Raw genomic sequence first — 72,089 nt, 5'->3', positions numbered from 1 at the left:
TCCTTGCTTCAAAGCACCAAGGCACACGTACACGCGTCTGAAGGTTCTTGTCTCAACATCAGGATTTGGTTCACTTTCGACATCAAGCTTGATAGTGGTGTCTGGGTTTTGAGTCTGCACTTCTAACAAATAATCTTGTAAGATCTTGTACTGAGTGGCATAATCACCCCTGATAATTTTTAAGGCTGCTTCTCTTGCCCTAAAGGCTTTCATCTTAGAAATATCTACTTTGTAGATACGTTGAAGTTGTTCCCTTAAAGCCTTGACTGGAATTTTTGGGTTTGCTTCCACCAGTTGTAGAATTTGCTTTGAAAGAAACTTGTAATCACAAGCCCTAACCTTTCTTGTTTGAAGACATTTATGTTCACTAACATATGTTTTAATTGTCCAATCCTTGTCGCGTTTCCACTTACTGGCTAAAAGAACCCAAGGACACTTACCTTCTTCATTGACTACTTCTTGACCGGTCCCACCACCTAGGCTTGTTATGGTTCCCCTGCATACAACCCTTACTCTGTTTTTATCATTCTTCTCAAAATCCAACTCCCTTCTTGTATCTATTGCATGTTGGTTAACCATATCTTTAAACTCCTTTGACGAATTAAATTTCTGATATAAATAGAAAGGCTCACTGACTTGAGCATTTTCGTTCTCATGCGCCCTTCTAATAGCTTTAATCTTTTTGTTTCTTTCTCCTTCGATCCCATCATCCGATGAAGAGTCGGACAAGAAAAGTTCCATATCTATAACTTCAAGGTCTGCTTCATTCCCATCTTCTGTAACTACATGATTCTTTCTTTTAGAAGCACCTCCAATCCACTCAACATCTGGGTCAACATTCAAGTGGAATTCTCTCATGTCAACTTCAACATCATCAATGATATTGTCTTCGTCTAGAAGAAAGTCACCATCTTGAATCTCACTATCATCACCACTGTTGATCTCATCACCACTGCTATTATCATCACTACTACGTTCAATTTCAGTTTCCATGATGTTTGCATTATCACTTACCATGTCCACCTTGTCAATTGAAGGCTCATTTCTAGTAGGTGAAACAGGAGGGTTGTTTCTATTAGGCTCAAATGTCAACACATCATTAGGCTCAACTTGTGTATCATGCCATTCCAAAAACAATCTTTTTGGGGTACAATCAATCTCAACTATACGTACCTTAGATGGGTTTGGTGACATCGAGTATGTGTGTAATTTCGTTTGCCCGTGCTCTGTATACACCTCTATTAGCTTATGCTGGCCAACATATTTTGCTAAATGCCTTACATCATCATCTGAAGCTAAAGCAAACAAGCCAAAATCCAAATCGCACAGTGGCCTTCGAAAATGATAGTACATCTCCACATGTAGATTTTCATCGATATACCCAAGTTTCACCATCATGTCATCAATATCGTGAACACAGAAAGTCTCGATGTCTATTAAGTCAACGTAATGTCTCTTTCCGTTTACATACTTCCTTCCAGGAAAATCAGTAAACTTTCCACCATGGTTTAATAGCATGCAAAACATGGTCGGATGATCACCTATTAAGGAAATGCCCCAAAAATTTTGATTAACATTTGATTAGGGTTGTAGGATTTCACGAAGCAAATGCAAATAAAAACGAGATTAGGGACTAGGCGGACTTACCATATTGAAGACGAACTTCTGCTTCACTGATCATCCGTCCTCGTGCTTCACTTAAATTCCAAACCGACATTGTTGATTATTTGGAAAAGCATACAAAGTTTTAGCTAGCGACTAGGGTTTTCGTTTGAGAGAAGAAAGGGAATTCGTCTGACAAGTGTGTGTTTGTGTGTGTTTTGGTTTGACGATGATCGGAATCGTAAAACCATCGGTCTGTATTCTAAATGGCGCTAATATATTGTAGGGTTGAAAGGACAAAAATGCCCCCAGCGTGCCACTCACGTGAGTAGTTCCTAACCCCAAATAAGACGGAAAGTTAACTGAAGGACTAGGCGGGTAACGAAATAAAGTTATAGGGATTGTCCGAGTTAAAAATTCTTTCCAGGGACGAAGCGTGCAAGTAAGAGCAAACCATAGGGACCAACCGTGTAATTTTCTCTAATTACAATGATAAGTCATTTTCCTCACTTTTAATAACAATTTTATTTTTCATATTTGTTTGTATTATTTTTCCAAACATTATTTTTAGCGTATCTATATTAATTGATTATTTATCCCATTTATAGTTTTTTTGATTTGACAACTCAATTTTCTATTAATTTATTTTTAGCAAAAACATATTATCATAAATATTAATCAATTTTAAATTATACTTTTTAATTGATAAATATGTTTTTTTGTGAAATATTTTATATAGCCTCTTAAACAAATTTTTTTCTTTTGTTTTTAAACATATGCAATATTTTTAAAGTAAATAATGTCTAACAATAAAAGTAAATAAATTAAATATGTAATAATAAGTATGGAGAGTCTTTTAAAAAATAAAAATAAAATATTATGCAGCAAATAAAAAATAAAAAAAAAATCTATATAATTTAAATGTTTCAAAATTATTACAACTTTTTTATACTTTTTATTTAGAACTTTATAAACTTTTTAATTTTTTTAATATAACGTTCTAAACTAATATTAAACGAAAGTATTTTAAAATATTATAAAAAAGATATTAAATTGTCATACAAAATCTATGAAACGTTTTAAAATGTTGTAAAAGAAAGTTTAAAAATAATTGTATAAAAATTTAAAAAAATATATGAAAATGTTAAAAAAAAAATTAAAAACTTGTAAGAAAAAGTTAAAGCATTTAGAAAATATTTGGTTTAAAAGCGTTTGTATGAAAATTATATAAAAGTTCAAGAAAAGTTTAAAAAAATAATAAGCAAAGTTTAAAACATTATATTAGAAAAACCTATAAAAAATATCATAAAAATGTTGTAAGAAATTATAAAAAACTTTAAAATTTTTGTAAAAACAAATTATTCACATTTAGACAACTTTTTTTACGCATTTGATTATTTAATTTGTTAACAGTGTTCACATGTTACCATTATCATATGAGATAACAGATAACAATGATAATATATAGGGTTCTAAAAGACGCGTCATAGCGTGAGGCGTGACTTTGCCGTTAAGAAAAACCTCATAACATTGATGTTAGGTGTGATACGTGGCAAGGCATCATATGACGTGCTATGACGCGTTATGGTGTGTTATGGGGTATGTTTTTTTTCGTTTGAGACGCGTTTTTTTTTTTGTTTTTTGTTATGTCTTTTCTAACCGGGGATATATATATATATATATATATATATATATATATATATATATATATATATATATATATATATATATATATATATTGTGTTTTTTTGTTATTAGTTATTGATATAACACTTCCAAAAAGTAGTTATATTTAATATAAATTTATATTTATATAATAATATAATTATAAATTAATATAAAATTGATGCATTACATCACGTATTGAAAAACATCATGACTCACCATGTCTCATTAAACATGAGGTTTGACCTTGCCGTCAAGCCACGCCCCACGCTATTTAGAATCTTAGTGATATATATGAACACATTTAACAAGTTAAATGATCAAATGTATATAAAGAAAAGTTGCATAAATCTGAACAAAACGAAAAGATAATTAAACTCCCAAGTCATTTTCTCTTTTATAGCCAATTTAATTATTATATATATATATATATATATATATATATATATATATATATATATATATATATATATATAGTTAAGTTATTTTGTTTTCACTATCTATTGTGTGCATGTATGACTGATTCTGGACCAATCATTTTAGTTATTTTAACAAAGTAATTAATGCATATTACATGTTGAAGATATAATAGGTATTAATTACATCTTCAGCATTTAATATGCATTAATTACTTTCTTAAAATAACTAAAATGATTGGTTTAGAATCAGTCATACATGCACACAATAGATAGTGAAAACATTTGAACCTAACTATATATATATATATATATATATATATATATATATATATATATATATATATATATATATATATATATATATAGAGAGAGAGAGAGAGAGAGAACGGTAACTGTCTTTTTATTTTTTGTATTTTAATGTTTGTTGAGTAACCATCTACCACAAAATATATCACTATGACATGGTATGATAGGTTTATATATTTAGTCCAACATTTGTTTTTTTTACAAATTTATATATATATATATATATATATATATATATATATATATATATATATATATATATATATATATATATATATATATATATATATATATATATATATATATATATATTCGTTCTCTGGTTTTTTAAATCTTTATGATTTTGTCTTAATTTTCCTAAAACATTTTTTTGTTTTACCTTTTTAGCATCTCCCTTTATAAAAATTTGGGTGGAAAAACATGCCAGCTTACTATTGAGCTTTAGAAAGAGCATAATAGGACCCCAAAACAGTGAACTCACACATGGATGAGTCCAGGGAATTTTTGTTAATGCAAAAGTTGAGTTGGAAAGATTCAAAAGTAGCGTATACGATTTTTTTAATTTATAAGACTAAAATGAAAATGAAACATGACAAATGTCTCAAAGACACACAAAATTTTACTCTTAAGAGATAAAATATTACTTTTCAATTCTCGCTTGAAGATCTCTTCGGGTAACTTCAAATAAAGGTGGTCGGATCTTTTCACATTGAATGACACAATCAAGATTTAGGGGATCCTCTCATCATTTTGGGAAAATGACTCTTGAGGGTAATTAACTTTTGCGTTTGTACTCATTTGGTCTCTTTTTTTTTTTTTGTATTCAATATACCATCGAACTTGTTGTTAGTGTTTACCATAGCCCTTTTGACCGACTTTTGACCTGTGATAGCCGGTCAAAGGGTTATGGTGAACACAAATAACAAGTTCGATGGTATATTGAATACAAAAAAAAAGAAAAGGGACCAAATGAGAACAAACGCAATAGTTGGTTACCCTATTGATTCATTTTCTCTTTACTCATTTACAACAAATCCCACATAATCTCCTACTAATATTAATGACTTTATGAGATTCATTCTTGCTTCTCTTCAAAACATAACCTACGAAAGGACATTATTCATACATGTATAACTTTGTAATGCACTTGAATATTTATTAGGGGAATCTTGACTAAGCAGGCGCATTTCATGACTACATTTACATTTCCAATCAAATGATTTATCGTATCATGGATTCTAGACAAGTCTACAAACGAGTGGAATCACAAGTGCTGTGATTTTGGAGTTTACTTAGCTTTAAGATCGAACTCATGGGATAAGATACAACATCAATATATACAATATCATGATACTTTTGTAGACACATCACCATAATATTGTACATATTGATGTTTTATCTTATCCCATGAGTTCGATCTTAAAACTAAGTAAACTCAAAAATAATAGCACTTGTGATTCCACTCGTTTGTAGACTTGTCTAGAATCCATGATACGATAAATCATTTGATTGGAAATGTAAATGTAGTCATGAAATGCGCCTGCTTAGTTAAGATTCCCCTAATAAATATTCAAGTGCATTACAAAGTTGTACATGTATGAATAATGTCCTTTCGTAGGTTATGTTTTGAAGAGAAGCAAGAATGAATCTCATAAAGTCATTAATATTAGTAGGAGATGATGTGGGATTTGTTGTAAATGAGTAAAGAGAAAATGAATCAGGAGGGTAACCAACTGTTGCGTTTGTTCTCATTTGGTCCCTTTCCTTTTTTTGTACTCAATATACCATCGAACTTGTTGTTTGTGTTCACCATAACCCTTTGACCGGCTATCACAGGTCAAAAGCCGATCAAAAAGGCTATGGTAAACACCAACAACAAGTTCGATGGTATATTGAATACAAAAAAAAGAAAAGGGACCAAATGAGTACAAACGCAAAAGTTAATTACCCTCAAGAGTCATTTTCCCCATCATTTTAATTCTATACTTTTACGTTGTTTTTATTGCATTTAAGACATTTTATTTACTGTTTTGTGTTGGACAGTGAAAAAAAAAATTCATTTTTAAGACGAGGGTAAAATGTTATTTTTGTAAAATATCGCCTTTTAAGGCTTGGGAATTTTCACCAAGTTGTGAAATTTTTTCATCACGCTTTGGGGATTCTGTCAAATCATGTATTGTCTCAAGTTCCTGTATCTTTATGTATCTTTATTATCTGTAAAATTATTATCTTAGATTTTTATTTGATTTTCTTTCACTGTATATGCTTATTGGTGAACATCGGGGATAAAGTTCATTTTATGTTTGGGAAAGGAATTAATTACTTATATATTATTTTTCTTTCAGTGAATTTTTGATTTTGATTAAAAGCACTCGATTTTTAGCCATTTAAAAAAATAGTTTTCATTTCATAGTTTTTATACGTGATAATGACTTCATAAGGTAATATATTTTTCGATTTGTAGACATTTGGTTTTTGAGTTTTTTTCGTTTACATTTACACATTTAATTTGTTAAAATGTACATATTTAGTCTTTATGACCGGTTATTCCATGTTAGCCGGTAAAAATAACTTAATAAGGTAATATATTTCTCACTTTGTATAAATTTAGTCATTAATATTTGTGTACACATTTAGTCATTAATATATATATATATATATATATATATATATATATATATATATATATATATATATATATATATATATATATATATATATGTTGCAAAATAAGTCATTTTTGTTTTTATAATCATTCAGTATTTATGAATGATTTTTTTAGGTTTTTCTCACGACATCTTATGTAGGACAATTATTAATGAGATGTTTGAGACTTTTGATGCTTATGTCCATCGTGATCTCGACTACTTGGTTGCTTAGGTCATGTGTTCTGAACGTCATAATTTCTTCATACGATCTCGGATTTTAACGATCTTTATATCCATGCGTTCATGTTTTAGTTAACTACAACTTTCGTTTACATTACTCATGTTAAAAAGTAATATATTTTTACTTACTATTTTACATCTGATTACTTATGGTTACACATTCCTTGAATTGTTGGTTATGGATCCTTGTGTATAGGATGCTGTTGAGCCGTAGTTATTTGCTAGATTTATGTATAATCCTTGTATGATAGGATACACCAATAGTAGTATGATGGTTAGAGTACCGGTAGGTTGGTTATCGTCTAGTGGAGTGCCATAGGGGCTGTATGTAGTCATGTAGGATAGCCTGGGAACTTTTGATCTATACTTTCTTGCATGTTCCTTGTTTGGTTGTGGCTCTAGAGTATGATCATCTATTCGGGTGGCTATCTCACCTCTGGTTACGTATGGTTACACATTTCATAGAGGTTAGATGGTAGCAGAGCAGTGTGTTATAAGAGGACTAGTAGACGATTGTGAGATGTATGATTGATAATTGCCTGTATTCTGTGCCTACTTGATTCTTGATTATTTATATGTCGACATATGGTGGTGAGATAGGTTGTGGTGGTCTTGCTATGTGATGTAGGCCAAGATACCTGGTGCGGGCCGATTGTAAGCTGTAGGCACGAAGGCTTGAGAAAAGCAGATAGGTTGAGGCGGCAGGCCAACAAGCCCTGAGTATTCTAGTCCCATGATTGATTGTACCTATTGTATGTTGGCATTCCAGTCCAACGACTGATTGGTTCAAGGTATTCCAGTCTGATGAGTATGGGTTCGTTATGTATGATAATACCTTTGTTTGTATGGGGTATTTTGGGAGAAACTCACTAAGCTTTGTGCTTACCCAGTTGTTTATGTTTTCAGGTTCTATCGTTGATCGTAGGAAGGCAAAGGCAGGATTGTACACACTCATCAGTAGTATTGAGGATTCCACGTTTCTTATATTACTTTGATTTTCGATAAATATATTTTTGAATGAACGGTTTGTCTTAATAATGGATTTATAATTAGGGAGTTTTGCCTTATTTAAAAATGAAAAATTTTCGTTGTGAAAATGAGACGTTACACATAAGCATCAACAGACCCACACATTTCATCAATGATTGTCCCACGTAAAATGTCATGAGAAAACCTAAAGAAATCATTCATAAGTACTGAATGAGTACAAAAACAAAAAATGAATCGGTTTAGTAAAAAAAAAGGTGATTTCTTCTGATTGGTTTGTAGTAGTGGAGGGGGTGTGGGTTTCTTCTGGATTAGAGGTTGTGCTAGTTTCAGTTTATGCTCCGCAAAGGAATGAAGTTGGGAGACTTTAATGAAGTTCGTGATGATTCAGAACGTATGGGGTCTCAGTTTCATCCTGCTTCTGCTAGGCTTTTTAATCAGTTTATTGAGGACGCGAATTTATTTGATATTGCTTTGGGTGGTCCTCGCTTTACTTTGAGTGATAAGTGGGGTTCTAAATTTAGCACGTTGGATCGTTTTCTGGTCTCTGAAGGTCTTTTGTCATTTTTTCCTCATCTCTCGGGATTGGTTTTGGAGAAGAAAATCCCAGATCATCGACCTATTATCTTGCCGGAACACTCTGTTGATTATGGACCTAAGACATTTTGGTTTTTCTATTCTTGGTTCAACCATGAAGGTCTCAATGAAGTGCTTCAAAATTCTTGGTCTATGGCTTTTGATTGTGACGGTATCCTTAACCCTTGGGTTATTTTTAAGAAGAAACTCCAGATTCTTAAATCTAATCTTAGGGTTTGGTATTCTTCTATTCGGATTGGTATGGATGGTAAAAGAAAATCGTTACAAGACAAGATCGAATCGATAGATGCTATTCTTATGGCGGGTGATGGTAGGGCTAACCTTCGTGAACATCGAGTTTTGATTTTGAAGGAGTTGGCAGATTTAGATTATCTCGCAAGAGTGGACCTAGCTTAGAAGGCAAAATTTCAGTGGTGTATTGAGGGGGATGAAAATTCATCTTTTTTTTTTTCTTTCATGGTTCTATAAATAGAAAATGGTGTCATTTAGCAATTAATGGTGTTATGGTTGATGGAGCTTGGATTGATGAACCAGGGAGGGTTAAAAAGGAATTTGATAACTTTTATAAATCTCTCTTTTCTAAGCAGAGAGGGACTCGCCCTTCCACAGACCCTGCTCTTTTTCATACCCTTTTGGAGAATCAGGTTCACTTTCTCTAGGCTCCTTTTTCTCATGAAGAGATTAGAAGGGAAATTTGGGATTGTGGGTAGGATAAGTCTCCTGGTCCAGATGGTTTTTCTTTTGGTTTCATTAAGCGTTATTGGGATCTTATTTCTTTGGATGTGGTGGCGTTTGTGCAACATTTTTATTCTCATTCTTCCATCCCGATGGGTTGCAATGCTTCCTTTTTCTCTATCATCCCTAAGGTGCGGGACCCGAAGGTCATTAGATATTTTAGACTTATTAGTCTTAATGGTTGCCAATACAAAATTATTGGTAAGCTGTTAGCTAATAGGTTGGCAGTGGTTCTGTTGTTAGTTTGGAGTAGTCTGCTTTCGTTAAAGGTAGACAAATTTTGGATGGTCCTTTTCTATTGAATGAGGTGGTAGCTTGGAGTAAGGCTTTCAAATATTCGCTTATGATTTTTAAAGTAGATTTTGAGAAGGCTTATGATTCTTTGTCTTGGGTTTTGGAGATCATGCGTATTATGGGATTTGGTTCTATATGGTGTGGCTAGATTCAGGAGCATTTGAGTACGGCTAGAGCTTTGGTTCTATTAATTGGTTCTCCTACTGATGAGTTTCAGATTTATAGACGTTTGAGACAAGGAGATCCTTTGTCGCTATTTCTTTTTATTTTGGCAATGGAGGGGTTTCATGTTTCTTTGCTTAAAGCTCAACAAGTGAATATTTTTCGGGGAATCTCCATTAGTGGCATCCACATCTCCCATTTGTTTTATGCTGACGATGTTGTTTTGCTTTCTACTTGGGATCCAGATAATGCCAAGTCTATTTTACGTATGTTGAGGTGTTTTTATCTAGCTTCAGGTCTTAAAATTAACTTTCAAAAAAGCAAGTTGATTGGAGTGGGGGTTTCTTTTTCTCAAGTAGAGTCTGTTGCTAGTACTTTGGGCTGTGTTCCAGATTCTCTTCCTTTTGTTCATTTAGGGGTGCCGGTTGGGCAAAATATGGCTAGAATTTCTGCATGGTCTTCTATTGATGATCGCTTCCATTATAGATTATCTGGCTGGAAAGCGAAGAGTCTGTCTATTGGAGGTCGTCTTACATTGATTAAGTCAATCTTGGAAGTTTGGGAAGTTATTTGATGTCCATCTTTATGGCCCCGTCTAGTGTTCTTAATTCTTTGGAGTCTCTTCGCTCTAGATTTTTTGCGGTGCAGATTTAGAGGATACATGTATGCATTGGGTCCGTTGGGATAGAGTTTTGGCTGATAAAAAACAGGGTGGTCTTGAGATTGGAAGTTTGTTTTCTTTTAACCGGGCCCTTCTTTTTTGCTGGTGGTGGAGATTCTCTCATAATCCAGATTTGATTTGGGTCAGGATGGTGAATGCTTTACATGGTCCTAATGGGTTTTTTTTCTTTGTCATTGCGAAGAGGGTGGACATGTCCTTGGAGTGGGATTATTAGGATGTTAATGCGGCTTAGAGACCAGGATGTTGATTTGATTTATTTTTGTTCGATTAGAGTTTGAGATGGGAGTAACACTTCTTTTTGGCATGCTGTTTGGAAATGTGATCAGCCTCTTGCGGTGTCTTTTCCAAGAATTTATGCTCTGGATGTTCATCGGAGTGTCTTGATTCGGGATAGGGTATGGTTGGTTGGAGTGTGGATTCTCTCAGACAAGTTCCTAGGGGTGGAATTGAGCAGACCCAGTGGGATGAATTGACTTATTTGTTGTGTGATCTCTACCTTCATTCTTTTCCTGATCGGTTGGGATGATCGGTTGATGTTTCTGATTCTTTTTTCAGTTTCGTCTGCTAGATTTCTTATTGATAGTGCTTTGTTGTTTACAGTTGGCTGTGAGACTAGATGGAATAACTGGGTGCATATTAATTTAAACATTTTTATTTGGAGGCTGAGGTTACGGAGTATTCCAGCTAGACAGAGTTTGTCTAATCATGGAATTATGCTTAACTCGATCATGTGCCCTATTTTTGCAATACGGTTGAGTCTACTGATCACTTATTCGCTGATTGTATTCAATTGAGGGATATTTGGCCTTGTGTTGCTATTTGGAGGGATGTTCAGATTCCATTCTAGTTATCCATTGATTGCATTCTTTCATGGTCTCAGTCGACTGGTTTGAGAGGTGGTCAAAGAAAAGCTTTTGACGCGGTAATTTTGACTACTTTATGGTGCTTATGGAATTTTGGGAATGCTTCTATTTTTAGAACGGTGGTGCCTAGGGGTGAGCATTTCGACATATGGACCGAACCGGACTGGACCATTTTTTTGGACCCTGGGCCGGTTCTCGGTTCTAGGAATCCATCAAAACCGGTTTGGTTTTTTTTTCTGGTCCGGTCCGGTTTTTACCGGGTTTAGAACCGGTTGGACCCGATTAAAAAAAATTATAATCTGTAAATTTTTTTAAACAATCATAACTCATTTGTTTTAAGTCGGATTAACACACGTTTTTAACATTTAATTTAAAGTTTGTAGATGAATTTAGACTATAATTTGGTTGATTTTTGTATTATATTCAATGAGTTACAATCTTTCAAAGTTGAGCTATCAAAGCTAAAAAATTTCAACTTTTCAGGAACATTTTTCAAAATTTTGTAATTTATGAAAATTTTTAAATAACCATAACTCATTCGTTTTAAGCCGGATTGACACGCAGTTTTTTGCAAACGTTTAATGTACAGTTTGTAGATGAATTTAGACTATAATTTTGTTGATTTTGATATTAAATTCAATGAGTTATAGCCTTTCAAAGTTGGGCTATCAAAGCTGAAAATTTTCAGCTTTTCAGCAAGATTTTTAAAATGTTGTAATCTGTGAAATTCTTTAAACAACCATAACTCATTCATTTTAAGTCGGATTGACCTACGGTTTTTTTTCCAACATTTAGTTTATAGTTTGTAGATGAATTTAGACTATAATTTTGTTGATTTTGGTATTATATTCAGTGAGTTACAATCCTTCAAAGTTGAGCTATCAAAGCAGAAATATTTCAACTTTTTAACTATTCTTTTAGACTATAATTCTGAATTTTATATATCTTTGACAGATAAATCATATGAAATGGATCTTAGTGAACTTGATTTATATGTTAGTTGCTTTTATTTAGAAAATTAATTTTGCAAGTTATAATATGATAACATCAATGTAGATTAGTTATGCATGAAACGGAAACATAATCATTTTTACAAGTTGTATTGTATCAAACCCAATAACATATTCATTTTAACGAGATCTATCAAACCCATAAACTAATTTTAACGACTTGTACTCTATGCAATTAAAGTTGTACCTGTCTAAACGGGTCCAAGAACCGGAAAACCCGGACCTGAACCGGGACCCGGACACGGACACGGACACGACTCATCCTGTCCGGTCCACGGTCCACAATCTTCTCCATAACAGGTCCGGTCTAAGAGCCGGTCTGGTCCGGTTCGGTCCAAATGCTCACACCTAGTGGTGCCTAGGAAATCTTTTATTTTTGATGATGTGGTTGAGAGATGTAATGTAATTTGTTGTAATGTTTCTTTTTCTAGCTTCTTGCTAGTTTTTTAATGAAATCTCCGCCGTTTAAAAAAAATGACTTACTTTTAAACAAAAAAATATTAAGGACTAATTGTGTACAAAAATATTAAGGACTAAATGTGTACAAAATGAGAAATATATTACCCTATTAAGTCATTTTTCCGAGCAAATCTGGAATAACCGCTCATAAGTACTGAATGTGTACAATTTAACAAGTTGAAAGGGTAAATGTGAACGAAAAAAACCGAATGATCAAATATATACAAATAAAAAATATATATTACCATTTTAAGTCATTATCCCTTTTTATTTAATAGGCTTGAACTATTTGACATTTGATACAAATCAATTTCTAGTTTTAGAATTTCACTTTAGCTTTAATTTTAATTTAAGTAACAAATATTTTTGCAAGCCAATTATTTTATTTTGTTAAAGATCAAGAGTTTACTCTGTAAGGTCTAGTTTTTGCCAAATTTTGGATTGTTTATATTATTTTTGGATATTTAAATGATTTACGGATTTTTTAGTCCTTTTCGATTACTAGTAACTAGGGAAGATTCCCGCGTTGTGGGGGTTTACAACCACATGGATTGGAATTGGATCAAAACTGCAATGGTAATAGAAATTTTTAAAAACTGATAGATATAATCCATAATCTATATGTAAGATGTAGTAAAATCATTGTTTTGTGTTACTTTTCTTGTTACAAACAACAAAAACATAATACATAAAGGAGTTAATGAAGACATCCAACTATTTATCTGTCTAGTTGTTTTGAAAAAATTTAACATTACGTGAGCCTTTTTTAAAAAGATAATCCAATAAAATCAAAATATAAGTTTTTTTAAGAAAAATAGGTGCAAGTAGTTACATGTTAAGATGTCATACAATTATCCTTTTTTGGATGATTTACCTGTTACAAACAACAAAAAAACATATAACTCTATGATCTATACCAAATAAATATTTTAGTTTCATTGAGAAAGTTAGAAGATAACACATTTTTATCTTTTGTCTTGACCAAGTTCATGAATGTCCTCATCTAGATCACATAGCTATGCACATCAAAGGATACAACATCAACTTTCTGCCATAAAACAAAAACCATTAAACTGTTATTGCTTTCCTGTTTCTTTATTCATAAATTTCTGATTAATCTATTATTTTACAATGATAAGTCCATGCATTGGTGTCTTAATACACTGTTGGATTTAAGGAAGTAAATGAAGAATAAAAAAGCCAACTGGTTGGAAAGTCTTCACCAAGGTTGCATCAAATTATGACATCATTCCTTTTTACGTTATTACCCTTTACCTAAATCCATTTTTTTTACTATTTTTAAGGCCATATCACCTCTTTTTACAGGTGATATCACTTAAAGGATTTTAGAAACAATCAATAGTGTTAGTCGCAGAGCCATATAAGACACACATTAAGATGATTTGTAGTGAGGAACTCAGATTTGTGTTTGTGAAATCAATCCTAATATGTTGGATGTTGATAAATACTTAAATAGGCATATAGAAAGAGCATAATTTAGCAATTGCAAAGATGACCATAGTTCACAATGGTTGATAAAGAAACATTTTTCCCTGTTACCTAATTTGGAAAACATTAAAAAAAAAGATAATTATATAAATTTAGCCACTGAACTGTTTCCTTTTACAATTTTCATCATAATAGTTAGGTGCATATATAAATTGTTAAAAATTAATAGTTTAATAACCAAAGTTTTATTTTTTTTCTGTATTTTATATAATATCAAAATAGGCCAATTTAAGAAGCCATCATAACAGTTATCCATTCTATATCAGAATTATCGAGTTTAACCATATGGTTACTTTTCAGATTCATCTTTTTTACATAAATTTTACATGTAAGAAAACTTATTTCAGAACCTCTCTTGATGTTAGTCTTTGTCATTGAGATTTAGCATTTTATTTGTTTTGTTAAAGAAGCTGTAACGTCCCAAAAATACGAGCCAACAATTTCATTTTTAAAACATATACTTAGCAAAACATTAGAAATAAAACGTTCACAGATCATATCATTTCATAAAAGATATCACATGTCTGGAAAAACATTTTCATAAAACATAATAATGTCAGAGTACAAATCCCCAGGAGATCTCATAGTGCGGAATACAAAGCGTGTATATAATGTGCCACTACCGCACCGACTCTTTCCCCTTCGAAGACGTGGTACCAGAAACCAAAACTAAAAACTGTAAGCACGAAGCTTAGTGAGTTCCCCCATCATACCACATACCATACAATCACATATCATACATACTGTCGGGCAATTCTGGGGTGCCCGACCTACCCGGTACAGCCATTCTGGGGTGCCGACCTACCCGTGTCAAGCCGTTCTGGGGTGCTGACTATCCATGTCAAGCCATTCTGGGGTGCTGACTACCCATCGGTCCTAACAACCGATCCTCGGGGACTATTTCACCCCTACTGCTACTATCACATATATCATAACATAACATAACATAACATAACATAACATAACATAACATAACATAACATATTATCAGACATATCTGGGGTGTCCGATCTACCCTTCAGTCCTAACGACCGAAACTTGGGGACTATTCCCCTCCTACTACCACTATCACATATAACATATCATGCCAGCATATAAACATATCATCACATACTGTCAGACATATCTGGGGTGTCTGACCTACCCTTTGGTCTTGACAACCGAACTCTACTAGTATCACATATATATATCATGCCATCATATAACATATCAGATAGTAGCAAACCTAGATGATATCAAAAAGACAATCATCTAACATACAACTCCTACTGGTGGACCGGCATTGTGGCCGTAGACCCACCGCTACAGGAAGGTAACTCAACTCAAAGTAGCTGCTGATTAGTGTGGGAACTGACTGTCTTCTGCTGCTGCTCCGGAAATCCTCCGACTATAATTCCCACAAAACTCTCGGTCAAATACTGCTAACCGACCTCAAGGTAAAGTGACCATTTACCCCTAACCAAACCAAAAGTCAAAGTCAAAGTCAACTGTCAATTGACCCGACTCGCCGAGTTGGCTTGCCAACTCGCCGAGTCCCTATCCCTTTGTCTGACCATAATCCCGTCTCTACTCGTCGAGTTAGGCATTGACTCGACGAGTTTTCCTTCTAAACCAAAGTCCAATAGTCCTTCATCCTACTCGCCGAGTTGTATGAACAACTCGTCGAGTTCATCTTCATCCGAAGAACACTCTATGCTGAGACTCGCCGGGTTGTATGAACAACTCGCCGAGTCTGTTCTTGAGGCAAGAAGATTGCCTTGAACTCGCCGAGTCATGGCATTGACTCGCCGAGTTACTTCATGAGTGAGTCTGGCTTCCGACCCACTGAGTCACACCCTATGACTCACTACCCCAACCCACAAACACGAAAGGGGGGAAAACTCGAGGACTCGCGACTCGATTCGTCGAGTCCGATGAACGACTCGTCGAGTTTGTCACATGCAAATACTATATACTCGATTTTGCTTGAATCCAGATCATGCCATTCATAGATCTGGGTTTCTAGGGCTTGATTAACACGTAAAGTTTCCAACTTTACGTGTAAATAAACATCAATGAAGGTTTTAGGGCTCAAAATGCACCAAAAGAGTAGATCTAGGGCTCTCATGCAATATGGCTCCATAAAGGCAGTAGATCCAAGCTCCTGGAGCTCAATCATGCCTAGATCTAGAGGCTAAACAACTTACTACGAACCCTAATACACAATCAAGCTTGGGGAAATGCTCAAGAAGGACTTTCATGGAGCTATAAGGGACTATAAGCATGAAAACAGGGGGAAACTGAGTTATACCTCAAGGAAATCACTGAGATAACATACGGATGCCTGGCCTCCTTCTTCTCTTCTTGATCTACTCTTCTTCCCTCACAAAATATTCAAGAAAACACACCAAAATGCTTAAATCTCACAAGGAACAAGGCTTGGACGAAGTAGAGAGCTCTGAGGGTGAAGCGAGCGAGCTTGGGGGCAGATAAGAGGGTTTAAATAGGGTGCAAACCCTTGAAATTTAGGGTTTCATCAGACAGCTGGGACTCGCCGAGTCGTCAACTTAAACGTGCTCCCAAACCCGTCTCCACTCGGCGAGTCGGGCCTACAACTCGCCGAGTCAAAGGCTAAAAATGTAAAACACTTAGATAAATTTTGCGTACCAGGAACCAGGTGATACAGAAGTAATAAAACTGTACCTTTTTGTCATCAATAGACTCCAAGAACTTGTATTAAATTACCAATTGAAGCCCTTTTAACAAAAAAAGCCCTGCCAAGAAAGATGGACATGGATGAGAAAATGACATAATCGACCGAAAGAAAAGAAATTATCATGTAATGTCATTGTTATAAGTTTATTGTTTAATAAGAAAGTGAACTGTAAAGCATGTATGTCATAAGAACCGGTATAGAGCTACAACAAAATTATAATGTTCCACTTACCTTTACCTTGTTTCAAACCATATTCCGGTTTAACAAAGTTGCCATTATCAATCAGCGTGGCCTTCAATCAGCTGCGATAAAAAAAAGTAATTTGTAAGTGTTAAATGTGCTAATAAGAACTTAGAGAGTAACAACAAAAGCCTAAATCCCTGCAGCAAATCCACAATTATGGAAGAACCGAGAGATATAACCATTACCTCCTCTTGAGATGCTATTTTCATGTGCCTTATATCCTCCATAAGTTTGTTATTGTAGTCTACAACTTTTTTAGAGCCACTGAGCTGACAACAAACAAAAAAAAATGATTAAAAAGGAAATTGTAATATCATAAAATTGACAATGTTAAGTAACAATAGAAATACTTACATTTTGTACTTCAGAAAAAGATCTTGCGAGTGTCCTTTTCTGCCATGCCCTTTCGCTGATGCCTCAGAACATTGTCAATGAATTGACCATCTTCTGCTTCCATGTCGTCTTTGCCTTGACCTATAGAAATTAAAAATATTGTCACTTACCAATCACTTTTTTGTTTTATTTTGTTATTTAGGCGGATCTGAATATGATCCATGTTCTTCTTGAGACAATATTGGATGCAGAATTTAGAAGAACAAACCTCATACGAATGAAAAAATGTATGATAAGTCCTCTTTCTTCAACATTCTTTAAAGAAGCACCTGTAAACAAAGGCAAACTGTTGGTGATCATCACAATCAACAATTTCCAACTATGCCCCTAACCAGTTAAACATTTAAGCTTATTAATTAACACCTCCCCCACACAACACTAGGAAGAAGACATCCACAGATTAAGAAACCCAGATTGTGTAAGAAACCTAGAAAACCCACAAGAAAAAGTGTACCTCTCTTTATATCTTGGTAGGAAAGCCAACTAAATCCAAATCATCATCTTTACCAAATGCAACATTCTATCTCGTGTACCTTGTTAAGTGCTGAAAATTACAATAATTTAGTATAAGAATGTATGAAAGCAAATTAGGGCTCCAAATTATAAGGAAACCAAAAAACGAAATTTAAACTTACCTGCAACCACCACCACTTTCTCTAAAACTCATCTTTCTCTCTTTTCAACATGACACAAGAAGTGGCGGAAGTGGGAGACACGACGAAGGACTACCACGACCCACCACCGGTGTCATTCATAGAACCCAAGGAGCTGAGCAAGTGGTCATTGTACAGAGCTGTGATTGTCGAGTTCGTTGCCACCCTTCTCTTCCTTTACGTTACTATCTTAACAGTTATCGGTTACACGGGTCACATCGACAAAGGCGCTGATCCCTGCGGTGGCGGCGGTATTCTGGGTATTGCTTCGGCTTTCGTTTCCATGATCTTCGTTCTGAGAAATTAAAAGGGAGGAGATAGAGTGATAATCAGAGTAGAAGAAGAATTCGGTAGGTGTGGAAGGATCGGGACCGCCGATGGTGGCGGAAGAGAGAAGCAACGTCGCTAGGGGAGATGAAGCAGAATAAACGAAACAGAAAAAAGTGGAACAATTGGGAAGAGAAAGCAAAGAAAGAGCGGTGGAGGATTAAAGGGTGAGTAAGAAAGGAGATGCAGAAGAAACAAACACGTATTGTATCCTGGCGGTGATGGAACAAAAGAAGCAGGAAAAACGAACAGACTAACCTGGAAAGAAAACCAACGATCGTCTAGCTAAGAGCAAAAGAAAGGAGAGACGTAGAACGTAAGCGGTGGAAAAAGTGAAAATGGCCAAACAAATGAGCAGAAATAGAAACAGAAACACGTGGAAAGAGGTATGAGAAATTAAGACATTCGTAATCCACTATGAGAAGAAGGTTGAGAAAGAAAGACATGTGTAATCCACCATTAACTGCAACATAAAATATGAAATAAATGAAAGAAGACAACAAAGGAAAAGAAAATAAAAAATTCAAAAAGAAAATTCATCCAATAGGAGGATAGAACTGTTCAAGTGTACCTTGTGAATTAGTAATTATATATAATTTGTTCAAAAATACATATGGTAAAGTTTTCTTTCTCTTTATTAATTTTCAAAGAAAATTGTAAAAAATAGTAATACAACAATCATTCCTATATATATATATATATATATATATATATATATATATATATATATATATATATATATATATATATATATATATATATATATATATATATATATGAAAAAGTGAATATATGACTATTGTGTACCTAAGCTTAGATATAAAACATTTTAAACGACGTAGCTTTAAACAAAACAAATCCAATTTCATTTTCACTTTAGTTTTGTCTTAATAGAATATAATTAAATTAATTTCAATTATGGAATGAAAAAATCAATTATATATATTTTTATTGCAAATAATTATTGAAGTTTATAAAGAAAATAAAAAAATCAATATTTTTTAACGAATATAACTCAAACGTTTTTTCTTTGTATTGAAAAACAATATCCAATAACTTTCTGAAAAGTTTAATTGAGTTATGATATGTTTTTTTTATCTTTTATTCTATTAGTTTTCATTTAGAATTTAGTTGGGTTGATTAAATGGTCACGACTTTTAATGCTTTAAGTTCTTAGACACGATGAAGAAAAAGAACATGAATTTGATCGATTTAGTGAGTCGCATGATTAAGGAAGAATAGTAAAAGAGATATAATGATTAGTTTTGATATAAATGGATTAAAAGTATATTGTTTAGAGGGTTCTATATATAAGTTTAGATACATGACAACCACATATTCTTTAAGCCCATATATATATATATATATATATATATATATATATATATATATATATATATATACACACACACTAGGAAACATTGCAAGGGCAGTGATAATCACGGCCCTAGCGAATTGATCAAAAAACTAAGTTAAAGTGATTCTAAAGGAAACAAGATTTAGATTGAGAATATAATTTTTTTGATTGAGTAAAGTACGTATCAATTACCTTGAAAAGATTATGAAGTTGTTAGACGTAAAACTGGAAACATGTTTGCTATTGTTTGTAGCAGCATGAGAGACATGTATTTTTTAAATGGAGATTAACAATTGTATTGAATTTTTCATATTTTCTAAATATACATTTATTAATTATATTTTATGAACATATATTTACACTTTATATAACCTTGTAAAGGTTTGTAAAGGAGTTGTTTTTGTATGGAGACACAATTGAATGAAATGAAATAAGAGAAAGAAGGGGAAGCACCGTTAAATAAAGATGTAAGTCACAATCATACCCTCATGACAAACATAATTTCCAAGACTTTATGAAAAGATTCAAATTAGTAAAGAGTATAAGTTGGAATGAATGAGGTTTATACACCTCCAAATGGTTATGAGCAATATTACTTAGCTTTCCTTTGAAAAGTTGTACTTTCAACGATGATGTAGAATCTGAAAAGGGTTATTCTTCTTCCAAAATGACCATTAATCATAAAATTAATGAAAAAGAAAAGAAGATTAGTGATGAACACGATATATCCTTTAGACCAGCAACCAAAGAACTCCCACTAAATGTTAAAAATGAATAATGATTATTTTACAAGTGATAAGTATATGGTTGAAAAATAACCAATTCTATTTATATAATACATCAAATCTTGATCGTATACACTCTCTTAAGTACATTATAAGATGTGAATACATGAAAAGCTCAAAAGTATTCTACGAATATGCAGGTATATAGGGAGTGTAGGATTAAAAGTACATTGTTGATGTGAAAATAAATGAAACCAGGATCACATTGCAAGGTCTTTTTGTCATTATCCCATAATTTTATGTTTTATCAGCAAACTATGTAAAATAAATATTTCCTCCAAAATATAGTGCGAATTTGAGGATTGGGAATCCATTTATCTTTGTATATTGGTACATCCGTTCAAGCTGCATAGAAACAAAACAGTATAAGTAAAAGGAAATTCCAAACAATTTTAAACTCAAAAAATGATTGTACTACATCTTACCTAACAATTCATTCATCCCCTTCACTGTTACCTTAGGTTTTTTCACACAACGAAGAAGAAATAAGACTTGGTTGTAGCATTTCATCGACCACTTTGGTGTGCATCATCAAGCTTGTCACATATTAACAAGATATCATTATCTTTTCTACCTAATTCCTACTATCATTTATTTTCTTTAATCTCAATACCAAATCCAAAGCTCCAAGTCTTTGAAAAAATCAAGATAGACGTAGATTGCAATGAAGCTAGTCAACAAAAGCTACAAGAACAAACTATTAAAACTACAAAATGATAGAGCATTTTTACCTTCAAGTAGATGCATATAAGAGCATGAGAGTGGAAGGCTAGGTAAAGGAACAGCACAACCCCTTTATTCTATTTGTAATGATGTATGATTTTTATATTTATTGATTTCACTTTTCAATTTAATATAAAAATGATTATGTAGTCTTTATAATTATGATTTTCTTCCATGTCTTTTACATACATTGTGTTATCCATCAAGCGTTGCAAAGGATAAAGCACGTTAGTCGTTAGACGACAATTGTTTTTTTTTTTAAAGAAAACTAAGTCGCGTTTAGAAAAAAGTAAATTGGGGGGGGGGGGGAATCTATAAGTTTTTGGGACTTAAAGGGGAATGCCTCGTGTCTCTAACTTTCTATATTGGATTCTCCTTTTTGATGCTTTTGCATCAAGTGAAAAAACAAGTTATATAAGTGATCATGTTTGACAAGTGTTTTAAAATATTATTAATCTTATCCAAATATAACACATGTCAGTATTTCTCATGGGTAGTAATATAAGTAGGAGCAAAAGGTAGGAGGATATTTAATTTCTCTTATTAATAAGATTTCGGTATGTGTATTTCGGTAATTTTAACATAATTCTCCTGTCCATTCTAGGGACTTGCTTGGAAATAAATTATCTTGTTATATCACCGGGTCACTTTTGGATAGATCAAGGACTTGATGGCTCACACCAAGGTTCGGTACTTTCAAGTTTGTACTTGAACAATTTATAATATCTTTTGATTTTGACAAACTAAAAGATTTTTTTTATTAAAAAGTAATAATAAGAATCACAATACAAAAACGGATTGCTTCTTAGATGCAACTGTCTCTCTTATAGATTTTTAATTCAATATTTTGCAACTATAATCAGATCAAATATGTGATTTATTTCCTATATATAAAGTTAATTAATTATGATAATAATATAGTTGTATTTTGATCGCTAAAGTTATATGTAAGTTAATCACCTTAATTTTGTTTTAGGGTGGATACCAAAACCTTTTTGACTCTCCTAAAATAAGAAGAACAATGTGTCATAATAAGTAAAATTATAAAAGAACAAAGGTTTAAGCAATATGTAAACTAATTGCCTTAATTTTGTTATAGTTCCATCTCCTACATATTTACATATTTTCCCTTATTTATTTTTCCTTCCATCTCTCAAAATTTCTTGTCATTTCAAATATTTTTAAACATCATTTTACTTAGACGTCCGGTTAAAGCACCACATGATGGCTTATATCAAAGTTTAAGCTTTACTCTTTCATGAGGGTATTATTGTCTTTTGCACACCATGCTCTAATTATGCAGGTGAAAAGGGTAAAAATAAATTAAAGCAACATGTTATAATAACATATCACCAAATTCATTAAAGGTCAACTAAGTATGAAATTTTTTTCAATTTTCTATAAAGAGGAGTAAGAGAACAAATGTTTATTTGTTTAGGGAACTATATGTGCAGAAAATAAAGTGAAATGACGATTCTGAAAAAAATTACAGGTAGTTGGTTGCCAGTTTTAATTTTAACTATTGCTTTAAATATTAAATATATCAACATTTTTTTCTTTAACTTGATACCTGTATTGCTATAATTGTTTAATTTGTGAATATCATGTTTTAATTAGACTTTCACAAAATTGTGAATTTTTTGGGTGAAATATTGGCAGATGATGTAATTGAAAGTTGATTTTTGATTTGTGGAAGGGTATATTTTAAATAAGTAGAAGCAAGAAGGTGCAATGTATGAGCCTATGCATGAGTTAGCATGTTTGGGAGATTTCAAAGGCAATGTCTATCAGGATGCATCTGCAACCATGATTATAGAGCTGAATGCAAAACCTGACAACAAGCTAAACATTTAAAATATTCCCTTCTTGGCCTCTTTATGTTCCTTTCTCTTCCTTTTCTTGCACGTCTTTATTGGTTTGGTGAAAGTCTTATCCATAATCATGTGTTTGTACTAAGAGGATGCTTTGCAAACATAACACAACAGTTTAACCTTTGAATGGCGTATGATGCCGATTGTTGCAATTAAACAACGAGAAGTCTGTATGCCGATGCTTATATAGGTCTTTAGAGAGAGAAGGAGGAAGATAGAAGACATCAACATTAATATGAATCTCAATTTTCGAGTCGGTGTAGAAAATAGAGAAAAACATGGAGAGATGTTCACTAGAGTGACTCAGCCATCGATCCTGGTAACTGGAAAAGCTAGAAGCAGTTGTTGGCAAGGCTAGAAGCAAAACCCACCAGCGAAGTCTTCTATAGGAAAGTGACCAGTTTCCAATTGGTTAAGGTGGTGTGAAAGGCAGCCAAGCTACTTCCATATCCACAAAATAGGTTAAAAATAGCCGCCCAAAACACTCTTATTGGAGGAGGAAGCAGATCAAGGACGTGGACATAAAGCCGAACTCTTTCACTTATATATATATATATATATATATATATATATGTATATATATATATATATATATATATATATATATATATATATAGGGTTAGGTTATTTTGTTTTCACTATCTATTGTGTGCATGTATAATTGATTCTGGACCAATCATTTTAGTTATTTGAAGAAAGTAATTAATGCATATTACATGTTGAAGATATAATAAGTATTAATTATATCATTAGCATTTAATAAACATTAATTACTTTCTTAAAATAACTAAAATGATTGGTCCAGAATCAATCATACGGGCACACAATAGATAGTGAAAACATTTGAACCTAACTCTCTCTCTCTCTATATATATATATACATATATATATATATATATATATATATATATATATATATATATATATATATATATATATATATATATATATAGTCAAGATCAAATAAGAAGGAAAATTTTGGCAGGAAGGTAAGAAGTTTTTTTTTTCTACATATTTTTTTAGCAAACAAACAAAATGAATCATTACATGATTCATTTCTAAGATGATTCACAAGAAAAAATTCTCAAAAAAACATGTTGATGATCATTTATACAATGATTTTGTTGTTATTCACTAAAATTGTCATAAAAATGAATATTTTCTTAATTTACTTAAAAATGAATCATGAAGATGTTTTTTTGAAATTTTTTTCTTGTGAATCATCTTACAAATGAATCATTTAGTGATTTATTTATTTTGTTCGTCAAAAAAATATGTACAAAAGAAACTTCTTACCTTCCTACAAAAAAAATTCTTATCAGATATATATATATATATATATATATATATATATATATATATATATATATATATATATATATATATATAGCCAAAAAAGATTTTTTGGGTGGTTGTGTGTGATTGTCTTATTTCAAATTTGATTAATTTTAGTTTACAATTTTCTAAGAAAATTATGAGTTTTATTAAGTATGATTCAGAGTTAAGACCAGTGATTGGCTGGATTAGCGTAAAACTCGCAGATAAGGACGTAAGTCGCGGTGCCGGACCACGATCATCGTCGGGACGACTCCCCATTGTTCATACTTATTGAAACAAGTAAGCTTTTTTTATAAAATATTAAAACAGAATAAGTCAAATGTGAGTAGGCTTTCATGCATATTATCTAAAAGATACATTTCTGGTAAAACTATAAATGAAGAACTAGACTATGATAATAATCAAATAAATTCTATTGAAGAAACTATTGATAGCATAGAACAAAGTTTAAATGATTGGACAATACTAAAAAAATATAAATACAATATATAAAATATGAACTTTCAATTATTTTCAAAGTTAATCAAAATGACCGAACAAACTGTGTCTATTGGTCAAAATCAACAAAATTTAAATCTATTATCACTTAGATCTATTTTAGAAGATAGAAAAAAATATAAATTTCTTCACATCAGTTTAGTACAAATTACTATTAAACCTTTATTTAGAATTGGTATTGATGCTCTCGTTCTCCTAATTTTAAGAGATGAAAAACATAAAGATTTTCAAAATTTTATTTTAGCTATGACAGAAACAAATATTGCTAATGGACCAATTTATTTTAAATGTTATCCAAATTTTTCTGTAGGATTATTCGATAAAAATATATTAGATACCTTAGTTTTAACCGTAGAAACAAAAAACCTAGAATTTAAAGATAATACCAAGCCTTTAACAATAATCTATTGTGTTTGTTATAAAACAATGACATCCACGTTAGAGCCAAGAACCCGTCTATCAAGCCCAAGAAATGAAACAATTATTTTTGAAGCAAATACTAATCATACTAAGGTTCATATGCCTAAAAGACTTAAATGGTCGGAAATTACTCAATCATGTAATTGGAATTTACAAAACTTTATTGAACCAAAGGCTTTAGATTCTTCAAAACAAATTTCTAATATTATTGAACATAATGATGGATCGGTTGACATAATTTTTTCTTCAATAATTTTTTTATCATTATGATTTTCAACAAATTCGATTTCAGAAGTTGGTACATCAAAACCTTCATTTTCAAAATCAAGATCTTTAAAACTAAAAGCTATTGATTATACTAATTTCATTCCTAAACCACTTTATCAAGATGAAAAAAATAGTGAAACTAGTTTACCTAGTCCCACTAAATTTGATTTTATAGATGAATTTTAAAACTTTAAGCAACGAATATGAGTAATAAAACTCAAATATATTGTAATTTCAATAACAATTATAATACTAATTTACTTAAAATTTTTTGTCAAGACTTAAACACTTCAACAAAACACTTAAAAGAAAAGCAATTAGAAATAAAAGAATTAATATCTAAAGGTTAAAATCATACTGCAATTCAATTAGTTAAAATAGGAAGACTAAAAATTAAGATTGGTCATTTTAAAAAGGTCATAAAATGTATCAATTGTTCAATAAATCATCTTACTGACAGTTTATTAATTTGCTAAATGAGTTCTAAAATACAAACTAATTGTTCTAAAAATAATCAACTATGGAATAACATAATAAAAAGACATTGGAAAATAAACTCTAATATGTGTAAAAATATTCAACATTTAAAAGATTCAAGATCTCACAAGAAACACTATTTATTAAAACTACAAACCAATAGCTATATGTATGATAAACAAATAGAAAAAATTTCTCGATTAATTGAAATGATCAAGATATACAAACAGTCAAGAAATCATAATTTAGAAACAATAATTATGTTTCTTCAATCCTAACCAAAACAACTTGTTAATATGGATTTTTCTAAACAAGAATATGATGTTAAATTCAATTACTTAAAAAATATTGAATATTATAAAGAATATAATAATAAGAAAAGAGCTTGGCATAACAAAGAATTTTCATATTATTTAAGGTTTCTACATTTAGGAATTTGGAAAGATTATGTTTTATCAAACAAAATTTATTCTCCATTTTTTCAATGGTTTGAGTTATTTTATGCTCCTAAACATAATATTGATTATCCATTCAAAAATGATTTTATTACTCCTATTTTTAATAAAAAAAATACATAGAAAGTGACTCTAATCAAGAAACTATTTCAAATTATCCACCAAAAAAGGGATTATTATTGTTAAAGATATTTTAACAATTCCGCTAGTAAAAGTTCCAAATCAACAAGCAACTAAAAAAAATTTGCAAAATATTATTTATCAAAACAATTACTCAAATGAAGTTTTAACAAGCATTGGAGAACAATTAGATAGAATAGAAGAAAAGATTTTAAAAGAAAAACCTTTACAAAAGACTTTAACAAATTTAGAAATAGAAACAACAAAAATAAATAAAACATTAAAAAATATGGAATTACAATTATTCAAACAGAATGAGAAAAAGGAAGATGTATGTTTAAATAAAAAGGAAGAAGCAAGTTCTAGTAATTATTCAAATATTAGCTTTGTTCCTTATCTAAATGAAGGAAATTTTAATTTAGGAAATAAAGACTTAATAGATGAATTAGAAAAAATACTTTCAAAATTAATTTATTAAAAATATTAATACTCTCAAGCAAATAGCAACTGATGAATCTGAAGATATTAATAGTGATAGCGAAATTGACATTAATACTCTCGTGCAACAATTTACAAATAATCAAGATATTAATCAACTTACTAATGAATTTTCTAAATTGAATAAAATTAATCAATTCGAATGTTACACATTTGGAAGAAATCAAAAGCCGAAACTACGAAATTATTGGAATAGACCTTTTCTTCCTGATATTCAAATTGAAGAAAGAGCATTCCAGTACGATCATTCTGGCTATGATGGAAATTCTGTTTACGAACGGAATATCAATGGATGCTCTAAACATCAAATAGTGAATATTGTCTAAGAAATAACTATGACAGCTAACTCTTACAAATCAAAAGCTAATACTCAAATTTAAATTGTTAATATCATTATTTATGGGTTCACTGGAACTCTTAAAGGTTGGTGGAATTTCTATGTTACACCAGAAGAAAAAAAAATAGGATTTTAACTGCTACTAAAACCATAATAAAACAAGAAAATGGTCAACATATACAAACTCTAGATGAAGATATGGTTAATACATTAATTTTTGCCATTATCAAAAACTTTGTTGGAGATCCTACTACGTTTCAAGAAAAAACTTCTGAAATATTAATGAATTTACATTGTAGAAAACTTACTAATTTTAGATGGTATAAAGATAATTATCTTGTTAAAGTCTTTTCAAGACCTGACTGCAAAGAAGCTTATTGAAAAGAACACTTTATTGTTGACCTTCCAAATTTATTTGTAGAAAGAGTTAGACAAAAACTAAGAGAAAGCTTTAATAATCAAATTCTTTATCAAAATTTAACTTATGAAGATCTAATCAATTATATTAATAAAGAAGGATTACTAATTTGCGTAGATCTTAGGTTTAAAGAAAAACTTAAAAAAGGTAGAATCAATAGTAAAAATGAATTAGGAAATTTCTGTCAACAATATAGATATCAGCCTTTAACTGGTCCATCCAAATGCAATAATTATATTAAAACAAAAAATATTAAATTCAAAAGATGAAGTTCGATATTTTTCCGGTGCCTGGAATGACACCCAAAGAAACTATTCAACGGTCAAAAAAGAAATTTTAATCATTGTTCTATGCATAAAAAAAGTTTGAAGATGATTTATTTATGAAACAATTTTTTATTAAGAATTGATTGTCAATCTGCAAAATCAGTTCTATGCATAAAAAAGTTTGAAGGTGATTTATTTTCCAAACAAATTTTTGCTAGATGGAAAGCCCTTCTAGCCAACTTTGATTTTGAAATAGAATTTATTAAAGGAGAAAATAATTCACTTCCAGATTTTCTTTCTTGTGAATTTTTTAGAGGAAATGAGTTCTTCCTCTTCATCCTCCAAAACAGATGACCAGAAGTCTATTTCTCAAAAAAATGTACCTTTTCCTCCTCGTCCAAATAGATTTTCTTGTTTATCTCCAGAAAACAAATCTGTACTTTTTACTGATGTTCTTCAAAACAAAGAATCAAAACTTGTCACTTCTAATATTTCTCCAATCAAGACTGTTAGTCCTTTTATCAAATCTCCATCCTCGTCTCCTTTGGAAACTCAAAGAAATTTTCATTCTACTAAGACTCCATATATTATAAATCCAAATATTAAAAGAATTCAAATTCTTGAAGTCTCTCAGATTTCAAAGTTAAATCAAGGATTTCATATTCTCACTGATCATCTTTTTGGTCGAGGGAAAACCTTTTATTCTAATCCTTATAAGACCAAGGAATACTATCAAACCATTCGTCAAGAATACAGTTCTATATGCTTCACTTATCGTTCCACTTCATCTGAAGGAACAATTGATTACAGTAAAGCTCAAATTCTCAAGGTCATTTCTCCTCAATATTGGTCAATAAATCCTCATTCCGAAAAGATCTTAGTAGGATACCCTGCTTACCCAAAATATTCCTATTATGATTATCAAGAAGCCTGGTCCAAAGCATTCCTTGTACGCAATTATTCACATTATTGGTTTATCTTTTTTGATCTAAACTTTTACTATGAATACCCCAAATGATTCGTATAAGCTCATGGGCTTAATACCAAAATGTCTACCTGATAAAGTTTTGAATGGATCTCTCAAATTCAAAGAGTTATTTGTTCAACCCATCCCTGGATATGAATATCTATTACAATTTTCCATGTTATTCAAAATTCCATGGATTATGTCATGGACTTATAATTATCAAGAAGCAAAAGACATTTCTCCTCCATGGCTTAACTACCTATATAAAATAGAATGGTGGGAAAAATTCAAACTTCTTCAAGCCAACTCAACGAAGATAATCAAATATTATGAAGAAATCCATCATTCTACAAATGCAAAAACAGGAGAAATCAAGAACGCTCCTCTCCCTGATCCTAAACTAGTAGCTAGAATTCTTAACGGTGCCCGTTCGTCACAAGAAGAACTTCACTATTTATTAAAAGATATTCCTAGATCCCCTATAGAATCAAATGAATCCGCTCCAAAAACTCAATTACTTCAAGAAGCTCAAGACCCGTTTGATGATCAATACGAAGAATAAAACATTCTATATTTTATTTTGGTGTATACCTTCAATGTAGGGTATTTCGTTTCAATGTTTTTCAAGATATCTAGTTTCTCAAAAAATGGGATACTGTACATCATGTATGTATTTAATATACAATGCATGCATAAACACTTTTATCAAAATACATATTGCAGGTTTGTTATCATTATTTGCCTCAAGAATTTACAATTCATAAGGGTGTCGGCAATATAATTGAAGAATTGACTACCACTATGAAGAATTGATAACCATTATGACATGAAGACAAAACAAGAGGACAAAAACATTGTCTAAAGAAGAATGATTTGACAACCATTATGGCAAGAAGACAAGAACATTATCAAAAGAAGAAATTTTATTCTAACCACTCATGCACATGACAAAGAAAAACTATTCAAGAAAAGATTCGGTAAACATCCGGTTACCAAGATCAAGAGCAAAAATCTTCTATAAATTGAGTTAAAGTTTTTAGTTTAACTCATTCGAAAATTTTCACTCTCTCAAATGCATAGTTCATGCCTAGAAAAAATCCTACTATTTCTCTATCTACCTCTCGATGTTCAAAGTCTCTAGATTTCCAGATCATCCGTTCTCAAAATGCTTGTACGGATTGTATTCCAAGTCTACTCAAAGAAGGTACTATTTAAAAAGTACTTTATTAAATTCTTGTTATTATACTTTTGAATTCATTTTCTCCTACAAATATTTTGGTTATTTACTATGATTATTTCATTTCGAATTTGTATAACAATTAATTCCACAAGATTTGAGATGTTTGTTAAAATAATTTTTTGTTTAAACAATCAAGCTAGTCATATTATTCAAGCATGATTAGAAGTATTTCTTATTCCGCATTTATATATATATATATATATATATATATATATATATATATATGTATATATATATATATGTGTGTGTGTGTGTGTGTATATATATATATATATATATATATATATATATATATATATATATATATATATATATATATATATATATATAGAGAGAGAGAGAGAGAGAGAGAGAGAAAAGACAGGAAGGATCATTTGAGAAATCATAGTTTCCAGAGAACGTGAGAACTGAACAATAGCCGTTAGATCAAAATAATAAAAGGTTAAGATGTATGATGATATTTTTGTAAATAATTAAAAAAAATCGGACACGGTGGGTATCTTATGAAATTAGACAAGGGGCATTTTAGGGATAAATTAATTAATATATTTCCCCAAATTAAATCTCTTAGATTCACATCAAATGCAACTTCTCTCTAATTCTCCACTTCATCTTGCTTCTTTGACGACGGATTTATGATCTCCGATGATGTACCTGATTTTTCTCTGATGGCTTTGATCTTTCTCCAATGGCTTTAATATATTGCGCATCCGCCTTTAATGTAACCAAGAAAGAAAAATCGAAGATCGTTTTATCAGATACATGGCTATCATCAGACTCCTTCCACTCCGATCAATCACACCAGACTACTCTATAGGTTTTCACTATTCTTCCTCTGGTCTTCGCTCCTTCATCACCGGAGATCTCTCTCCTGCACATCGATCCGAATTTCATAGAACTTTAATCCAAATCGATCCTTGATGATGGTCGTAGCTTTCAACTGTTCCATATGATCTACCTTTTTCTTGACGACATATTACTAGCATCAGATTGCAAGTAAATCCTACTACATGCGAAGAGATCTTCGGAAAATTAGGGTACGCAAGATTCTGTTTCTCTTACGCCTTTTTTATTTATTGATTTCAATTTGTGTTTGGATCAACTAAAGTTATGAGATGAAATTGCTTTAGTTTGTAGAATTAAGGCCCAATATATGCGATTTGGTTATCTAATAAATGAAAATGAAGAGGTCGAGGAGTAAAGTTTTTGGTTTTTGTTGTACAATTCATTTGGCTGATTATTTTTGTTGAATTTGTATAAATATTCCATGCTCACCATCAATCTTATACTAATGATTTTGTTGCAAACTAACTATTATACTTGTAAAATGGAAAACATATTCAACCTTTGGTAAAATTTATGGAATATGGAACCAGTATGATCCTATCTGCAACTCCATAACTTCCAATTTTAGCCTTGGAATTGCTCCAAAATCCATATTCAACCGAAGTCCTTGTAATTCATTAACCATCATATGGTAATTAACCATGTAATTCACATATGAATTACATGTGATTCACATGTAAATCATATGTGATTCACATATGAATCACATGTAATTTTTTAATATCATGTACTTCACATGTAAATCATATGTGATTCACATATGAATCACATGTAAATCACCAGTGAATCACATATGAATTACATATGAATTACATGTGATTTACAGGTAAATCACATGTGATTCACATGTAATTCTCATATAAATCACATGTAATTCACATGTAAATCACAAGTGAATCACATATGAATTATATGTGATTTACATGTAATTCACATATGAATCACATGAGATTCACGTGTAAATCACATGTAACTCACATATAAATCACATCTAATTCACATGTAAATCACAAGTGAGTCACATATGAATTACATGTGATTCACATGTAATTCACATATGAATCACATGTAATTCACTTGTGATTCACATGTAACTCACATATGAATCACATGTAATTCACATGAAAATCACAAGTGAATCACATATGAATTACATGTGATTTACATATAAATCACAAGTGAATCACATATAAATTACGTTTATATGTACATATGCTTTTTGTGTGAGCGTTCTTCGTTAATTATCTTTTTAATTTTTCGTGTATGTTTCACACTTAAATCTTAACGATACAATCACAAGTGAATCTTAAAATATACAATCACATGTGAATCTTACATGAGTTATACGTATGTATTTTTGTGAATGTTCTTGCATTAATGATTTTTTTTTTCTTATAGATTTGGAAGAATTTTGGGAAAATATTGAAGAGGTGAAAAGTGATAAAATTGAAGAAAATATAGAAATCTGAACACGAAGACATGAAAGCGATTTTAAATTTTGTAGCATTTTCAGTTTTTTATATTTTATTTTCTATCGAATAAAATACTTGTACTATTATGCTTATAGATTAGTAAGTAAAAATGTGTTTTTTTATTATGTAGTTACGAATATTCTAATATATGAAATATGTATACATGCACTTGAAAAAATATAAATATATGCTCCTAAAACATTAATTTTTTCGGTTAAAAATTATAGTGTTTTTTTTCAAAAAAATTCTAGTTATTATTATTATTATTATTATTATTATTATTATTATTTACTAAGTTTATAAAACTTACTGTTTTTTTTATAAAATGCAATTTTAAAGAAAAAATGTTTTTTTTCTAACTTTTTTTTTAAAAATTTATGTTTTCTAAAAAATTAAAAAATTTGAATTTTTTTTAAAAGAATGAAAATTATTATTTTTATAAAATATTCTGAAATTTTGATTTATAATGTTAATTTGAGAGTTTTTTTATTAATATTTCCAATAATATTAAAGTTAAATGGGATTGGTAAGACCTTCATGCCCTTAATGAGTTAATTATGATCCAACACTTCACCTTTAGTTCTCGGGTTCTTAGGAAACTATGAGTTCTCAACGGATCTCACCCATATATATATATATATATATATATATATATATATATATATATATATATATATATATATATATATATATATATATATATATTTTCTTAATGAGTTAATTATATATATATATATATATATATATATATATATATATATATATATATATATAAAAGGTTATATTCATGTGAGACAGCCTAATTTTGTGAGATTGTGAGACCACTTTTTTCTAGTGAAATATTCTAATATTTTAGTGTTCATAAAAATTAAATATGTGTAATATTATAATATTCTAAAACAATAATTTAAAGATATTTTACATTGAAATATTCTAAAACATATAATGCTAGAATATATTGCATATTCTATTTTTACGAGCAATAGAATATTAGAATATCTCAATAAAAAAATTTGGTGTCACGGTCTCACCAAATTATGTTCGTCTGAAATGAACTCTTATATATATATATATATATATATATATATATATATATATATATATATATATATATATATATATATATACTTAAACTATTAATTTAAATATAACATTATAGGGTCAACTTAAATATAAAATTAAGTTTAACTTAAACAACCCAAAGAATATTTTGTAAATAGTTAAAAATGATAAATTGTAGTGTCTTTCTTATTATGATTATAAGTTATCATACTATACTTATAAATGAAACATTTTCCCAATCACTTCATGCATTTGAAACCCCTACACAAATTTCCAAACACCTCATGCATTAAAAACTCCCACACATTTTCACATTCAAAGTAATTAATCACACATCACACACTTTATATAACTGAAATTTTGAAGCTACAAATGAAACTATGGATGGTAAATTTAGAGCATGACATGAAGGATCAATTCACTTTGCTCCTACATACTTATAAATATGTTCCCAATTCTGATGAAAATTTGGCAAGGATGATGAAATAAAACCAACTCGTACATTGTAATTAAATCCTTTTATATCATTCATTTCATACCTTCCACTTGATGAGAATTGTTATCGAGATTTAGAAAGCAATCATGATTGTATGAATGAAAAGTAAGAACACAGAAAGTAAATATTAATTAGATCTTATATTGATGAAGAACTGATTACAAACTAAGCAGAGAGAAATTGCGAATGATTAATAAATCACTCGTGTATTCGATATCTCTACTTCTAACCTCAGTCCCTATTTATAGGAAACCTGGGTGTATAAAAAATATACTAAGTCCTGAACTATACGCTTCGCACAAATGAAGACTTAGTAAAATAACTAACATGCGAAACTAAAGAAACAAACATTTCGACTTTTACAACATCTAGTCTCTACAATCTCCCCTTTGTAAACAGTCGAAACTATTCAGTTTGTGAGATGTTGAATAGCTGAGTGCATTGTTCTTTGAATTTCTGAATACCAAGTTATTATATTTTTAAGCTCTTTCCTGTCTCCATCATTATTCTTCGAGCAATTATTCATACGAACAATGAAATTCGTATATTGCGAAGTGGTGTATCTTTCAATCTCTGAGACTTTGAATAAAAACTTCTTGGGCTTCCCCTTCATATCTCTTCCTGCGAAAACCATGCCAAAAGGTTTAAGGCATATTTCTCCATCCGCATACTTCTTTAACTCCGTTTGAGACAAGGTTGATTCCCAAGAAACAATAACTTTTCTTCCGAGAAGTGATGCAAGTTCTTCATCAGTCAAAGCCAAGCAATCATAGTAGTTATCTATGAATATCTTGATATGTGCGAAACCGAATCTGAACACATCAGTATCATATCCTTTCAGCTTGTTTTCTTCCATGTCTTTAAGAATAGATGCCACTTGAATGAGATCATTTAGATTCATCAAGGGAAAATCAGCTATGGTAAAATCAAATTCCTTGTTGTCTGCATGAACCACGAAATATCGAAAGTTTTGAAGCATGTTCTCGAACATAACATCCTTCTTGATTGTCAGAACTTTCTTGATTTTCATTAAAGACCAAACTTCCTCTTGATCCTTCGCAAGTACAGCATGAAATCTGATCTTCAAGTAAGTGTATTCATCAACATTTTCAATTTTTTCACTTATCTTGTACTGCGCCGTAATAAACATCATTTCGTTTATTGGAAAATCAAGTTGGCTTCTGTCTGAGTTTGCCACATCAAAACTCCTTCTAGGCTTTTTCTCAAACTCGTACAAATGACTCCGTGTTACTTTGGATTCAATGGTCTCATAAGAATATAACTTCGCAGGATCACCCTTGTTCATTGTTGGTGGGTCATTTGCTCTTTGCCTCATAATACTCTGTACTTGTCTTAATCTTTCCATTTCAGCTTCTTCCTCTGCTTTCTTTTCTTCTTTTGATTTTTCATAGGCTACCCCCTTTCCTTTTCCAATATCCTCACTTTGAGGTTTCGCACTTGAACTTCCTCCTTCTTTTAAACCAATTGTAATTCCTTTGGTAATTGGTTTTGTTGTAGTTACTGTTGAAGAAATTGGCTTTGTGAGCACTGGCAAAGATGTTTCAAGTTGGGTAGAAATAAGCTTTCCTACTATTTTCGCATCTTCTTCTTTACTTCCTTTTCTTTCTCCCCCTTGCATCCCTGTGAAAGCAGGTGGGGCATTCTTCGGTAATATGGAAGTAAAGCTCGTGATAGGAGCCAATGCCTTCTGAATAGCTTGCTCCAAAGTGTTGACTTTAAGAGTTAAGAATTCAGGAGTAAGGATAGATTGGTGAGAAGATTGCGAAACAAAAGTTTTTAATTCAGTCACCAACTGAATTAGTTTATCAAACTGCTCCTTATTTTCCTTATGTTTGGCTTCAATAATTTGAGCAGATGGTTGATAATCAGTGACAATTTTGTTAAGAGCTTCAGCAACCACATCAACCCTCTTTTGCACCTCCAAATTTTGAGAATTAAGATCTTTAAGCTCTTTTGCAATCTCCTGCTTTAACTCTTCAACTTTAAAATTAACATCTTCTCGAACCTTTTTGAAATCCTGTACAAAAAGAACATGACGTTCTTTTGTAACATTTTTCAATTCCTTAACAACACCATCAAACGATTTTCCTTGAGCTTGAATGCGAAGCTCATTGTTCTTGTCAGAATGATCAACTTTGCCAGTTATTCGTTTCTCAGCAGCTTTAATCATTGACTCAACTTCTAAACTTGAAATGGAAGACTTAGTGCCCGAATCGGCTTGTGATTGAATAATAGCATTTAACTTTCGATTCATGATTTTGAATTGCTTTCCTGACATAAGCATATGGTCAGGTATCTCCTCCTCCTCTGAATCAAAATGTAAAGCCTCAAATGTTCCTCCAAAACCTCCTCCTTCGGTTTCGTCATCAGACATAGCTTGCGAAGGTTGTGGATTTTCGGGTGATTGCGATGGAAATAATGTGGTAAATGGATGTTTTAAAGGATGATCAAATATGGATGATGTGGTTGTGCTTGTATTTGGAAGAGAAAATGGTGGTAATGAATCAGATAAAGTTTGCAATGAGATGGGTAATGATGCAGATAAGATGATTGGCATTGTAGTGTCGACACTCGTGATAGGTGCCCCCGTATCAGATACTGTTCCAAATGTAGTAGACCACATCTTGTATTATGATATCATCATGATTCTAAGTTTAAGCTGGTGGGATACACTGACTCCGATCATGGTGGTTGTGACATTGATCATAAAAGTACTCCATGAGGAGCTCAAATGCTTGGAGATATATTGGTAAGCTGGTCCAGGAAGAAGCAAACATCAATGGCTTGTTCTACCACTGAAGCTGAATATGTAGCCGCTAGAACGTGTTTTGCTCAGAGTCTATTGATTGAAAATCAACTCTTAGTTTATGGTTTAACTTCTCAAAGACTCCCATCTGCTGTGACAAACTACTTCGATTCAGATGATACATAATCAAGTGCAATATTCCAAGACCAAGCACATTGATACCCGTCATCACTTCACTGGGGACATCGCTTAAAAAGGAAAAGTGGATTTGTTATACATTCTATCAACTGATTAGCCGACTGACATTTTCACCAAGGCATTAAACAAAAAGACTCTAAACAAATTGATTGAAAATCTTGGCATTCTTTTAATGACTTAATTGATTTCTAACTCATTTGATTTAACATTGATTCTTCTTTCTTTCTAAAAACATAAAAACAAATGTTTTTTTATTATGTTTATGAAATTTTACATAGTTTGCTTAAGATCTGCTTTTAGTATTTACAAGTATTCTCTTTTCTCTTTTATCTATCTTTCAGGCCTATCTAAGATTTATTTGCATCTCCTTTCTCTAGAGTTTTCAGGTCTGGACTCATCCATAAAGTTCTCAATGCTCTTAGTGTTAAAAAAGAGTGGAATCATGTCCTCTTATTCTTGTGAATACCCTACTTCTGCTCCACTCACTGTTATCGATGCAAGGAGCAACCATCAATACAGTAAGTCTTGTTTTCATTTACTAACTCATAATCCGATAAAACCTCGAATGCCTTGTATTGATCTTGACAACACGATGGTTTCATGGATTTAAGCCAGTTAACTCATTGGTTACAAAGATTGTTTTCTGCTCCTCATTTTCTCTTGATGAATATGAAGCTTGGCACCCACCTATAATGTTTCAATGATAAATGGATTCATCGCTCTTGGTTTATAGTGAGATGTATTGTATGTTGATGTGTTTATCTTTTCTTGTGTTTACTTTTATATCCATACTTGAAGGGTATATATCTTGAAGAAAGGAAATTAACTAATGTGTAGTTATTTCAAAAGATTTATCTTTGTTGATACTACACAAAAGATTGTCTGCTTTTGTGATTCTTCTGAAAAGGCTATGAAGAGGGCCTCTAAAAAGGCTGTATATTTCTTTTTCTTGTTTAACTAAATATTTTGTTGCATTCTTATACTATTTATTGTACCATATTAAGTGAATTGACTATGAACTTTATAGTTATAGTCTGTAACTTAACTCTATGATACAGAAGTTAAACCACTTCTTGTGATGAGTTAACACCGTTTATGATTCACGATGATTCCACCTCAGCACGACTGAAACAATGCATTCTTTCCTTAATGTCTTCTTAATATAACTTGACGATTCAATGTGATATACCACACACTAATAAAAGTTTGAAACTCTATGCCGATGGTTAGTCTATGTACCATAGGCTATCACACATACCAACCCCTTCTTGCCCTTATATTCTTCTTTAAAGCTTTATGATTCAATGTAATGTACCATACGCTGATGAGAGCTTGAAAAATCTATGATGATGGTTAATCTAAAACACCACAACTTATAACACGCATCTAACCATTCTCTCCATAAATTCTTCTTTAGAATTTTATGATTTAACGTATGATACCATACGCTAATTTGAAAAATCCGTGTCAATGGGTATATGATTATCCATGATATATTACACTCACCTACCCACTCTTTCCCAACAATTCTTCTATTAAGAGGCTAATGATTCACTATATTAGCCATACATTGATAAAACTTCGACACTCTTTGTCGATGGGTACATTTCATACCGGAATGTATTACATGCACCATACAATTCTCAACCTTTTCTTCTAATAAAAGTGATTAATGAGTCAACATATGAAACCACACACTGATGAAATCTCGCAATACTATGTCAATGAATAGTAGTTCAAATCTATACTATTAGGAGACATCACAATCTTACTAGAATGCAAGCTGCAATTCTGATACTTTAGTCACTTCCTTCAAACCCGTATTTGTTGCTGATTTTAAAAAAGGGGTGAATCTTGCTAAAGCTGAAGAAACTACTAAATATTATTGATCTAAAGAAAAGAAAAATCTAAGGGGGAGTCAAGCTGACAGCAACATTCTTAGCTCTTCATCTCTTTGCCTGTCCGTTGCGATTCATAAATGCTGCCTCAACTGCTTCACAATCAACAATGAGAAGTCATTCATATTCTCATGGGGGGGGGGGGGGGGGGGGCATTCATTAAAGTTGAAGAACTTAAATTTTCAATCTTACTCTCAGGGGGAGCACAAGCTAAAGGATTCATTGAAGGATAGTTTTGACATTATCAGATAGGGGAGATTGTAAGGCCACACCTTATGATCTGATGAGTCAAACACTATTCATGCTATCTGTCAACGTTAGCGTCTACATCACTATCAACGTCAGTGTATCAAGTCTATTAGCGTTAGCGTGAAGATATTTATTCTATGTGATCTTTTGTATATTAGGTAATGATACATATATGTACAAAATAAATAACAGATCCAATATCTTTGTGATAAGAATTGGTTCTTAGTATAGATTAGATACAATCCCTTCAATCAAGGGATATACATGTATAGATTAGTATATAATCAACATTAGGGTAAACCCTAATGTTGAGCTCATCTTGGTGACCGTCTTTTTTCTTGGTGAAACAAACCGTTTCTTGGTGAAAGATAATTTGGAGAATTCCTTGTGTTCTTTACTTTATGTTATTTATTTGATTATATTAGTTTGCTTTTGTTCTTTATACTTGAAGTATACCCGATCGATACAAAACTTCATATATATATATATATATATATATATATATATATATATATATATACATACATACATACATACATACATACATACATACATACAAATATATGTATGTATGTATGTATACACACACATGTTATAAGTGGTGTGAATCGAAAATGATCCATATCCAACCCATTTAATAAAAGGGTAAATGGGTATGGGTGGTAAACGGGTAAATGAATTGAAAATTAAGATATGAACCCATAAAATTCTTATTGGTTTGGAACAAATTAGGGTAAAAAATCGCCCATTGACAACTCTATCTAACAAGGGTAAATGTAAGATCTCTATCAACATCAAAAGCCAAGGGATTCCCCTTGTTTTTCAATAACTGCTTTGAGAGCTTAAGGTTTTTGGCCTTACCTATCGTCCTTTTTGCTGGAACAACTGACAAATATAATTTAAAAATATCAGCACTATAGTTTATAATAAATGAATAAATACATTAATTAAATAAATCATAATAAGACATACTGTAACACCCAAAGTCAGGAAGGCCAAGAAAGGAAAGAAAACCCTAATTTTAAGGGACAGCTCGTCGAGTCCAAGGAGGAACTCGGCGAGTCCGAGCGGGATCCGGGTCAAGGAGTAAGTGACCGACTCGGCGAGTCGGCCAAGGAGACTCGGCGAGTCCGGTCTGAATGAGGAAAACCCTAAATCTGGGACTTGGAGCCTATTTAAACGTCTCATTCTCTCCCTTAGGGTTCCTATACTGCCTCCCTCACCCAGAACACCGAACCCTAAGCCCCATTCTTGCTCAATCAAGCTTCCAAGCCATTTTTGGGTGATTTGAATGAAGAAGAAAGAGGGAAATCATTGAAGCTTCAAGGACTGGCCTTAGATCTGGAGTATGTGGAACCTTTTTGAGTTATTGAAGGTACTAAGTCGTTTCCTTCATTTAGATCTATTCTAGTTGTAGGTTTTGGGGCTTTTTAAGCCATGTTTAGATATCCCTTTGAGTTAGAAGCCAGATCTGAATTTGCTACTTCAGATCTAAGCACATTTTGGCCTTGTGAAGCATAAAGTATCTGCCCTTGAGTTGATTATAGAGCCTCCTTGCCTTAAACCCTAGTTCATGGTGTATTTAGCCTAGATCTCCTTCTCTACATGTAAAGTTTGCAACTTTACGTGAGGAATAGGCTTGGGAAGGGTAGATCTACAGTTTGGAGTCCATGCATGACTCAAAAGCCCTCTGCATGTATGAAGATCTGAATGGAATCGGCGAGTCCTTTCAGTGGACTCGACGAGTAGCATGAAGATTAGGAGGAACTCGACGAGTGGGATGAACAACTCGTCGAGTCGGTTGAAGATTACCTTGGACTCGGCGAGTCAGGTTGCGAAACCCCCAAACCCTTCGAGTTGAGACTCGAATCAGTGAGTCGAGTGGAGACTCGGTGAGTTGGACAGGTCCGGACTCGGAAATCGGTAGACTCGGCGAGTCGAGTCGCGAATGGAAGGACTTTGAGCATATGAACTCGGCAAGTCAGTAGGTAGACTCGGCAAGTAGGGTTGACCTGGAAGGTTGACCTTGACCAGGACTTTGGCTTTGGCCAAAGTTGACTTGGTTGACTTTTGAGAAGCCGGTTAGGCTAAGTGTTGTATTGATATTGGTAGCTCGGGGAGCTAGCGGAGCAGCGGTTCAGAGAATTGTGGGTCAGCATCCAGAAGATTATCAGCAAGTTCAGCAGTTCGAGGTGAGTTTCCCTTTTTGTGAATGGGTCTAAGGCTACAATGCCGACTCATGTAGTTATGAGTAGAAGACCCGGGGGTTATCCCTAGGCACAGTATGCTAGTATGATATTCAGGACGAGGTCTAATGATAGCGGGCGGGTGCCCAGGGAATGGTTTATATGATAGTTTATACTTGTTGTCTGTGTGATACATGTATGTGCCTGGTAGGGAGGTGAGTGTGGGCGAGGTCCCGTACCTCACCAATAGCAGAGGGTGGATGGTGTTCCACATCTCATTAGCAGCAGAACAGGGGCAAGGCCCAAGCTAAGCAAAGAGTGAGTGTGGGCTGGGACCGTATCTCACTACCAGTAGGAGTGTGGACGGGGTTCCATGACTCACCAGTTGCAAGAGATGGGCGAGGCCCAAGATAGGCGAGGCCTTTAGAGCAGGATTCAGTAGCATATGATTAGTTTATGTGTTGTGATATGTTATGTGTTAGTATATGTTGGTGGGCGAGGCCCAGTGACAGGCGAGGCCTAAGCGAAACATATCTGTATCCGATCGGGGCTCGAAGCCAGGCGGGGCTTGGAGCGGCGGGGCCGTTGTAGCGGGCGAGGCCCGAGGCAGGGGGCGAGGCCCAATATGTGTAGTATGTGGTTATGCATGGTATGTGGTAGGGTGGGGAACTCACTAAGCTTCGTGCTTACGGTTTTCAGTTTTGGTCTCAGGTACTTCCTGTAGCGGAGGGAAGAGCTCGGGGTGATCGCATGGCACACACCATAGATTAGACAGCCTGAGAATGTTTTACTCTGAAAACGAACATGTGTTTTGGAAATTAATACTCTGATTATGTTTTGGAGTGATGAATTTGCTTTAAGTAATGTTTAATTAAAAGAAATTTTAAGTATTGAATTTTGGGATGTTACAAGTTGGTATCAGAGCCTTGGTTTGAGGGATTCGGGCACACTCTCGGGTGTGTCTGAACTCAAACTAAGGAATTGGTATAGAAATTTTCAAAATGAAAGACAGTTTTGTAAAAAGAGTTTTGAGAAAGAATACAGTTTTAGAAAAGCAAAAAGAATTCAGAAAGAAAAGAACTTTGAAAAGAGAAAAGGGGTGTGGTGCATGCAATCAGCCGAGCTCAAGTAAGTACCCCAAAATACCCATACACGTTTATGTTATGATTATCAGTTAGTAGAACAACATGCTAGATTAGGACTACGGATCTAGGGAGGATGCCTTATGTTCCTATTATATGTGCTTTGAGCTGCATGATATTGCTGATTAGACAGCAGTAGGATAGCCTGTTTAGGTTATGCTTGAGTTTATGAGTTTGTGATGCATGCTAGTACAGATTCTTGCTATGTGGATATGATTGCTTGAGTATGTTATGGTTAGATTTTCCTTTGTCTGAATGCTGCTTGCTTTGTGCATTGTGGGATCCTGAGTGATGGGAGTTAGCCATTAGGTGAATACGTCACGTCACATGTGATCAGGGTTGAATAATCTCAGAGTACTGGATTTGGCCCTATTGCGTAGCTCTTGTCTGAGTCCAACCGTTGTAGGGATGAGTCTTTTACTCAAAGGATTATCTGAGCCTCGTCACATGTGATGGTATTCAGGTGATGGCTATTTGGCATCACAAGGAGGCCTTCAACAGCTGAGGACTGGTTTGAGTTGAGTCAGAGGTTTCCTAGGGTAAGCCTAGGATGAGATAGTGCTGGGAGCAGTAGTAGTAGAAAAAGGGACCTGGTGGAGTCGAAGCAATCCTTGAGGAAAGTACGGATAGATGTGGAAGGTAGTATGGGCCCATACTATTGAAAACAGAGGATCCGTACTCGATTCGGGAATGGCCGAGACAAGACCAGGAACTGGTAGTGCGTGTGTTTGGTCTCGCAGCAGTTATAAGTATTCTAATAGTGGTTGTGGTATATTTCCAGCATGGTGACGATGCGAGAGAGGCCAATGGGCGGATCAGGTGCCGACGAGGGATCAGGCTCGGGTTCAGGAGTCGAGCAGCTCGAGGAGCGAATGAGGGAGTTGATATCAGTGGAGGTTACGCGCAGTATTCTAGATCAGGCTCCTTTGATCTTTGGCACGGTCAAGGAGGGTATATTGGAGATTTTGGATGAGAGGTTGGGAGCCTTCCGTACCAAGATGATGGCTTTGATGGGAGCGCGTACCTTGACATTTCGAGAGTTCAGGGCTTTCGGGGCTCCAGATTATCATGGGGCTAGGGACCCCATCGCTAGCAGCAGATGGTTGGCTGATGTTGCCAATGCATTCCGTACGAGCCGGTGTCCTGAGGAGGACAAGGTCAGACTCGCCTCCTGTCTTCTGAAGGACAGAGCAAGGGATTGGTGGGAGGAGATCGGTCATGCTTTGGGGGATGATGCCATGATGGATGCGATGACATGGAGCGATTTCTCGGCCAGGTTGAGGGCGGAATTTTCGCCAATTATTGAGGTGCAGCAGTTGGCACGGGAGTTTCAGGATTTGACGCAGTCCACTGAGACTGTGGCAGAGATCACCGCCAAGTTCAGGGAGAGGGCTCTTCTTGTGCCATAGTATGTCGCGGATGAGGAGATGAAGAAGGCCCGATACCTTGAGATGTTGAGGGATGACATTAGGCAGTTTGTGAGCAGGTCCAGCTGCAAAACGTTGGAGGATATGATCGTGCGAGCTAGGCAGAGAGAGATTGATTTGGAGCAGATCCGGAAGAGGAAGCCGGATGAGGTTCAGGCAGCCACATGTTCGGGAAAAAGGCCCAAGGGATCGGATTCGAGATCGAGGGATTATCAGGACCGCAGCCGGTGCGAGAAGTGTGGCAGGGTGCACGGGGGCGCGTGTAGGAGTGGTAGCGGTGGTGAGTCTGGCTGCTTCAAGTGCGGTCGGACTGATCATTTTAGCAGGGATTGTACTGTTACCACCACACATGGATTAGACTTGATATGTTTTCACTGCAATTAGCAGGGCCACAGGAAGGCCCAGTGCCCCAGTTTGTTTCCTGCAGGACGGGTGATGGCACCTGCCCCTGCAACTTTGAGGATCATAGACGGCCGTCAGGGCCGTGCAGAGGCGCCTGCGGTAGGAGGCAGGGCTTTTCAGATGACTGCCTTAGAGGCGCAAGCAGCATCGGACGTTGCAGGTATGCAATTTCCATTTTTAGTTCTTTTATTTGTGCATGATTATATTGTTATGGTTCTGCATCATTATCGGTATGAGTATTTTATTTTTGTGCGGCTTGATCGTGATCGAGTTATATGCCATCTGCATACCTTGGATATTTGAATGGTAGTTAAGGGGTGGGCTCTATTTGAGAAGGTTACATAGGATGCAGTAACTGTAGCATGCCTGGGAGGGACTTGGTATGTCTCACTAGTTTGGAGCCGTATAGTTTTAGAAATGGATTGATTAGACCCCTAGCTATGGTAAGCTTGGGGTTCCTCAACATATTGATTATGGGATGGTAGCAAGGATTGAGATTTCTTTTCGAGCATTGAGCAGCAAGGGGTAAGCAGGATCAAAGTGGGGGAGAATCCTCCGAGTGTACAAGGGTAAGAGCACGAAGATCTTGAATGAGTGAACGATCTCTATGAAGGAAAAAAGTAGTATAGAGTTTGATGGATTGAGGATTTCAGGGTTGGGAGTTTGAGAAACTCCCCATCAGCTAGTGCATGTAATGGTGATGGTTAGTATGTGGTTGGGAATTCAGGTTGGTGGATCGCCTGTAGGACTCGAGAGAGTCGGAATGAGGATCTTGAGAACTGATAGCACGGAGTGCTTTCGTATTAGCAGTCAGTGGTAGAAAGTATTGTAAGACTACGGGGCAGCCGTAGCATTCACTAGCAGTCAGTGATGGAAGGTGATGTAAGACTGCGGGTAAGCCGTAGCATTCCATAGTAGCTTCATTAGCGGAGTTGGGGCGAGACCCTTATCTCCTAGTGATCAGATAGGGTTCAGGAATGGGTAGTGGATGAGAATGATAGGGAGTTTGCCTGTATAGCTCCAGAGAGGTGAGACCTTGGGAGAGGCCGCTCCAGGATATAGTTGGGTTAGACCTATGGGCGAGGCCCGTATGTGAGTAGCAGTATAGGTGAGACCTGAGAGCAGGGTTGCTCAGTAGTATGGTTGGGTGAGACCCGTGGGTGAGGCCCGAGCGAGAGTGGTTAGACAAGTAAGGCTAGAATGATGGAGGCGGGTGAGACCCGTGGGGGAGGCCCGTGAATTTTAGCAGCACAGGTGGGACCTGGTAGGGACCTTAGTATCAAGATAGGGGATCAAGGATCCCAGGATTGTAGTGCCAAAATGGCAGAATAGATTGAGCAGTTATAGGTGGTCGAAGCTTCTTCGAAAGTCGCTGGGAGCGACTAGGAGTTGTGTTGGGACTAGCGACCGGTGGGAGCCGGTAATCCAGATATTGTTAGGTTGGTAGGGACCAGGGTGGTCTCAGTTCATCCAGAAGGCAGATAAGGAATAACAGAAATTTTCGGTCAATAGCAGTTCGGGAAAGTAGTCTATGGTGGAATTTAGTTAGTTGATCGTGGGGTGCTCGACACCAGATTATAGTAGAAAGAAATGCCCAGTGGATACTGGCGATAATGACCCGTACTGGAGGTAGCGGGAGTAATGGATTTGGTGAAGATAGGATCTTCACAGTGGCAGAGGAAATAGTCGGTTATGGAGCATCGCCTTGGGAAGGCAAGGAAATTGCGCAAGGAAGGAAAGGGTGAACCCCTATGGGGTCAGTGACATTGCGCAAGGAAGGAAAGGGTGAACCCCTATGGGGTCAGTGCAGTACTCGGAGAGTACCAGAAGGATTGTCGGTTGAGTAAGTTATGTTTCCAGAATGTTCAGGGTCAGGGTTGACCTGAGATTATTATCCGCAAGGATTAATGTTAGTCGGAATGACCGGGCGAAAGACCAGCGAAGGTAGGCAGCTGGTGTTGGATCAATTAGTAGAGTATTGGAAGCAGATCGCAGGCGGTTGGCCATAGCAAACTTCGAGGACGAAGTTTAGTTTAAGTGGGAGAGAGTTGTAACACCTAAAGTTAGGAAGGCCAAGAAAGGAAAGAAAACCCTAATTTTAAGGGACAACTCGTTGAGTCCAAGGAGGAACTCAGCGAGTCCGAGCGGGATCCGGGTCAAGGAGTAAGTGACCGACTCGGCGAGTCGGCCAAGGAGACTCGGCGAGTCTGGTCTGAACGAGGAAAATCCTAAATATGGGACTTGGATCCTATTTAAACGTCTCATTCTCTCCTCCAGGGTTCCTTTACGGCCTCCCTCACCCAGAGCACCGAACCCTAAGCCCCATTGTTGCTCATTCAAGCTTCCAAGCCATTTTTGGGTGATTTGAAGGAAGAAGAAAGAGGGAAATCATTGAAGCTTCAAGGATTGACCTTAGATCTGGAGTTTGTGGAACCTTTTTGAGTTATTGAAGGTACTAAGTCGTTTCCTTCATTTAGATCTATTCTAGTTGTGAGTTTTGGGGCTTTTTAAGCCATGTTTAGATATCCCTTTGAGTTAGAAGCCAGATCTGAAGTTGCTACTTCGGATCTAAGCACATTTTGGCCTTGTGAAGCATAAAGTATCTACCCTTGAGTTGATTATAGAGCCTCCTTGCCTTAAACCCTAGTTCATGGTGTATTTAGCCTAGATCTCCTTCTCTACATGTAAAGTTTGCAACTTTACGTGAGGAATAGGCTTGGGAAGGGTAGATCTACAGTTTGGAGTCCATGCATGACTCAAAAGCCCTCTACATGTATGAAGATCTGAATGGACTCGGCGAGTCCTTTTAGTGGACTCAGCGAGTAGCATGAAGATTAGGAGGAAGTCGACAAGTGGGATGAACAACTCGTCGAGTCGGTTGAAGATTGCCTTGGACTCGGCGAGTCAGGTCGCGAAACCCCCAAACCCTTCGAGTTAAGACTCGAATCAGTTAGTCGAGTGGAGACTCGGTGAGTTGGACAGGTCGGGAATCGGAAATCGGTAGACTCGGCGAGTCATGGACTGACTCGGCGAATCGAGTCGCGAATGGAAGGACTTTGAGCATATGAACTTGGCAAGTCAGTAGGTAGACTCGGCGAGTAGTGTTGACCTAGAAGGTTGACCTTGACCAGGACTTTGGCTTTGGCCAAAGTTGACTTGGTTGACTTTTGAGAAGCCGGTTAGGCTAAGTGTTGTATTGATATTGGTAGCTCGGGGAGCTAGCGGAGCAGCGGTTCAGAGAATCGTGGGTCAGCATCCAGAAGATTATCAGCAAGTTCAGTAGTTCGAGGTGAGTTTCCCTTTGTGTGAATGGGTCTAAGGCCACAATGCCGGCTCATGTAGTTATGAGTAGAAGACCCGGGGGTTAGCCCTAGGCACAATATGCTAGTATGATATTCAGGACGAGGTCCAATGATAGCGGGCGGGTGCCCAAGGAATGGTTTATATGATAGTTTTATACTTGTTGTCTGTGTGATACATGTATGTGCCTGGTAGGGTGGTGAGTGTGGGCGAGGTCCCGTACCTCACCAATAGCAGAGGGTGGATGGTGTTCCACATCTCATTAGCAGCAGAACAGGGGCGAGGCCCAAGCTAGGGAAAGAGTGAGTGTGGGCTGGGCCCGTATCTCACTACCAGTAGGAGTGTGGACGGGGTTCCATGACTCACCAGTTGCAGGACATGGGCGAGGCCCAAGATAGGCGAGGCCTTTAGAGCAAGATTCGTAGCATATGATTAGTTTATGTGTTGTGATATGTTATGTGTTAGTATATGTTGGCGGGCGAGGCCCAGTGACAGGCGAGGCCTAAGCGAAATAGATCTGTATCCGTGCGGGGCTCGAAGCTAGGCGGGGCCTGGAGCGGCGGGTCCGTTGTAGCGGGTGAGGCCTGAGGCAGGGGGCAAGGCCTAGGATAGCGGGTGTGGCCCAATATGTGTAGTATGTGGTTATGCATGGTATGTGGTAGGGTGGGGAACTCACTAAGCTTCATGCTTACGGTTTTCAGTTTTGGTTTCAGGTACTTCCGGTAGCGGAGGGAAGAGCTCGGGGTGATCGCATGACACACACCATAGATTAGACAGCATGGGAATGTTTTACTCTGAAAACGAACATGTGTTTTGGAAATTAATACTCTGATTATGTTTTGGAGTGATGAATTTGCTTTAAGTAATGTTTTATTAAAAGAAATTTTTAGTATTGAATTTTGGGATGTTACACATACCATCCTCCTCGTGCTAGCTACGACCAAAGTCTGTTGGAGGTAGTGGATCCTCGCTTCCACCATCTCCGTCACCAAGACCCATCACTTTGACCATGATGTAAAACAACACAATTAATCTAAACCCTATATCTTGGAAAATTATAAGATATAAAATAAAAAAAACAATATGAATAAAAATTTAAATTTAAAATAGGAATCCAAATAAAGTTTGTATTAGAAATAAACATCTACATATAAAGTTTTCTACAACATAGAAATGTTTTTGTTGCCGCGTCTTTAATACGTACATGTGAATGCCACAAAAGCTTAAGCTCTTCCATTAAGAAAACATCAATGTCCTTTCCAGGTGGGTTGGGAATCAACAAGGACAACATGAATGATGACTCTTTCATATAACTCCATGGTGGCAAATTGTATGTGGTGAGTACGACTGACCATGTGCTATGTGGATCACACATGTTACTAAATACATTAAAGTTGTCAGCTGTAAGCCCTAGGCATACATTACAAGGTTCACTCGAGAAGTTAGGATAATTTATATCAAATTCCTTCCAATGCGATCCATCAATCGGATGACGCATCACACCCTCTTGGAGTCATCCGATACTATGCCAAACCATATTTTTTGTAGTGCACCTTTAGCAATACAAACTTCGTAGTTCAGGGGTCACACGAAAGTGTTGTAATACCTTATGAGCTAGCTTTTTCCCTTTGTTTTTTAACGATACACTAACTCTCTTTACAACCAGGACGATTCTACAATTACTTGTGTTCTTTCCATAAGAGAAAACAATCATTTTTTGCAGTGTGTGTCGACTCGTACTCAAACCAATTATCTTCAGTTCCTTTTTGTCTAGATAATGAGAAAGGGGAACCGTATTGTCTTTCGAAAATGTTGATTGTTACAAGTGAAGGAGTTGATTAAATCAACTATCAATCCATTTTTGTTGACCTTGATATTCACCAGCTTTGTTAAAAAGTCAAAGGAAGAGAACGAGGTACAAATAGGATATAATTCAGCTTTGAACTCCTCTAACAACTATAAAAAATCATCATCAAGCCATTATCAATTAAGTCTTTAAGTATAAAGTCCTTAAAAATTAAGTCCTTATCAATTAAGTCATTAATAATTAAGCCATTAAAATTTAATTCATGTTCCAATTAAATTAACAAATCCCTAAGGCTATGGCTATTTCACATATATACATACAAGTTTGCATATACACATATACATACATTCATGTTTGCATACAATATACACACATATACATTATAAATTATACATTTTCATATACATACATGATAAACACATATACATACATTATACATACATACATTCCATATTGCATACAAATACACCTATACATACACAATTTCATGTTTTTATATATACAAATACACATAATATACACTTATACATACAAATGCACATATTATACACTTATATAATATGTTCACTGTAATATATACATACATACACAAATTCACAAATCTAGATATAGTAGAACCTAAATTCAAGTTCTTGGCATCAAGAAAAAAGGGTGGTGGTGTTGTGGTGCATGTACTTCGATAACAGTGATGCAATTCTGACTCAAGAAAGAAACAATAAAGAGGGAGAAGAGAAAAATAAAGAGGAAAGAGGGAGGCGAAGCACCATGTAGTGGTCGCTGATAATGGTTTTGTTGTTGTCGGTACAATGGAGTCGCCGGTGATAAGTTTTGTCATCGCCAGTATGGGAGGTGGTTCCTAATGGCAGCCGATGGTCGAAATTAGTGAAACCTCGGTGAAATCAATATGAAATCACCGGAAAGAATGTTTGAGAGAAATGGAAACATATACGAGAAAGAATGAACGAAAAAATGATTAATCTCAAACTCCTTTTAGCGGCAGTAGTAGAAAAATAGCGATGACGTTGGACAATTAGCGGTGACAAGTTGGAGGAAACATTTTGAGGTTCATTTTTTTCGAGCATTAGTGGTGATGTCTTTGTACGACACTTATATACAAACCGTTTGATCTATACCACATATCAATGGTCACGGTTACCTCTTGAGACGTCACACGAATCAGTGATGTAGGCACTAGTGACAACGCTATTAGCGGCAACATCCATTATTAGCGGTGACATTTAACATGTATGTTAAGTGTCGCCGCTAACAGTGGTTGTTGCCGTTAATGGCGTCACAAGTATTGCTAATATTTTTTGAAATATGTTATTGATGGATTTGACGACAATTTATTAAATTTTCTTTTCAACAATACTTGAGTTTATGGTTTGAGTTGAAATATAGACAAGGAAGCAATATATATCGGGTATAAGTAAAAAACTTATTTTAGTTTATTAAAAATGGGTATTGATCGTCCTTATAAATTATTAAAAAGATTTAATGAATTACTTGGAAATGCGTCAATTTCTTCTTAAGGTACGTTTCATTTTCAGCTACGTATCATTTGTTTCTTGGAAATTGTCGTAACTAACATAAAAATAATAATGTATCAATAGTCTATACTCTATATACTAAGTCTTTCAATTATAATAAAAAAGACATAAATGTCCTACGAATTTTTTAGCTTTTGTCGGGCTTTATGGGTCCTTAGCTAAACTAAGATACGACCTGCTCTTTTAGTGTCTGCCAACCTGTAATAGCCGATTCACCATGCGACAGGAACCATTTAGACCAAAAAAACTCACATTGTACCATTATAAAGCCAAAAAAATAAGTCTGGGGATCAAAATGCTTATGCCATAAGATCGAAGTGATTTGGGAGAAGAATGAAAGATAGCAGCCCATTCGATTTCTTGTGTGTCTTCGTGTATACCAACATCCAACAACAAAAATCGACTTTATTAGCTCTCATTCTTTTCTTCTAAAGCTTATTCTCAATTTGTACCCTCCCAAGAAATGAATCGTTGCTCTTCTTTCCGTCTTCACCCTCGATCGTCACACACATTTACCGAAGATCACAACCTTCTTCTCCTTCTAATTGATTCTCGATCACAACCCCTTCCACTCTTTTCTTTGATTCGGTTTCAGCTCTTCAAGGAATTGACCCCCTCCTTCATTCTTCTTTGTTCAAAATCGCACAAGCTAACTCTCTTTCTCCCTTCAAGTTGCATGTTTGATGGATGCGAGACTAAGAATGATGCGTGGGTTTCATGAAGTTTATAGAGAAAATGAGAGTTGATCCTTTTTTTTTCTTCGATTTGCAGGTGATTGGTTATGGTGGTTGACTGGTGGTTTTTGTGGGTTGTGGGTGCTCTGGTGGTGGCTGATTTCACGAGACAAAGGGGAGGAATAAGGGTGGTTGGATTGGGTTGTTGTGATATTGATTGGATGGTGATTAATGTTGGTTATGGTGGTTGTAATGGCTAGATAAAATGTTGATGAACAATTGGTTCAATTAGGGTGACAGGTTGATGGAGGAGGTTGTGAGGAAGGTGGAATAACGGTGGTATTGGGTGGAGATGAAAGTGAGACTAACATTTGATCCTCAAACTTATTTTTTTGGCTTTATAGGGGTACAATGTGAGTTTTTTTGGTCTAAATGATCTCTGTCGCATTGTGAACTGGCTATTATAGATTGTTTGAGACTAAAAGACAGGTCGTATCCTAGTTTAGGGACCTATAAAGTCCGACAAAAACTTTAGGGACTCAACGGTTAAACCTTAGAAAGTTCGTAGCACATTTGTGTCATTTCCTATTGTAATAAAAATATTGAGATTTTGTTTCTAACAAAATACAATACTCCACCGATTAAAATCACCAATAACTTCCTTATTCCAACACGCTTTCACGTTATATTGTCAAACATCCTAAAATCGTTTTTTTTTAAAATACAATTAATCAAATGAAATGCCAATAATCTGCCTGTAATTTAATATGATTATTAATTAATTCTTTGCCTAATCATTTTTTTCTTGGAAATTTCAAGTAAAAGCGACAAGCTTAACAATAGAAAGTTTTGAAGTAGGCACTTTCTTCTTCCTTTCGTTTTCGTTTTCGTTTTTCCCTGTGATGTATTGGGAAATTTCGTTTTCATTTTCGTTTAAACCATACAATACTATGGTTTAAAACAACCCGTTGATCAACGTACTGGATTTTGCTCGTTTACATTTGATCCTAATAACAAACCTTTTCCGAAGGACAATGTTAAGACGAAGACTTTTATGTGAAGTAAACTCATACCACAATAACATGCTCCACAAGTAACCAAAACGTGTCCGAAGTTTTCGCTATAAATACCAAATAATATCCAGCTTTTTATTCTCCATTCACTAGCATTGCAACATCACAACTCTAATATTTCAACTCTCTCTCTCTCTCTCTCTCTCTCTCTCTCTCTCTCTCTCTCTCTCTTAACCTCACAACTTTCAGTATGACAGTGAGTCTCTCTCTCTCTCTCTCTCTCTCTCTCTATATATATATATATATATATATATATATATATATATATATATATATATATATATATATATATATATATATATATATATATATATATATATATATATATATAATTTATTGGATGTATTTGGGCAATGATCACACATTATTAATCTAGCTACCACATACTCTCTATGCATGTTTGAGTTTTTTCAATCATAATTACAGATTAATAAGTTTGAATTTTATCTTTTTAATTACGTACCATGTTTGACATTGACATATTATATAATTTTTTCTACTCATCGACGAACTTCGATACTTGATATCATGTAGTTTTGTCCCATGCGTGGAACAAAATTAGCTCGACTGTATTTTAAGTGAAAGCTGACTTAGCTCGAAAGAGTTGAAAAACTGCACAACATATATAATGGTGCACTCTGTTAATGTCGAGTCCGGTTTATATTAACATACAGCAGTAATAAACTCAAGATATGATTAAGGCATACAATGCCTTTTTTATTGCTTGATTTAACGTGTTCATATATTTATTTTAAATTAAACTTGACACCAAACCAAACTGGTAGCTTGGAAGTGTTGGATAATTTATGCATGTAACAACCTAGTGGCTTCTAAGAAATAGGCAACAGGTAAAGATTACTTAGGAACCAAGTCTATATACGCAATAATTTAATTAATCAAAGTGAATATTAAATCAAATAAATAACATATTACAAACCTTAAGGAAGTTAAGCAAATTTACATCGATCCAGGTTGTATCAGAGAGAAGTACTCTTAATAATTATTTTATTATTTAACTGATCTTTTGGATATATATATATATATATATATATATATATATATATATATATATATATATATATATATATATATACGTACATATATATTCCATTGTAGGGTTATAGTGAAAAACTAAAGCCATGAACTGAAACATAATTTCTATCTACTCTTTTCAGACGGTGGAGATGATCGTGGACATGGACTGCCATGGCTGTGAACGGAAAGTTAGAAAGGCCCTTCAAAACTTAGATGGTGCATCATTCTCTCTCTCTCTCTCTCTCTCTCTCTCTCTCACACACACACACACACACAAATATTATATATAATCAAGGAATGTTTTTAAGACACAATGTGCCAAGGTTTTAATTTAAGACACAATGTACTTGTTTTTCTTATATCAGGAGTGGATAATATTGATATCGACATGGATTTGCAAAAGGTAACAGTCACTGGATGGGTGGATCAAGAAAAGGTTCTTAGGAAAGTGAGGAAGACTGGAAAGAAAGCCGAGTTATGGACGATTCCATACAACACAGAGGCGATTGGATTTACGCAGCAGTATGGCGACATGTACACACAACATAGCGACCGGAGCTCTAATTACTACCAAGATGTCGAGCAACCAGACATCTCAACGCTCAACTACTACGGGAGTGGGTACTACGGAAACGGACAAGTTACCTATCAGCAGTTGCCTTATTCATCCAGTGATATTGGCGAAAGGGCTAGCATTGCGTTTAGTGATGAAAATGTGAATGCTTGTTCGATAATGTGAATTACTTTGTGTTAGATATACTAAATTAGACCAAACATGTGTTTATACAAAAGACGGGACATAGTCTTCCATTGCATCTGATTCAATTATTGAACTTTGTTTCATATAACTTTCTTTTTTTATACAGATTAATTACTTTGCCACGTAACGAGTAATAGAATATTGCATGCATGATTTCTTATAGGGGTTAGCAGCATGTTGAAAGCAATTGATAAAAACAAGAACATGAACACAATATAATGCAGGAATAACTCTTAATATAATAAAGAAAACCGCTCAAAACTCTCAGTAATTACTGTTGGGTAATCTTGATGGATCAAGTTGGGCTTTTGGTTATGGGTTAGTTGGCCACTAAATAGTGGAATAAGTTAGGTTTAGTTGGTCTTTGGAAGACCGAGTCTAGAGATAAATAACGTGGTAACATGGTTTAGTAGCCATTTTAATAGGAGCACATGCACTTACAATTGTTAAGGTTATTGCATATTCTTTCAGCTTTATATAGTTGCATATGTAGTTTTTTTTTTTTTTTTTTTTTTTTTTTTTTTTTTTTTTTTGCGTGTGTAATCAGTCTTTTGAAAGTTATATATACAAATTTGCTGTTTTGATTGGTGTTAAAAGGGTGAGTCCAAGGCTGAACCAACACTAGCAATCATATATACATGAGTACCGTGTGCAATTAGGCAAGATGTAGCATTCAATGAGACTTGCCAATCTTCTTTCTATCAGATATACATGAGTAGTGTGTTGTGTGTGTTTTAACGGATCTGAACCAACGCTTGGTATCAGAGCCCTAGGGCTCGTGGGATCTATGGAAAGGGTTCTATGTGAACCATAAAGATTAGAGAAAGTAGAAGCTTATTGAGAGCCAAACAAAGCTTTGTGTGAGCTGAGTTCAAAACAAGAAATTCGTGTGATTAAAACTACATTTGTATGATGTGTGATTACCTATGGTGAATGGTTCTCGTCTGTAGATCCGTTTTTTATGAAGATGTGGATGCGTTTGGGGAGGAAACCGAAGGGGAAAAGAAAGCAACTGAAGAGCTGCAATTTGTGATGATGTTTGAATATAAGAAGACGATAAAGAGGATGAACCATGTGGTGATTCCTGCGATAGTGAAGATATATGTGAAGAGAAAGGCTATGTGCTGAAAAAGAGTTGTGAGTTGAAGGAAGGTTGTGTGCTGGATTGAAGTTCTGGGTGAACCAACAAGAACGCGACCTGTGTGGTGAAGCGAATCTGTGTGGAAAAGCAAGTCAACATGAAAAAAAAATGATATGTGTGATTAGAAGATGATGAGAGCCTTGTGCTCCTACTTATGTGTGGGAGGTTGTCAAGTTTTTTATGCAGGTTCGGCTGGTACAACTGGTTCGTGAAGCAGGTGTTTCATGGTGGATACTAGGCAACTGGAGCAGAATCCGGAGGTGATGGTTGTGCTGGTGCGAAATGTAACCGAGATAGATGTGTTGGTGCTGAAGAAAGAAGAAGTTAATTTGATTGAAGATGATGATGAGTCCCCACTGTTTTGAGGAAACATATCATCAAGATTATGGGGGTGATTGTTGGGTAATCTTGATGGATCAAGTTGGGTTTTTGGTTATGGATTAGTTGGCCACTGAATACTGGAAAAATTTAGGTTTAGTTGGTCTTTGGATGACCGAGCCTAGAGATTAATAATGTGGTTTAGTAGCCACTTTAATAGGAGCACATGCACCTACAATTGTTAGGGTTAGTGCGTATTGTTTAAGCTTTATATAGTTGCATTTGTAGTCTTTTTTTTTTTTTTTTTTTTTTTTTTTTTTTTTGCGTGTGTAATCAGTCTTTTGAAAGTTATATATACAAATTTGCAGTTTTGATTGGTGTTAAAAGGGTGAGTCCAGGGCCTGAACCAACGGTTACAATCGTCCCACTAAGAATGCTCTCGGATAAGATACGGTAGTCTCGATATATATATATATATATATATATATATATATATATATATATATATATATATATAGGGGTGAGATCCATTGATAACTCATAGTTTCGCAAGAATCTGAGAAATAAAAGTGGAGCGTTAGATCAAAATTAACTTATTAAGTGTATGATCGTAATCTTATAAATATCATTTAATGTTTAATTTTGTGTTATTGAAAATATTAATAAAAAGTTCTAAAAATTAACATAATAAATCAAGTTTCAGATTTTTTAAAAATAATTTTTGATTTTTTTAAAAAATTATGGAGATTTTTACAAAAAAAAATTCAACGTTTTAGGTGCATGTACGTATATTTTTTTTTCAAATGAATATATGCATATTTTTTTTATAATATAATATTCGTAAGTAAATCATAAAAAATCTTACATTTATTAATCAATCTATAAACATAATATTACAAGTATTTTATTCGATACAAAATAAAATATAAAAAATAAAAAATGCTACAAAGATTGACAGTGTTATCATTTCTTCATATCAAGATTTCCATATCTTCTTCAATTTATCACTTTTTACATCTTCAAAATTTTCCACAAATTCTTTCAAATCAACAAGAAAAAAAATGATTAATCCAAGAATACTCACAAAAATACATATGTACATATATCATGTAAGATTTACATGCGATTATATAATGTGATATTTACATGCGATTGTATCTTTTAATATTCAAATGTGAAATTCACAAGAAAATAAAAATGAAGAATACTTTCACAAAATGCATATGTGCATATAGACGTAATTCATATGTGATTCACTCGTGACTTACGTATGAATTACATGCGATTTATATGTGAATCACATGTAATTTATATGTGACTCAGTTGTGAATTACATGTAATTCATATGTGAATTACATGTGATTTATAGGTGAATCACATGTGATTTATCTGTGAATCACATGTAATTCATATGTGATTCACTTCTGAATTACATGTGATTCATATGTAAATTACATGTGATTTATATTTGAATCGCATGTGATTTATATGTGAATCACATTTAATTTATATGTAATTCGCTTGTAAATTACATGTTATTCATATGTGAATTACATGTGATTTATATGTGAATCACATGTGATTTATATGTGAATCACATATAATTTATATGTGATTCACTTGTGAATTACATGTGATTTATATGTGAATCACATGTAATTTATATGTGATTCATATGTGAATTACATGAAATCACATGTAATTCACTTGTGATTTACATGTGAATCATATGTAAGTCAAATGCTCAAAAGTTGTTATGTTGTGAACAAAAAGAATTCAAGTTAATGAAGAAGTGGTAAATCATCAAATAAAAAAAATAAAATGAAGCATAATTGATAGATTCATATCATCACATGCACACTAGTTGTAAATAATTGCAGTAGAAGAGATAATTATTTTACCTTGGCTTTCCTATGTCATGAACTCGATGGTTTCAAGAAATCAAAATCCATAATGGTGTATGTATTGCCCAATTTCTAAATTACTACATCATATAGTGTATGACAACTTCTCTACAGATCCTACAGTTCCATAACATAAATCAACAATTATCATATTTAAAAACTGGGAATAATGAGAAAAAAACAAGCTGAAAATTGCATCATCTACAAATAGTTTGTAATCCCCATGCAGGAAAAATAGAATTTTTTGGAGAAAATTATGGTACACAATATAAGAAGGGTTGTATTAAAAAAGATCATGGTTTGGAGAACATCACTTGAGTTAAGGACGAGAAATCATAGTCTTTTGCAGACTGTGAAATCAATGTAGTTGCTGTTGCTGGTTGTTTAGATCCACCAGATACCCCATGCTGCTAGATGGCATCACCCTATTGGTAGTTGTATTCAATCCCATCATGCTGGAAATAGTATAACAAAATAATGTTAAAATTTATCATTTATGCCAACTAATACATACAAAAAGTAAGATATAATTAGAATCATACCCATACTCATACCTAGATGATGTTGGAACCTGAAACGAATTGCCACCTAGAATTGGTGCTCCCAGTCCCATGTTTTCCCATCTATTTATTTCACCAATTAAACGGTTACAAATAAAGTCTATCCATATTTGTATAGAAAATAATCAAATATGAATACTTATTATATACCTGATGTAAATATTTCTCTAGTTTGTCTTTTCCAATAGGTGGTGTCGCAGTAGCATTCCGGGAAACTGATAGCCGACATTTTCCCAGTTTTGATTGGGGAGTAAATTACGTTGTTTCCCTTGGCCCCCATTCACAGTAAGATTTGGCAAATCACCTGATTTGGCAGCAACATCCATGAGTAGGTACTGCTGGTGGGCTAACATAGCAAGTTGTTGTTGATGAAGAGCATATGGTGATGTTGTATTATTATTATTATTATTATTATTATTATTATTATTATTATTATTATTATTATTGCTCTTTTCAAAGAGACTCATAATATCATTTTTAACATCCTTCTGAGGCTTCTATGATGCTGTGTTAGGTTGTGAGAGAGAAGGTGAATCTTTGAATAGATCTTCAATTCCAAAAGTGGGAATGGGATTTGAGTTTTTATTGTTGTTAATGTTGTCAATAGGTTTTGAAACTTCTGTTGTGATTTGTGGTACTTGAACAGCAACAGTTGTAAATTAATATAACAAGATAAGTTCTTTGTAGAATTTAATCTTATTAAGTTATAGAATTGAAGAGTAAATAGAGTCACAAGGTAAAAAAAACTAGGGGTGGCTTTATTGTTAATAGAGACAAAATATAGGACTTTTATGCAGATTTCCCTTTACTTTTTGTAAAATAATTTATTACACTACTATGGTGTTGTACACTTGATTACGTTTTATTTTCAGCTTATTATCAACTTATTTTGCTAATGTATTGCCTATATTCAAATCTTTTGAAATTAATTGTGATACAACTTAGGAAAGCCAACTAGTCCCTAGTTTACCAAATGACCCAAGCCTGGCTACCTTTGCAACATTGATTACTAATGATGATTTCTTAAACAAATTGAAGGAGATAAATATAACTTCCATGATCATCCACTAATTTTAAAGGGAAAGATTGGTCTTACATTATTTAGGACTCTTAGCCTCCCAACTTTAGGGCCACCAATACAACCATGGGTATTTAGATGAACTTCATATGTTTCTTCATTCACACGACATCTGGCTTCCATACAAGCTTTTACCCCTGAAAACATAACAAATATCATCAAAAACTAAAAACCAACAATTACTGGGGTAAAGAGTCCAATATTACAAACCTTACAGTCTACAGTAACAATCCATGCTCCATTCAAAATGGCCATCAGAACTTTATATGTCCTTGTACATGCACCATTTGAATCTGTGGCAGCAATGACATGGGTAACATTAGGTTTCTAGTATCTGAACACTACTCTCTGATTATTTCTTGCAGAATCAACCAGCAAACACTGCAATTTCAAAGGTGTGGATTAAAAGAGACCCATGATGAATACACATTAATTCTAACAAGAACAACTTTTTATACCAATATTTTCTTTTGTAAAAAGATCAGAACCACAAAACACCAAACTTTATCCGGCATCCAATGACGTTGTGTAGAGATTCAGATGTGTAGATGTTTTGTAATCAGAATGACAAACATAAACAAAAATACATAGAAAAGTTATATTTAAAAAATGATACCTTTTCTGAATATCTTGCTTCCCATCATCTTCCAACATTTCGCTTGGAAATTTCATTTTTCTATGCTCTAGACACAACATTAAATAGGGGTCCTATAAAATCCATAAAATTAAAAACCTTTTATAAGAATTATAACAGAAATAAGTGTGCATAAATAGTAGCTTACATCCCATCTGCACTCAGGAATGTAATATGCACATGGCACGTGGTAACTTCTTTGGCATGTCTCCATATAATAGCCAAGACCAGCACCCTTTTTACCACAACTGTTGCATTTAAGCTTGTTAGCCCTTATCACTTCTGATTCTAAATTCTGAATGATTCCATCCTTAAAGTAAATCCGAAGAGCCTTGTGATTGTAAATATCACTTTTAATTGTCACACAACAAAAAATCATTTTAATGTTGTAAGCTCAATAACAATATAACATACCACTGAATACAATTTCTGTAAACATGTGTAACCTTAGAGAAGTTGGCCAAAGACCCCACTCCTTCCTTCCCTTGGGCAAAAGACACAAATGGTCCACTTCCCTATACAATATAATAAAATAAACAATGTAAGCTTAACCTATCAAGATTCTTAGGTCATCTTTTTTTTAAACAAACTAAAAAATTTGGCTCTAAAACTCACCTCTGTCTTACTAGAAGAATGAAAAATGGCAAAAGGCTGTTTTTTTGAATTCATCGTATCCTGCTGCCCACTAGAAAGAGATTTTTCAATCTCGGTTTCCAGGTTGGAATTGGTTGTAGTTACATTTTTAGAAGACAAAGCATTTGTCTGAGGATGACCATTTATTTGCAAACATGTATCATTTAACCTTTCGTTTGTTTTCTTTTGCCTTTTTGTTGGATAAGGTGTCTAAGTCCATAACTTATTTGGTACATACTTGACCCGAACCGGCATGGTCCATTTGGATTGCACTTCACCCGAACTATTTATGGATAATTTTATGAGAGTTATACACATATGTTTATTAATATATTGTAAGTTATAATATATTAATATGAAGTTATTTAATTAGTATTAGTCTTAAATTAATTATGAATTAATTTAGAGATTAAAAGGAAGACTAATTAAATTGTGGGCTATTGTTTTATATGGTGTGGGCTAACACTCATTTGTTAATGGGCTAGGCTTATATGGAAGTCCATGGATGATCCATGGAGCTTTTAACCCATGGATCCTTGGAAAACAAAAGGTCATGGGTTATTAGGGTTTCACCCTAACCATGCACACTATATAAGCATGCTTATGTTGCATGAAATAGTCACTAGTGTGGTTTTGTGTGTGTGGCCGATTTTCTATGTATGTATACACTCTCTCAAAGTTTTCCAAGTGTTTGTGGTGATTTGTGATTCCATTTGAGGCATTCACACTATTGGTGCTTGGCTCTCAAACTCCAAACAATCAACCATCATCAAAAGGTATGTATTTCTACTAGTACTTTTATGATTCATAATCCTTATGCTATGCTAGTTAGGAAGAAACCTTGGAAATTATTATTTGCATGTATTTTAGAAGAAAACATAGATCCAAGGTTTATTAGGGTTGCATGCACACTTAGGAAGTGTTAGATTGTTCAAAACCCAACAGTGGTATCAGAGCCTAGGCTTGTTTTCTTGAATACTTGATGCAAATTGCTGAAAATTGAAGTTTATGTGTTGTCTGCACAGCAGACTCGCCGAGTCCATGAAGGGACTCGACGAGTCCAAGACAAAATTCATCCAACTCGGTGAGTTGGTTCATGCACTCGACGAGTTGGAACCCCAAACAGCATATCTTCGAGTTTTGGTGCTGGAATTGGTCTAGAATCATTACCTTAAACTGTTTTGATCTTATAAAACCTGTTTTTGATGTGGTAATGATGATGGTGGACTAATTTCAAAGTTATAATCAAAATTTCAAGTTTATATGTGTTCATATGATTCTTGAAATTGTTGATGTGGATGTTCATGTTCATATGAGTTTTGTTAGATCATAGGAATTATTTGCAAATTGTTTGTTAGTTAATTCTTGATCTTAATGTGTTTTAATGGAATTCATAATTTTTCCTCAAGTTATGGAATTTCAAAAGTTTTTTCTTTTAAATGTTTTTTAAGAAGTCATAAGTTACATTTTCTTGAAGAGTTTTTTCTAATAAATGCTTTTATGGACTTCATAACTTGTGCTCAAGTTATGGATTTCCAAGAGACTCTTCATTAAAAGTATTAAACACTTAATTAAAACTCATAAGTTATGAATATCCAAAAGTTTATGAATTGTTCAAAACTTGCCCTCAAATTTTGGAACTTGTAAAGTCTCACACAAACTTTAATTCCATACCCTAGAAGTTTTAAAAGTTAAAATTCTACACTTATACTATTTATAACATTAATGGTTAATTATATATGTATAAGAACAAGTCGTTTTACCGTTAGTAGGCCTCATTCACGAAGCCGGTCTATAAGGTGGGTATAACGTTGTTGCCTATAAAATGGCAACTTAATGGGTGTCCACTCTCACCCACCACTTGCTTGACTGGTGGAGGGTCGTTAGCCGAACGGGTAGGACAATGACTTTAAATTCTCATTAAAAGTATAATGATTATTATAAAGTAACTAAATGTTTTATTTAATTCCCAATCTTAGTTACTTTAGGAAAAATGTGAATTTGGTGCTAGCCCATGGAATTCACACTTTGTACCTTACCAAGTCGTTGGTGGAGCGTATGTGGTTAACCGACACACTAACTTGGACTAGTAAGGATCACGAAGGGTGACTTAATGTTTGTCATAGATCAATGGAGCGTGTGTGGTTAACCGACACATTGATTAGGTGATAATATTAAGGGTACCAAATGAATTTGTATGGTTATTCACACCTTGTTTTGTGATCCTCGGCATCCCAGTCACAAAATTTGAGAGGGCACACTCGAGATTGAAACATGCCATTGAAAAGTTCAATGAATCTCAAAAGATCTAGGAATTTCAAATCCAATTAAAACCTAATAAATTATTTCGTTTTTCATGGTGGAAATTGGTGAATCGTCATTCGCCTACCTTCAAATATTTTATAGCTTGGATTACGGCATCCCTCTTCCAAATTATAAAATATTGTGTTGGGTCCTAGCCTTAATATTTCATATTGGGTGTTATATTAAGGACTTTGAATCAACTAACTTGATTTTCTCCCATTATAGATGTCTGGTTCAGACAACTATGATCTTCCCAAATCTCTTGAAGATGGTGTCCCTCAACATCATGCTTCACTTCCTCCACCTCCTCCAATTATTCTCCCTCACCCACAAGTTCTTGAAAAGTTTAAAGTCACTCAATCCCTATTGGAAAGCATAGTCTATGTGTGCTCACATCTTGGAGATAAAGTCACATATTGACAAGCCGGGAGAGTTGGGTGTCAAAGTCTCGTGAAAGTTGGATGTTCAATCACTTTCTTAGTAACATAGTAAGTCTTTTTGGGACTACTATGAGACAGACTATGACATGACCCTTAATGATGTTATCTATTTGCTTGGTGTTGTGGAATCAGCAATGATTTGGAACACCAGTAAAGCAAATTTGATTAAAAGAACAACTTCCCAAGTCTACATGGACATTGACAATGGTAGCATTGGATATCTAGAAAAGGATTTCTCTTCCCAATGGAAAGGGATCGGCTATAGTCAACTCGGTTGACCAAATAGTAAAGAGAAAGGCAAATTCTGAGATAGTCTCATGTGCCATTACCAAAGGGTCCATGTTTTTTATTGCCAAAGGAAGGGGCATTGGTTGCGAAGCTGCCCTATTCACCTGAAAGGTCATAAGGTTGATCAAGTCAAGAGGTTTGACTCTACTTCGGGTAAAGTCCACTGTCTAACTCTATTAAGTTCCTATTTGGAGATTCTTATTACATAATGTGAATGGGTCACATGCTGATGTTTTAAGAATCAAAGAAAAGATAGGAAGCTTAAAGTAAGTATATGTTGATTCTGATTGCGAAGGTGGGTTTCGATCGCATGGTTCGGTAATCAGAATTTTGAGCTGTTGCTTAAGAGTTATAATATATTGCTTATGGATAACAACAAGGTTTTCATGTGGATCGTAAGGATAAGTTTTTCCGCAAAGTTTTAAAATAAAAGAAAAAAAGGGTTTTAATTTTAGTTATTTTAAAAATATCCTTACAATGGCATCTGTGGAAAATTGTTGCTTATATGTTTCCAGTAATAGCAATATTGGAAAGTGGATTTGATTCTTTCATTTGTGGTAGTGTCTGAATTTACCAAATGAAGAAAGTTTTTCATCACCCAAGTTTCAATTGGACAGAAACTTGGAATCATACAAGTTGTATTGTATGATGAATGAGAATTTTCATCTTTGAAAATTAAGACTAATTCTTTGATCACATGTATATGTGAGTCAATTGAAGGACTAAGGAATTAGGTACACTGGGTGTACGTTGGTCAAGGTCCACCACAAAGATTGATTTGTCATGATTTACTAAAGATTAGTAAATATGATTATACTTATGAGGTTAAGTATAATTCTGTAACATTGGAAAGGTTACAATGTATGACAGAACAAATGAGAAGAATCAAATTAGGCAGAAAGATAAAAGTTTCTCAAATATGAAAGGATGGGAGAGTACTTTAGTATCATATTTCATGATCATCTTAATGATTATGAAACCATATCACAAATTCATACTCTAAGGACGTCTTAGTGCATTGTTATGGCTAAGAAGAGAGGTCATGAATTGTTGGATTGGTTAAAATCAAGAAGATGAGTCATATTTCGTTCCAAAACAATTCTTAGAGTCATACTCCAAGATTGTAACATTGAGTGACATAAAGTAAGGTTTAAAACACTTATCAAATGTAGTGTAAAATGTTTCTACCCTTGTACATTTGAGATTGGTAAGTTGTGATGTCTTGGATGAGACAAAGACCAACTAAGACCAATTGTGTGAAGTGTTAGTCTTGATAAGAATCCGCACTATCCCTTGAATATTTGTTTTGTCAAGGAATGGTTCTTGACTGGGGAAACTTATATGTCAAGGGGACAGTGGGAGCCTTAAAGATCCTGAAAGAGTTTCAAGATTTAATCAAGAGTAAAACTTGTAATTTATCACTAGCATACAACTTAAGGTTTGCAACCTATCGTGTTGACATAATCCTTGTTTCTGTACCTACTTCAAATAAGTTGAATTTGCATGTGAGTTATCAGAGTTCAACTTGGAAGCATTGGTGGGCCTTGTGCTACCAAGGTGACAAGAAACTAAGATTGAACAAGTTTAATCCATGTAAGGCTGAATTTGTCACTAACCTTATCTCGTGATTATGGTTTTGACAAATTCACATGGATAGGAACTCATACACTATAAAATCTAAGTGTCATAAGGTTTCTCTCCGATTCATGAAAATGATGGTGAGGAAACGCTTTCACTAAGTAGATTTTACGTAGATATCAATTGTGTTATTTGCATTTTCAAAAAGTCGTTACTGGAGCGCGTGTGGTTAACCGGCACACTAACATGGACTTGTGAGAAATGGAAAATGCCTAAGAAATTGAGACTATGATTACGACATCCCTTTTCATAGTCCTGAAAATTGTTTAGACACACATGTGAGCTATCTAAGAAAGGGTGTATGAATCTAAATTTTAGAAGTCCAGCAGATTTCTGGAAATATGTCAGAGCTAGTGGGAGCATAAGTGTTATGCTGATAATCATCATGTTAGTGGGAGCATGATTATTACGTTTAGTGTTGCAAGTTAGCAATGTTAATGATAGAAAACAAAGTTTCAATTCGTGAAGTTGCAGGAGTTGAAAAGTTGTTTTGCTATAATTAAGGGAGAGGAAATTATACTTCATTTCAATTCTAAAAGCTTAGATTGAGATTTTAATCATCTTTAGTCAAGAATATATATATGAATTTTATGTTGGAATGGTTCAACTTGAAGAAATTCTATATATATTGCGTTTTCAAAATTTGATTATGATTACGACATCCCTCTTCATCGTTAAATTTTGAAAACATGGCAAATTAAAAATATTGTAGCAAAAGACTGGTCTAGTATCATGTCTTTATGAATCGTGTCCCATATGCTTCGGATATAGGATCAATTGCATGTGCTATAATATTCATCTTTTCTAAATTTTCCAAATGCTTAAGGCATTGAGAAGGGAAAAGTTTAGAACTGGATATGACTAAAGTGATTAAGCAATTGTCAAGGACAAATCTGAGGTTCGCCAAAGATTGGTTGCTCAGGGACAGTTGGAAGTATGATGTAAGTTGTCGGAAAGGACCATATTGACATATTCTGAAAAGAAGTAACTCTTTTTCGGAAGTGATAGTCAAAATGAGACTATGGAAATGTCTCCATAGGTGGAAGTTATTCAATCTATGTAAGATTAGAAAAACTTAATGCAAGAAGGATGTTCAAAGCAATGTACTTTGAATATGAGACTTCCGTTCCATAGAAGTTGACCTTCTTTGGAATACTCTTTAATGACTGGTGACAAGGTTTTGGTGACTTTGTGCATAATCATTACAAGAGGAACATTGCATAAATGTTTAAAATCTAACAGTTTTTGGTAAATGATAGGAATCGGGGATTCTCACATTTACAATAAGGATTTAGGATTGTGAAATGAGTATCAATGGAATCATGTTCAATTGATCTACATCACAATGTAAGGATCATAGACAAACATAGTGTGCATACTTGGAGTATGGCATAACTATTGTTTAGAAAAACAAAGTGTACATGCTAGGAGCATGGGACGACTGTTGTTTTTATTCAAGTCTTAAGTTGATTGTTTGAAACATTATACAATGAATAATGTGTAATCAATATGGTGATAAATAAAAGGTGGTTCTATTTATATTCAAAAGGGTTCTGAGACCATATTGGATTCGATTATTATTGTGTTTCACTTTGCATGTTTTGACTTCCAAAATAGCTAGGTTATTCTTTCCGAATGACTAAGTTATTTAAACACTCCACAGTCGTTCATATGTTGGAAGTAGGTATGAATCAAGATTGTCATGAATCGAGTTTGTAGATGGCTAAATGGGTTTAGTCATAGCAATGGTTGCTACAACATTCATGAGTGCTCATAAGTTATGAGTATTGGAATAAACCCACGCTCACTTGTATCACTTCATGGAATTTATCTCGAGTGATTGTGAGACGGTAATATCATATAAATCTTCAAACCTAGAGATATGAGTTGTTACCTATGAGTTGGTTGTGCATTGATTGCACGTAAACGCATCAGTAACTTGATGTTATAAAACGTGCCTTTGTGTACAATTCAACAAGTAGTAGAACAAGCATATGAGTCGAAGTTTATCTGTTCCTTCTAGAAATAGAAGCAATATTTGGGCCCCTCGATGATCTTGTTGTGACCTATGTACCGGCCGGTCAGAACTAAATTGATGTGTTTGATTAAGTTCTTTGTCAAACAAATCAAAAATCGGGAAACAAACTGCTGGACAATAAGTACGACGTTGTTCCATGTATTTGTCCGGCTGATATCATGAGAATAGAGGATTATATGATCACTTATCTAAAATGGCGCTTCATAGTTCAGTAGAGTTTTCGAGAGCTACGATTGCTGGTTGGTTCCTGAAGTAACATACGCAAATATAGTTATTAGACTTATCCAAGTGGGAGTCTGTTGGATAAGGTGTCTAAGTCCATAACTTATTTGGTACATACTTGACCCGACCCGACATGGTCCATTTGGGTTGCACTTCACCCGAACTATTTATGGATAATTTTATGAGAGTTATACACATATGTTTATTAATATATTGTAAGTTATAATATATTAATATGAAGTTATTTAATTAGTCTTAGTCTTAAATTAATTATGAATTAATTTAGAGATTAAAAGGAAGACTAATTAAATTGTGGGCTATTGTTTTATATGGTGTGGGCTAACACTCATATGTTAATGGGCTAGGCTTATATGGAAGTCCATGGATGATCCATGGAGCTTTTAACCCATGGATCCTTGGAAAAGGAAAGGTCATGGGTTATTAGGGTTTCACCCTAACCATGCACACTATATAAGCATGCTTATGTTGCATGAAATAGCCACTAGTGTGGTTTTGTGTGTGTGGCCGATTTTCTATGTGTGTATACACTCTCTCAAAGTTTTCCAAGTGTTTGTGGTGATTTCTGATTCCATTTGAGGCATTCACACTATTGGTGCTTGGCTCTCAAACTCCAAACAATCAACCATCATCAAAAGGTATGTATTTCTACTAGTACTTTTATGATTCATAATCCTTATGCTATGCTAGTTAGGAAGAAACCTTGGAAATTATTATTTGCATGTATTTTAGAAGAAAACATAGATCCAAGGTTTATTAGGGTTGCATGCACACTTAGAAAGTGTTAGATTGCTCAAAACCCAACAGTTTTGGCTCCAATGGTTTGACTTTTAGCCCCATAGGTGGATCTAGTGTTTGACTCTAGATTCATCCCATTAGCATCATTCTCGATCAACTGGTGTCTTTGGTGAATATCTTACAGTATTCTGAAAGGGATGACCAACTAATGTTCGTTGGTGGCACTCATCATTAGAACATCCTTTTACCTTGTAAACACCTTTGCTAAACTAGAGTGATGAGCAACAGAGAAATTGCAGGCAAAAAGAAGCTTACTCGAGATGGTATAGACAAGATGAAGGGTGTCGTGGGCACGACAAATATGGAGGAGCGCCCATTGCTAGAGCACTGTTCATATGACCATTATCCAAAGTACCGTCATCGTTTAATTGGACCTAAGCTTCTCAATGTCAATATAAGTACAAAATATATCTTCCTCATATCCTAGCTCGTTCAATATTTCAGACGATGAGTCGTAAGGGTCTGATGCCAGATCTAGATAGTCTGGTAGCCTAAATTTCACCTTGCAATGTGCTCGTCGATGATGAGACGACCTAAATGGAAATGTCGCCGGATTTTATGGCTTAGAATTCAGATTCAAAGGATCTTAGATTTCAACGAGTCGTTTAGAGTCTTCACCTTACTCGATTCAATGAATAAAGATAGTTGATGGAGAAAACCATAGTTTTCAGATGCTAGTTCTTGGGCAACGATGGCGATTAAGCTATAAGAGAAAGCAGGGCTGGTCCATTGACTTATGATGCCCGGAGCAAGATAATAAAATAATGCCCTTATTTTATACCAGATAGTCCCAACAAATTTATAATTTTTTTAAACAAACAAATTTATACTTATAGAAAATTTATATTAATATGAATAAAAACCTATACAAACCTGAAAGCAAAAAATGTAGTATGGATAAAGTGTTAAACTCATAATGGCAGATGTGTAGATAAATTACCTTATACATCTTTTATGAATTTATTCAACTATCCAAATACAAATAAATGACTATTTTACCGTTCAATTTATATATGATGATAAATAATAAACTATTAATATAATAGATATATAAATCATTGATTACTTTTATGAGAAACATTATAAATGTAACAATATTTAATCATATGTTCAATTACTTAAAACACTATCTACCTGCCTCTATAACATATGATGGTAACAAAATCATATTGGATTAATTGTGGCATAATTAAGTACACATATTTTGCCTTCGTGTATTTAAAAGGAATCACCATTTAAGAACAAAAGTTTTCAAACACAAAGTTTTCCAAACTAGTAACTATAGATTATTAAGGGCTTTAATGATATTTTAGGGCCAACCATGATCAAATTTCAACATCCAATTCCATTGTTGACAATGTGATGTACGTTTCTTCCACTAAAGCATAATTTAAGTGCCAGAAACATTATTTTATATTTCATTATTCAACCTAGATATAATATTATCAAATACATAAATTACCAGCTCATAGCCAATCAGCCAAACACTGATAACTACATAAAGGTAGACGAAGTTCATATGAATACCTACCACCGTTGAGACTTGAGAATGTCGATTTATAGAGGACAAGAGAGGAATTCACAAATCAGTAATCATAAAAATTATCCCAAACCCCATCTCTTTCAATTACAATGGGATTTTCAGAAAGAATGAAAGAATCGATAACTTTAATTAGCGATGGAGAACCTGACGCTTCTTTGAGATTTGAGATCAACAAGACCTTATTTGAATTGTCTTAACCAGACATCAATCTCCTTATACGCTTCGTCTTCTTCAACTTCAGTTATTGGTGTGTTGCTTAGGAGATCGAGGAGTCAGAAGCATGCCAAATGTGATTTGCAATTGCCGCCTTTAGTTTTTTTGACACGCTGCCCTTTTCATGATGACTTTTCAAAGTATTGGACCTTTTAGTGCATTAGCCTAAATGACTATCCATTAAAGACTTTTTAAATATGATGCCCCATAATGACTTGCTGCCATGGGCCATGGCCCAACTCGCCTTGGGCTTGGGCCGGCCTTGAGAGAAAGAGGGATAATGAGACAAAGACGATCGATGGATTTGAAAGAAAGAGAGCATCAATTGATTTGGGGGGGGGGGGGGACGATTTTTCAGTACTATAAATGCCCTTATATTAATTTCAGAACCATACCCCTGTGTTTAATTTTCCCATTTATTTACAAAGGTGCCACAAAAGATCTTAACCCTTATTTTTTTTAATCCGTCGGTCCACTTTTAGTTGTCGGGTTTTCAGAAAACTATAATTTCTCAAGCGATCATTCTTTTATATATATATATATATATATATATATATATATATATATATATATATATATATATATATATATATATATATATATATATATATATATATATATATATATATATAGGGTGAGGTTCAATAGAGAACCATCATTAACCAAGGAACCAATCTTTTTTTCAACTTTTAGAACTTATTTTTTATCAAAAAAAAAAAAAAAATACAGAAATTCATAATTTTTTTATCCTTTTTTCAATGATATAAAATTCGAATTTTTTTTACGTCAAATTCACAATGTAAATCTTCGAAAATTCACAACGTGAATCAGGATTCACACGGTGAATCCGAAAAAAATATTTTTTACATTCACAATGTTAATATATAAATTTAGATATTTTTAGATTTTTTTTTCGATAAAGAATAAACTCTAAAAATTGAAAAAAAGATTTGGTTCCTTGAAGAACCCATAATTACTGTTCTCTATTAAACTTTTCCATATATATATATATATATATATATATATATATATATATATATATATATATATATATATATATATATATATATATATATATATATATATATATATTCTAATAAAAGAATAGATTTATTCTCCCTTTGTCATGTGTCATTCTATGAGTCATCCTAATTAATTTTATGCCACTTGTCAACCTATTGATTCTCCATTTCAAATTTCAAATTTTAAATTTTCCACTCCAATTATGTAACATCCCAAAATTTAAGACTAAAAATTTCTTTTAATAAAATATTACTTAAAGCAAATTCATCAATCCGAAACATAATCAGAGCATTAATTTCCAAAACACATGTTCATTATCAGAGTAAAACATTCCCAGGCTGTCTAATCTATGGTGTGTGCCATGCGATCACCCCGAGCTCTTCCCTCCGCTACCGGAAGTACCTGAAACTAAAACTGAAAACCGTA

At 33.9% G+C, this 72,089-nt stretch overlaps 1 protein-coding gene and 1 long non-coding RNA gene across 3 annotated transcripts; both read left to right on the top strand.

Annotated features, from left to right (window-relative positions):
* The first annotated feature begins 30,297 nt into the window (after window positions 1–30,297).
* LOC122197318 (uncharacterized) lies at window positions 30,298–33,052 on the top strand. 2 transcript variants are annotated; one of them, XR_006190447.1, is made up of 3 exons: window positions 30,334–30,490; window positions 31,098–31,563; window positions 32,771–33,052. It is a non-coding gene; the product is annotated as an uncharacterized LOC122197318 (long non-coding RNA). The 2 variants fall into 2 exon arrangements; XR_006190446.2 differs by having other exon boundaries at window positions 30,298–31,563.
* A 20,096-nt stretch (window positions 33,053–53,148) lies between these two features.
* Window positions 53,149–54,935, top strand: LOC111885555 (heavy metal-associated isoprenylated plant protein 28). The gene is made up of 3 exons (XM_052771368.1): window positions 53,149–53,271; window positions 54,251–54,326; window positions 54,476–54,935. Exons 1-3 carry the CDS (start codon window positions 53,266–53,268, stop codon window positions 54,847–54,849), a joined length of 456 nt encoding a protein of 151 aa, XP_052627328.1. The 5' UTR covers window positions 53,149–53,265; the 3' UTR covers window positions 54,850–54,935.
* The last annotated feature ends 17,154 nt before the right edge of the window (window positions 54,936–72,089 follow it).

The sequence above is a fragment of the Lactuca sativa genome, chromosome 4 (genome assembly GCF_002870075.4).
Source record: "Lactuca sativa cultivar Salinas chromosome 4, Lsat_Salinas_v11, whole genome shotgun sequence".
Taxonomy (NCBI): Eukaryota; Viridiplantae; Streptophyta; class Magnoliopsida; order Asterales; family Asteraceae; genus Lactuca; species Lactuca sativa.
Note: the sequence above shows the minus strand (reverse complement) of the source record. Positions and strands in the feature narration are given on the sequence as shown.

What these genes read in the sequence shown, in the direction of transcription:
- LOC111885555 (XM_052771368.1), top strand. An exon ending in GGCCCTTCAAAACTTAGATG is followed by an intron (nt 54,327 to 54,475) that starts GTGCATCATTCT and finishes TTCTTATATCAG; the next exon opens with GAGTGGATAATATTGATATC.